This window comes from Bos indicus, chromosome 18 (assembly GCF_029378745.1).
Source record: "Bos indicus isolate NIAB-ARS_2022 breed Sahiwal x Tharparkar chromosome 18, NIAB-ARS_B.indTharparkar_mat_pri_1.0, whole genome shotgun sequence".
In the NCBI taxonomy this organism is placed as follows: Eukaryota; Metazoa; Chordata; class Mammalia; order Artiodactyla; family Bovidae; genus Bos; species Bos indicus.
Genome location: NC_091777.1, coordinates 12975182 through 13045118, shown reverse-complemented (window position 1 = coordinate 13045118; position 69937 = coordinate 12975182). Strand labels below are relative to the sequence as shown.

At 51.0% G+C, this 69937-nt stretch overlaps 3 protein-coding genes across 6 annotated transcripts; 1 reads left to right on the top strand and 2 right to left on the bottom strand.

Annotated features, from left to right (window-relative positions):
- Positions 1 to 31422: 31422 nt before the first annotated feature.
- Positions 31423 to 34523, bottom strand: FOXL1 (forkhead box L1). Its single transcript, XM_019980317.2, has one exon. The coding sequence runs from the start codon at positions 33544 to 33546 to the stop codon at positions 32506 to 32508; it is 1041 nt and encodes a 346-aa protein (XP_019835876.2). The 5' UTR covers positions 33547 to 34523; the 3' UTR covers positions 31423 to 32505.
- A 7544-nt stretch (positions 34524 to 42067) lies between these two features.
- On the bottom strand, positions 42068 to 44933 carry FOXC2 (forkhead box C2). The gene has a single exon (XM_070770420.1). The coding sequence runs from the start codon at positions 44462 to 44464 to the stop codon at positions 42956 to 42958; it is 1509 nt and encodes a 502-aa protein (XP_070626521.1). The 5' UTR covers positions 44465 to 44933; the 3' UTR covers positions 42068 to 42955.
- A 6963-nt stretch (positions 44934 to 51896) lies between these two features.
- MTHFSD (methenyltetrahydrofolate synthetase domain containing) lies at positions 51897 to 69520 on the top strand. Of its 4 annotated transcripts, none has more exons than XM_019979998.2 (8): positions 51897 to 51967; positions 55462 to 55565; positions 56285 to 56398; positions 58342 to 58455; positions 61140 to 61230; positions 63421 to 63533; positions 63788 to 63913; positions 68735 to 69520. In XM_019979998.2, the coding sequence occupies exons 1-8, from the start codon at positions 51952 to 51954 to the stop codon at positions 69197 to 69199; spliced, it is 1143 nt and encodes a 380-aa protein (XP_019835557.1). In that variant the 5' UTR covers positions 51897 to 51951; the 3' UTR covers positions 69200 to 69520. The 4 variants fall into 4 exon arrangements, with proteins under 4 accessions (XP_019835557.1, XP_019835560.1, XP_070626520.1 ...); XM_019980001.2 differs by lacking the exon at positions 56285 to 56398 and adding an exon at positions 56139 to 56252; XM_070770419.1 differs by lacking the exon at positions 51897 to 51967 and adding an exon at positions 52139 to 52456.
- The last annotated feature ends 417 nt before the right edge of the window (positions 69521 to 69937 follow it).

Genomic DNA, 69937 nt, shown 5'->3' with positions numbered 1-69937 from the left:
GGGAACACATGTCCGTCCATAGAGGTGGGTTTCTAGGAAAACTATGTGTGTGCATTCTTATCTTAAATAAAATCGTGGCACACACCTCTCCTCCCCTCCCCTCCCCTCCCCTCCCCTCCCCTCCCCTCCCCTCCCTCCTCTTCCTCTCCTCTCTTCTTCTCTTCTCACCTCCTCAGTGCCTGTAGTGCAGGCTTAGTGCCTGTATGTAGGACCCAGAGCAGTCAGCCGGGAGGAGATCCTGTCCTTAACAAGCCCCTCAGCCACTTGCAATGTGCTGGACTGTGCATCATTGGAATCCTCGTTACCCGGAAAATCAAGCTTCTTAGCCTAGTGAAACACTGATTAAGTCTCTATGATGTGCAGAGACCACTCTAATTAACATTAGGTGGAACCATAGGAAGGGGCCAATAGTTGATTTGAGGACTTGCAAAACATGGCAGTTTTACAAAGTGTGACCTGCCATGGGTAATTTTTTCCCCAAATGTCATTAAAACATCTTCATCAACTATAAATCTAAATAATAAGCAGTGGCAAACTGCCGCTCTCCATTTTCTTCTGGAGCAAGCATTTGGCTTCTTAAGAACCATAAGAATAGGCCTGAGATGCGGTGCTTTCCCTGGGATGCTGTCACTCCTTGATGCTTCAGATGACTCAGTGAGAGACGCAGCCTCTCACCGCTGCATGCATTAGATGGCACTGTCGGTGTTTTAAAAAGATGCTTATCTTCCCAGCCGTTTCACTCTGAGAAATACGCTCCCAAAGAACGGAAGACCAAAGACTCAAGCAGATACTTGAATGTTCACAATTCAGAATAGTCAAAAATCATCCAGAAACCAAAGAATGGATAAGCCAAACGTGGTCCATCATACAACGGAATATTATGCAGTCAGAGAAAAGAATGAAATTGTGGTGCAGGCAGGCTACAGCATAGATGAACCCTGAAAACATTATGCTCAGTGAAAGAAGCCAGACACAGGAGACCCTGGATGATTCCATTTGTATGAAATGTCCAGAACAGATAAATCAAGAGAGACAGTGCAGGTTGCTGATTCCAGGGACTGAAGGGGCAGAGCGTGAGGCAACTGCTCCGTGAATACAGAGTGTCCCTTTGGGGTGATGAAAATGTTCTGGAACTTGATTGAATTGGTGGTTGCACGATATTGTGAAAGTACTAAATGGCACTGATTGAACACCTTAAAATGATTAATTTTATGTTCCGTGAATCCCACCCTTGATCTAAAAACAAACATATTTCTTCAAGGTGTTTAAATACATGATAGAACCAAAATGATAATACAACAAAATGACTTCAAACTGAGATAAAAGAAGATAAGACCAAGCCAGCCGAGGGCGGGAAGCTCTCCGTGCACGAGTTTGCTCCTCCAGTGTGCCCGTGGTCTCTTGCTGAGTGTGAACCACTCCAAGATGCGATGGCTTAAAACAGAGACATTACTTTGCCAACAAAGGTCTGTCTAGTCAAGGCTATGGTTTTTCCAGTGATCATGTATGCATGTGAGAGTTGGACTGTGAAGAAAGCTGAGCGCCGAAGAATTGATGCTTTTGAACTGTGGTGTTGGAGAAGACTCTTGAGAGTTCCTTGGACTGCAAGGAGATCCAACCAGTCCATCCTAAAGGAGATCAGTCCTGGGTGTTCATTGGAAGGACTGATGTTGAAGCTGAAACTCCAATACTTTGGCCACCTGATGCAAAGAGCTGACTCATTTAAAAAGACCCTGATGCTGGGAAAGATTGAGGGCAGGAGGAGAAGGGGACGACAGAGGATGAGATGGTTGGATGGCATCACCGACTCAATGGACATGGGTTTGGGTGGACTCTGGGAGTTGGTGATGGACAGGAAGGCCTGGCATGCTGCGGTTCATGGGGTCGCAAAGAGAAGGACACGACTGATCAACTGAACTGAACTGAAAACAACAACATATTTTTAAATATAATTTTTATTATTTTTTGGTCAAACTGCATGGCAGGCAGGATCTTCATCCCCCAATTAGGGATTGAGGCCATGCTACCTGCAGTAGAACCTCAAGATCTGAACCATCAGACCACTAGGGAAGTCCCCAGTGATGACATTTATCTTGCTTGCAAATCTCTGCACCATGCAGGCTTTAGGAGGGTTGGCTTGCCTCCGCTCAGCATTGTGGTTCTCACCAGGATTGCTCAGGTGAAGGTTAGAATCGTCTGGAGGTCCTCTGGCTCACCCGCTAGTAGTCCATGCTGGTGGGGACCCCAGATGAGCTGGGAATAGGACGCCCACATGTGGTCCTTCCAGGCAGCTTATGGTGGCTGGGCGCCAAGCCTGAGCGTCCCCGGAGGTCCAGGTGGACCCAGCATCACCTTTCATGTCTGAGCCTCTGCTGGTACACAGCATGACTCACACCACAGTCATCGGTCTGGGCAGAAGACGGAGGGGGTCAGTGTCCCAGCATACAAAGAGCAGGGCTGCGGTGGACTGGTGCAGAAATCCTGGGCAGTGAAACCTGGAACAACCGTTGTGTTGTGGGTGTTTATGTACTTGCAAATAAAGGACTGAAGTGAGAAGGAGCAGGAAGAAGCCTAGTTAATAACTCACAACTAGGAATCTAACAGTAGTTTGGGGCTGGTGATGGAGCTCGTCTCTGGGTTTTCACCAGAGAGCTTAGAAGCCAGCCCTGCACTCTCGCTGATATTAAAGGATCATGTGGAAACAGTCAGCAAATGTCCCACACCACTCCTCTCCTTCATCCCAATGTTAAAAATCTTTCTCACTGGCAGCCTCCCATTCACAGCTGTAATGAACAACCTCTGGGCTAGTTACTGCCCAGAGATATTTAGTCGACTCCACATGTACTGTGAACTGACTTAAAACATTAAACACATCTGTGTATCCAATCAATAACTTTCCTCTTCCCAAAAAGAGAGAAAAGGAGAGTAAGAAACAAGAAAAAATAATTGATCCAGAGTTGTTTGGGTTAAACACCAGCATTTTCATCTTAAGGATGAAAACCACCTCCTCCAAAGGCCAGGCTTCTTATAACACGTGCTGAGGGTCAGTTGGGAAATGCTTAGTGGGAAGAGGCACCCCTGGGGCTCAGTCTCACCCTGTGATTCCACATGCTTCCAAGGCACCTGTATAGAGGGGGATGGACCCACTCCTTCCTCAAGATCCCCCAGGTTCTGTCCTCACAAGTGGATCCCAGAAATCACTGGGAAGCCTGGATAAGGGAAGAGGTGGAGGGTCGTATGGTGGCACCGTGATGCACCTTGAAAACGCTGAGCTCGCGGTCAACCCTACCCCGCCCAGAGGCCGTGGACTCCTCTCCCCGCTAGAACCTGAGTGTGCATTTCTCTCAGAAGGCCCGCTGGAGGCCGATGTGTGCCCGAAGAGGGAGGGGCAAAAGGCTTCTGCTCTCGAAAGTTCCTATCAAGGAAAACACCCTCCACTTTTCAAACAGGGCTCTGACCCCCAGGCACGACTGGCTAGCCCCCTCCCCCTGACACTGAAGACACAGATCTGCAGTCTATCTCGATGGAAGTTCATCTTGCAGAAGCGCCACCGTTAAAGCTGTCAGCAGTGAAGTGAAGACCTGGACTCCCAGTCTGTTGACAATTATTGTCTCCAGAGTCTCTAATCTTCATTGGAGACGTGTTTTCCAAATCCGTGAGAGCACAGCTTGCCGGAGTTGCAGGAAGACTAAAGAGCTGCAGAGGCCTTGCTGCGTGTCCCCGGGTCCCCGCCAGGTAGGGGTGACTGCTGACTACAGGGGCGCCTGCCAGCCGTTGTCTGAAGCTGCTAAGTTTGGGGCTATTTTTTACGAGGCAGTGATGACCAAAGAAAGGGTGTACTCAGATGCTTCTCCCAGAGTTGGCTTCTGGGGAACACCCCCATCAGCTGCGAGGGTCACAGACCCACGGGTGCCTGGTGTCTGCCTGTCCCACACCTGCCTGTCAGGCCGGGCCCTGTCACACATCAGCATCACACAGAGGTCACAACACCTGAGCTCGGCATGCTCGAAGACATTTGTCAGGGCAGAAAGGCATGGGGGCACAGGCAGTCGGGAGGGCGTGGGTGAGTGGAGACAAGGGGGCCCATCAGGCCCCGAGGACGCTCAGAGCTTCTCCTGGACCGGAGGCAGTAATTCAGATGTCACCAGAGGCACATATTATCCACATGTAGTGATGCTTTGTGCAAGGTCACAGCAAGCTGACATCCCCTGGCAAGAGGACCTGGGGGCCCTGGGAAGGCGCCTGTCCCCGGGACCACAGGACGGGGCTCCCGCTCAGCCCCCAACCCCAGCTGCACAGCCTCTACAGAAGTGAGCAGCGGACGTGGGGAGTAGGGCCCCACGCCTTTAAATGAGGCCGAGACGTCCGGCTTCCAACCCAGAGCGGACAGACGCTCAGCAGGGTGCCGCTGGGGACACAGAGGGATCTGTTTCAGATCAAAGAAGCCTCGGACACCCTGGGGACCTCGGCCTGGGAACGCAGGCTTGCTCTCTGGCTTCTCCTGCCCAGACCAGCCTCTCGACCCCAGGCTTTGGAGGGCAGCCTGGGGGCTGGAATTTTCCTGCTCTGTAACTGACTCTCCCTGGACCCTTCGGAGGCCTGGGATAGCATTCCCTGTCACCAACGGCTGTGGTCACACAAATGCCCCAGCGGAGGACCGCACAGCCCCCCGTATAACCCATGGGCTGGCCTCCAAAGAGGGGAGACTGCCCTTTGGGGAGAATCATGGGATCCCAGTAGTGGTGGAGGTGGGGAGACCTGCAGTCAGCTCACCACCCCCTCCCCAGCCACTAATTAATCTGCTAGCTGACCTTTCACCTCCAGGGGACTTAGCCTGATCGCTCTCCCAGTCCAGGGCCCCAGCACAGCTTAGCAGAACCACATCTCACTCTCGGGATCACCTGTCTGTAGCCCAGGCACAATGAGAAACATGATTTACAGCTCAGCCTGGCATAGCCAGAGCCATGTTCCTGCTACGGTCTGCAATTTTCTATGCTATTCTAGCCTTGTCCATTCTTTTTTTTTTTTGATTGAAGGATAGTTGATTTACAGCGTTGTGTTAATTTCTGCTTATAGCAATTTGATTCGGTTATGCAGCCATGTTCTTGTTCGTATCTTTTCCACTATGGCTTATCATAGATGTGGAAGGTCCCTGTACTGTGCAGTTTGGCCTCGCTGCTTTCCATTCTGCATGTAATAGTTTGCATCGACTAACCCAGACTCCCAGTCCGCCCCTCTCCCACGCCTCCCCCTTGGTACAGGCCTGTTCTCTCTGTCCGGGCGTCTGTTTCTGCTCCGTAGATACGTTCATTTGTGCCATAGTTTAGATTCCACGTGTTAAGCGATACCGTGAGGTAGTGGTCTTTCTCTTTCTGACTTACTTCACTTAATATGATCATCTCTAGGTCCATCTGTGTTGCTGCAAGTGGCATTATTCCATTTTTTATGGCTAAGTAATATTCCATTTTATATAGAGAGAGAGACACACACATATTTTTGGAACACTTGGGGCCAATAAATTATAAAAATCAGTGGGATGGCTCATAAGCAGTATTTCTTTAATGAAGTAGAATAGAACAAACAAGTGTACTGTTGGTGGGCATGTAAACTGGTGCAGCCACTATGGAAAACAGGCTGGAGGGTCCTCAAACACTAAAACCCCAACTACCGTACGATCCAGCAGTCCCACTCCTGGGCATACATCTGGACAAAAGTCTAATTCAAAAAGATTCGTGCATTGCTACGCTCACAGCAGCACTATCCACAATAGCCAAGACATGGGAGCAACCTAAATATCCACTGGCAGAAGAATAGATATAGAAGATGTGGCGTATATAAGGGAACACTGCTTAGCCATAAAAAAGAATGGAATGATACCATTTGCAGCAGACTGTATTGGGGGTCGCAGGAACATGGTTCTGGCTATGCCAGGCTGAGATGTAAGGCATGTTCCCCAAAGTTAACATTTTCTTACTGCTAAACCCTCATTTCCTTAAATTTGAATCTTGTGGTCAAGCCCTTGTTCTTGTCAAGGTGACCAGGAGCAGAGGATATATAGGGACGCCCTGTAGCTAATGAAGCCAAGTTCAGGACAACAGCCCTGAGAAGGGAGAGTCGCCTTTTTGTTGTGACTTTTTTCATTTGTTCATCAATAAATACAAATGTTATTTACACTGAAGAAAGAGTCCTTCACCCCAAAGAGATATGCTAAGAACCAGCCCATTCTCAGAAGTCAAACTCAGCAGAGATTCTGGACTAGACTTCTCAGCTCCTTGGAGCTGCCTGCAGGGTTTTAACCACCCCAGTGCACAGGTCGCAGCCAACTCAGAACTGGGGGTGCTGTATGTGGGCAGTGTGGGCCTGGCTAGGTGTGATTCCAGTGCCCAAGGTGATAGGAAAAAATACTGTTTTCCAAACAATGGGGTCTGGGTAGAGCCTGAGACTCTGCATTTTATAAGCTCCCGGGTGGTACTGCTTATCCAGGGACCCCACTTGGAACATCAAGTTTTACACCCTGGTTGAACACAGTCGTCACCTGAGGAGCTTTGGACCCAGCTCACATGGATTGAATGTGAGTTTCCAGGACCCAGAGGCATCCTGTATTTTTCGAAAGCTCTGCCCCTGATCCTAATGTGCTTGGGTCCAGGGCTGCAAACACCCGGCTCTGAACCCCGCGGCCGTGGGGCCGGGGATGAATTCCTTTGTTCTCCGAACCTCAGTTTCTGTATCTGTAACATAGGGATGGTGTTGTGTCCTGGGGGCCTTGAATGGGACTCAGACTTGGCCAGGTGGTCTAGTGGGCACGTGACTCCCAGCTTTTATTCACCTGGACTGCCATGCACGAGGAAGCATCCTGGAAAAGTGCTATTGTTACAGTAGCTGGAGTTCATTCTGGAGAGGGGGAGAGAGGAATCAGTGAAACAGGAGGACCACTCTGGGACAGGGCCCATGGGCCTCGTGGAAGACGGTCCTTGTCCCCATAGCATCCTTGGGGGTCCTACCAGACTCTGCCCTCAGCTCTGCCCTTCTCCTGCCCCTGGTATCCCATGGCCTTGCCATCCAGGAAGAAACAGGTCTGTTGGACAATCAGTTGCTTCCAACCTTTGGAACCTTGGAAAGACGTAGGCTGAAGCCCAGTCCCTGCTGCGTGGCCTTGGCGCAAATGACTTAATCTCTCTGGGCTCCTTTCTTCATCTGTGTAAAACAGGAATGATAAGGATCCCTCTAAGATCATTGTAAGGATGAAAACAGGCGTTATGTGTGCATGATAAATATTATTTTTATTGTACCAGCTTGAATGTGATAGGTGTTAAGAAATGAGGACTGCAGGGTCAGGTTGAAAAATGGAGAAATTAAAAAGAAAACGGTTTTCAACATTTCAGATAACACCCAAATGCTGCCAATGGAAATCTGTTTCGGCTGTGACAGCACCGCCCCCAGGCTTCCAGACTCAGCAGGAAAGGGCCGCCTTCTGGAGCCATGGGCCCTGAAAACAGCACCCAGGGTTGTCAGAGCCCCGACGGCTGCGGGTCTCTAGGAAGCCGGGCTCAATCCAGTCTGACCAGACCCAGGGTGTTTGCTTGGGTGCTGGGGATTGTCTAGACATGGCCTGGCCGTGTCCGAGCATGCGAGACTCCGCCATGGGGCCTGACAGCTCCGTTTGGCGGTGGGCTGGGCCACACATTGGCGCCAGGACTGGGAGGATGACAGAGTGCTGAAATCTGCCCGAGACGGAGCTGTATCAGATTGTGCGGCTGCCAGCTCCACGCTCCACGCTCGGCGAGCACATCGTGGGTGACCGATGGGGAGATATGAGGGCGGGCCTGACAGCCGTCAGCCTTGGAGCTGGCCAGACGCAGCTGGGGGCTGAGAAGTCGTCACTTCCCAGGTGAGCTCAAGTAGGAAGCAGCACTGGACCTGCAGGGAGGCCCCGATTCTATGTCACCAACCAGGTGATGAGAGAATCGGCCAGGCAGGGAAGAGCAGGGGTCCAGATGCCAAACGTGCGTGTGGGCCCTCACGCACCCTGACTCGGATGCATGGATGCAGATAGACAATGGATGAACAGATCACAGAGACAGAGGTGGATGATGGATGTACAGATGGATGGATGATAGACAGTAGATAGATAGCGGATAGATAGAAAGATGATGGGTAGATAATAGATAATAGGGTAACTAGATGGGGATAACAGATTATATGGACATATGTGTATATGGCGATTGGGATAGTTTGAGCCATAATTGGATACTTGATTATATTGAAGAATTACTCATTTTTTTAGGTGTGAAAATGGTTCTCTCCAGAGAGCAGACCCATGGCCAGGCCTGGCCAGTCGAGCTCCTTCATGAATTGTTTGTCTATCTGCTGAGGAGAGAGTGACTTCCACTTAGTTCTTGGATCTCCAAGATCCACCCCCCCCCCCCCACCAAAAATAAGTAGCAGAAGAGAGAAAAACAAAACAAGATCTTCGTGCAATGCAGGTTTGTTATCTGCCAGTCACTCTCCTCGGTATAGAGAGATAGATGAACAAGGCAGGGGCTTGTGGGCAAAGGTCCCACCAAGCAGCAGACACAGCGCGCCCCCACCCCCACAGCGGCCACGTGTGGCTGTTTACATTTAAGTCATTGAAACCTGATGACATTGAAGATTCAGTTCCTCAGTTACTCCAGCCCTGTGGCAATACTCTTAGGAGCCACACGTGGCCACCACCTGGGATAGTGAGGTTCTAGAAGCTTCCGTCATAGCAGAACATTATCCTGGACGGCCTGTGTCAGGGAGCCTGAGAACAGGTGCAGCTCCTGTCAGGGCAGTGAGCTGGGAGGTGCGGCCGTGCAGAGCGGGAGTGGGGCGAGGAGGGCTGTGTGTGGTGGGCTCGGGGGCAGCTCGGTCTCCATCCCACGGGGGCTAGCGGGAGAGCCCCCGGGCCCCAGCCCCACTGTCCTTCTAGGAGGAGCATCAGTCAGCCACTCACTCTATTCCTCCACCTCGAGGGCAGCGAGCGTCTTACCGTTTACTGGCTTCCTGGTTGGACTCACGACATGCAGGCGCTCCGGGTCTGCAGCTGCCGTTTCCTCTTCACGTGTCAGTGTGTGTCCCAGTGTCTCTCCCCATGTCTCCATCTCCAGCCGCCCCTGTCTCTGTGCCTGGCGTGCGAAGCAGGCTGGCGATACCACTGATTCCCCAGTGGGGGCTGACCACCGCAAATGGCCTGAGCTCGGCCTGACTCTGGCCCATCACTGACGCCTCCCCCAGGCCTGTCCCCCAACCCACCTGGACAGAGCCCTGACTCCACGATCTCCTTCCACCCATGACCTCAACCTCAGAATGACCAAAATCTTCCCAAACTACCTTGTTCCAGAGACAGAGGACCCCAAGAAAGGCCCTTTCTACCCGGAACCACTGTGATGCCTGAGCTGAAATGGCCGGTCTGGAGCTGAGGTGGGTCCCTGCAAGAGGAAGGGCACCTTTCTGCCAGATGGACTCAATGCCCACGCCCTGGGTTTCAGGTCACTCTCACATCTTTTGAGATTTGAAGTACTATTGCATCTTGGCTAAATGTTTACTCTAGAACTGATGGAAGCTGCCTGTCTGCATTGACTTCTAAGGCATCTGGGCTCAAAATGGCTGTGGGATCTTAGTTCCCTGACCAGGGATCAAATTGAGGCGCCCCGCATCGCAAGGCAGATTCTTAACCACTGGGCCGCCAGGGAAGTCCCCAAATCACTTGTGTTACAAGTGCAGAAACTGAAACCCAGATTCAGATAGTGATTCAAGACTAGCCAAGGGCCCGACGAGGCCAAGTGTCACTTCCCTCCCCTCATTTGAGTCATCTAGTAAGTCCAAATCAAAAATGTTTATTTTCATGTCAAGTACGAAACTAGTCTAGGAAACAATTTTAAGTCATTAAAAACCCACACAAACAAAGAACCATTAAGAATGGTAAAAGAAAAACAAATAAGTAGTTATTCCTGTAAATAACCCATTAGAATTGATTTTTCAATGGATTCAACCACCTGCCTTTTAAATAGCACAGTGCTTGGTTTCTTTTAATTATTATTATTCCCAGGTGGCTCAGTGGTAAAGAATCCGCCTGCCAACACAGGAGACATGGGTTCCATCCCTGGGTAGGGAAGATCCCCTGGAGGAGGGCATGGCAACCCACTCCAGTGTTCTTGCCTGGAGAATTTCATGGACAGAGGAGCCTGGCTGGCCACAGTCCATCGGGTCGCCAAGAGTCAGACACCACTCAACTAACACTTTCACACTTCCATTCCCAAGTTAAGGCATATATTTTGCATCTAATTCAGATGCATAGATTCTTGGTAGGACTTTAAAGGGGGCGTTGATGACAACGTCTGTAAGAGCCAAGAGATGGAAGCCAGGGCTCGTCCTGTCAACCACGGAGCATATCTGTTTTCTCTGGGTTGGTCACTGAGGGATAAATCCCTTCCTGATAAGAGGACTTTACTGGGTAATTTTTTTTCCAGTCTTGGTGGGAGCACATTTTCTTGGAAGGAACCGTGAGTTTTTGGGGCAGAGGAGTAATTCTTTCTTAGAAGACTTTTTCTTCCTTAAGCCTTTCTGGAAACTAATATCCAGGCTGTGCCCACCTGGGAGTCCAGGGGATGCCCCGCTCAGAGGTGGCGAGGCACACGATGGGACACAGTGTCTGTGGCCCCTGCAACAAGAGTTTCAAAAACAGCAAATAACAGCCTTGAAGGAAAGCAATGTGTTTTTCCTCAACATAAGGTTTCCTCCCCCAAAACAGCATCAGAGACTGTCGGAAGCTGGGCACCCTTCCAAAGGTTAGAGACGGGGCCAAAACATATCATTTTAGCCTTTTCCGTCTCAGAAATGTAGATGCCGTCTCACCACAGTTGCCAAAGCCCATCGCTTGAATGCAGCCTGGTGGGTGAGCTTCTGGGAACCAGGGCTGGGAGGCGGAGAGGAGCGCTCGCTTGTGCCAACTTGGAGCTGGCGGTGCAGCCTGCAGGGCCCAGTGGAGGCCCAGAGGCCGGGGAGGAGCAGACTGGGTGGAAAGGCCTGAGAAGTTAGCCCATATTTGCTGGCTTGTGGATAAGTGTATCTGCGGTCTTTTCCTGACTTCAGTATTTATCATTTTCCTTGCATGGTAGGGCTTCCCTGGTGGCTCAGCTCGTAAAGAATCCGCCTGCAATGAGGGGGACCTGGGTTTGATCCCTGGGTTGGGGAGACCCCTGGAGAAGGGAACGGCCACCCACTCCAGTATTCTATTATCCTGGCCTGGAGAATTCCATGGACTGTGTAATCCATGGGGTCGCAAAGAGTTGGACACGACTGAGCGGCTTTCACTTCACTTGCATGGAAAATCCCATCTCTCTTTCAAAGCATCAGGTGCTTGCCCACTGAGGGAGCTGAAGCACTGTGGAAGTTCATGGCAGGAGGGCACCCGACTGCGAGGGGGTCTGGACTAAGAGGCTGGGCTCTTCTCCAGCCTCGGGTTGAGCAGCTTTCTGGTGGGCAGCGACCACCTCTACTGCAGCAGAGGCCGCCAGCGCCCTGCCCTTGAGCCCTCACCCTGCCTAAACACACAACAGCTTCCCAGGGCAAGCTCCCAAGCCCTGCCTGAGGGCGTTCCTGGCCACAGCCTTCCTCTCCCAGCTCTTATAAGGCCCACCCTTCGTACCTCTAATGGTTACTCTGGCACTGTTTGAAACTGCTTACTCCTCCTACCAACCCCAGAGGCAAGCTGTGTGATTCCCACTTTCCAACTGGGGCGGCGGGGACTCGGCCAGGGTCACACAGCTGGGAAATGACAAGAGCTGTGGCATTGACCCAGGTCCCCAGCTCCAGACCCAGCGCTCTGCCACTCCACCCAAACCCCAGCGGGGCCCGACCCTAGGACCTCGCTGGCCTTGTTGCTGTGACCTCCAACATATGGCCGTGACTGAGTCAGGAGAGGGAACGTTTATCTGTGTCTGTCCTGCAGTCAGATCAGCTGCCTTGTCTTCGGGCAGTGGCTGTACCATCTGAGTAGACACAACAAACTTTTAATAACTCTACACAACTCTAAAGCAGAAGTATATTTTTACTCTTGTGAGTCAGCCATTTATTTGTCAATAAAGGCCAGTAAAGGAAAAGGCCCAGGGGGCATTTATAAACAGACGGTAGCCCCTAGAGACATCCCGGGGGAAGCCGAGCTGTCTAGAAATTCTCTGGACCCTGAAAACCATTCCACGGGAACAGACAAGCACGGAGCCATCTGGGAGACAGGCTGCAGAGGCACCAGAGGTGGAGGAGGTGTTCGGAGGAGGCAGTGTGGTGACAGCCCACGGGCCTTGGGCAGACCTGCCTCCCAGCCCCACTTAGGAATCTTGGGACAGAGTGAGTAGCTCACTGGGCCTCAGCTTCATCATCTGCCAACCCTTCAGGGCTCCATGGAGATTAGAGATCAGGTTCATGACGGGCGGTGCTTGAACGTCCCTTGTGACAGGGATCAGGGCGCTGGTGGTGACTGGGATGGCAGGGTGATGGGAACCGGGATTGATCAGTATTCATTCTCCAAAAGTGAGCTGAGTTAGCTGAATACCTGTTGCATACCAGGGGCTCGCCATGTACTGGGAAAGGAGGAGGAGGAAGCGAGTGTAAACGCACCCCCTCTGAAAAGAGCAAGACATGGAGGAACAAGAGTTCTGTCTCACTGGGATACTGTCTGGCAGGATGAACCTCAAAGGACACAGAACCCATAAGCAGCAGTTCCTTTTCTGGAGTGTCCCCAGTCTAATAGAGGGTTCTGTTCTACAAGAAGGCATGTGCAAGCCCACTTATAGCAGTGTTACTCCCAATAGTCAGGAACTGCCAACAGCTCAGGCTCCTGCCAGCAGAGAATGAAGAGGTTGTGGTCTCTTCATCTAGGAGAATATTACTTGGCAGTGAAGACAGACCAGCCACTGTGACACACAACCATGTGGGTGAGCTTCCATCATAACACAAGAGAAAGAAGGCAGACATGCTGTGTAGGTCCATCTACACGACAGTCGAGAACAGATAAAGCTAACTGATGAGGACAGAAGTCAAAGCGTCAGTTACCTCTAGGGTGGGAGAGTACTGACTGTCTGGTGATAGAAATATTCCAAATCATAGCCCCAGAGGTGATCCAGAGAGTGTCCACGTGTCTAAAATGTTATGGATCTTGTACCTACGTACGTTGTTGTTCTTTTTCAGTCATTAAGTCGTGTCTGACTCTTTTGGACCCCATGGGCTGCAGCACGCCAGGCTTCTCTATCCTTCACCATCTCCCGGAGTCTGCTCAAATTCATGTCCATTGAGTTGGTGATGCCATCCAGCCATTTCATCCTCTGCCACCCCCTTCTCCTGCCTTCAGTCTTTCCCAGCATCAGGGTCTTTTCCAATGAGTCAACTCTTCTCATCAAGTGGCCAAAGTACTGGAGCTTCAGCTTCAGCATCAGTCCTTCCAATGAATATTCAAGGTTGATTTCCTTTAGGATTGACTGGTTTGATCTTCTTGCTGTCCAAAGGACTCTCAAGAGGCTTCTCCAGCATCATGGCTCGAAAGCAGCAATTCTTTGGTGCTTAGCCTTCATTATGGTCCAACTCACATCCATATGGGCTTCTCTTGTGGCTCAGCTGGTAAAGAATCCTCCTGCAATTCAGGAGACCTGGGTCCGATCCCTGGGTTGCGAAGGTCCCCTGGAGACGGGAACAGATACCCACTCCAGTATTCTGACTTGGAGAATTCCATGGACTGTATAGTCCATAAGATCGCCAAGAGTCTGACACGACTGAGTGACTTTCACTTTCACTCACATCCATAATGACTACTGGAAAAACCATAGCTTTGACTATACAGAGCTTTGTTGGCAAAGTGAGGTCTCTACTTTTTAATATGCTATCTAGGTTTGTCATAGCTTTTCTTCCAATGAGCAAGCGTATTTTTATTTCATGGCTGCAGTCACCATCCAATACATGCCTTTAAATGTAATTTTAACAGATGTATTTCATTAGGACTCTTTTGTTTGAAGATGACAAAAACACAACACACCCTGGCTTAAGTAAATTGGCTTAAGAATTGATCAGCTCCTCTAATCAGATGTCTGGGGCAGGGGGAGCCTCAGAGACTCAAGTACTGTTCTCTGCCCACCTTATCCCCCATCTTCTCTTTTTTCTTCTAAGAAAAAGTGTGTGTCAGTCACGCGGTCCGACTCTTTGTGACCCTGTGGACTGAAGCCCGCCAGGCTCCGCTGTCCATGGGATTATCCAGGCAAGAATATTGGAGTGAGCTGCCATTCCCTTCTCCATCCAAGAAAAAAGAAACCACCAAACTGACACTGTCCTCCTTGATACAGTCAGATGGTGTGGAGAGAACTGAAAAGGGAGAAACTTCTCCCTGGGTGACTTTTGGGTCAGCTCCCTCAACCCACCGAAGGCAGGAACCACAGCCACAGGCATCTCCAGGCTCCCATGTTTCTCAAGAAGACAGCACTTCCTCCTCAGTGATTAAAACCCTGTGGTGGACTCTCATTGGTCCAACAGGAATCATGTGTCTGAGGCTGGGCCCAATCATTGTGTCCCAGAGGTGGAACCCGATCCACCTGCAACCCCTGGAGGAATCCCAGGTTGCTAGCTCCAGTTTTTTCTGGTCCCTCCAACAAAGATTTGTGGTTTTCTTTTTAGTCTCTCCCCAAGCACCTGTTGTTACCTCCTGTTATAGCTACAGAAGGATGATGAGTTAGTAGGGGCATCAAGAAGGGTAAAGACTGTTGAAGAAGGAGAAGACTCAGAGGGAAGAAATGGTGTCTGGAGGGCTGCAAAAGAGACAATTAAAGTTATACATGTGAAAGACGGGGAGTCCACACTGCCAGAGGATTCTATGACGCTGACCTCGTGTATTCACTTTCCCATTTTCTAAGAGGACTTATTTCTCTCTCACACTTTCTCTGATCTCCTCAAATCTCCATTATCCTGTATTCTCTCTCAGGTGATGACTCTTCATGCTTCGTAGAGAAAATTAAAGCAGTTAGTTGAAAATGTGAGAAGCATCCTTGTATTTCTACAGCCACTTCCTCCACTTGTGCTCTGCATCCCATCGCCTCATGTCCTCTTGTAATTATTTTCCTTCTCTCCTGCATCATTCTTTTGTTTCTATTACATCATTTCTATCAACTTGTAAATACGCTTTAACATTATTCTTAACAAAATCTTTTTTTAAATTTTTAATTAATTTATTTTACTTTACAATATTGTATTGGTTTTGCCATACATTGACTTGAATCCGCCATGAGAGTATATGTGTTCCCCATCCTGAGCCTCCCTCCCACTTCCCTCTCCATCCCATCCCTCTGGGTCATCCCAGCTTTCCTAACACCATACCCCCATGCAGTTACTGCTACCTTTTTGCTGTTCATTCTGCACCTAAACTCCTTGAAGGAACCCTCTGTACTTGTTCTCCTCTTTTGCTAATCTCTGCTCTTTCCTCAACCACTCCAATGAGACAACAGATAATGCATTATTGAAATAGCCCTTATCAAACTCCCATGAATGTCCTAGATCTTGCTCAGTTTTCTGTTCCCATCATACTTGACCTTCAACTAGCGTTTGATACAATTGACGCCTCCCTTCCTCTTTTATTCTTCCTGCAATTGGTTTCCTTCTTAACTCTGGCTATTCATCCTGAGGATCTTCTGTGGGATCCTCTCTTCCATACTTAAACTATAAATATTAAAGTGTCCTAGACTTAACTCTGGGTTCTCATCTCTTCTGTATGTATACTCTCAATTGGTTACCTCGACCAATCGCTTATTTTTAAATATCATCTATAGAGTGGTTTTATATCTCTATATTCCTGAGCATATCATGTATTCAAATGCCTACACTTCATTATCTAATAGGCATCTCCAACTGTTCATTGCTAAGATCAAACTTATAATTCTTACATCTGTTCCTCAGATTTTTTCCATATAAGGAAATTATGCTACCAGCCATCTTGTTAGTCAAATGTAATCTTTGGAAATTCTCTTTAATTTCTTCTTATATCCTTATCTACTCCTCTCACCACAAATTCTTTTCATCAGCAAGGTTCCACCTCCAAATGGATCGCAAATCTGACCACTTAACCATCTCCAGAGTACTGTCCTAGACAGAGCTACCATAATTTCTTATCTGCATTATCACAGTCACCTCCTAATTGATGTCCTTTCAGTTCTGTCCACTAGAACCCCTTCACTGTGAAGTGGCCAGACAGATCTTTGTAAAGCTTTGATGGAGTCACACATCATCCTTGCCCAAATCTTCAAATGGTTTCATTATAGCTAGACTACATCCTAATTTCCAAACCTGGCTCACAAGACACTTCAGCATTTTGCCCAAACTGCCTCTCCACTTAGTGTTCACTATGTTCTGGCTACATTGGCCTTTTTGCTCCTGACATGTCAGGCTTTGCTCCCATCACAAATGTTTATACTCCTGCTGTTCCTTGTTGTTTTTGCTGTTCCTCTAGAACTTTGTATTACTCTCATCATTTAAATCATGCAAAGGCCGTTTTCACAAAGATCTTTTCTGACCAGGCTGGCCAAAAAAGAATTTTAAAAATCCAGAAAACCATTAACCAATTAAACAACTACTCCAAACTCAATGACTTTCTATAATGTCATCCTGTTTTCTTTATAGCAGTTACTTGTCTCATTCACTTATTTATTTATGTGTTTGTTGTCTGTCTCCCTCAACTACACTTGAATAGTTGTAGTTTTTGAATAAAAGAGAATCCATCTTTAAAAAAAAAAAAGAGACAATTAGACTATGCGTAATAATTATTGTTTACAAGGCATCACAGTCCTCATCTCTTTGTTCCTCTATCAAAACCCTGAGAGAGGAGGAGGGGGTTCAGGGCAGGGATTACGTCCCACTCAACAGGGGAGACGGACTTCGAGGAGGTGAAGTGCCTGTCTGCACTCACTGCTTAGATTATGAAGAAGAGGAGGAGAAGGACCCGGACTTTCTTGCTGCCTCTCCCAGTCTCCCTCCTCCCCTGCTTGCCAAAGCATCAGCCAGCAGGGAAGTGTGAGGTTTCTTCTTCTTCTTCTTCTTCTAAGTCGCTTCAGTCGTGTCCGACTCTGTGTGACCCCATAGACGGCAGCCCACTAGGCTCCCCTGTCCCTGGGATTCTCCAGGCAAGAACACTGGAGTGGGTTGCCATTTCCTTCTCCAAGGCATGAAAGTGGAAAGTGAAAGTGAAGTCGCTCAGTCGCGTCCGACTCTTAGTGACCCCATGGACTGCAGCCTACCAGGCTCCTCTGTCCATGGGATTTTCCAGGCAAGAGTACTGGAGTGGGTTGCCATTGCCTTCTCCGAGTGTGAGGTTTACCAAAGCACAAACCACCTCTCCATGATCTCATTAATATTTTCCTTTAGGTTGACTCTGGTTTTTACTTTAATAATTTTTAAAAGTGAACTTTGAAGAATTGCTGACAATGGACTATCAGTACCTCTTTGATATGTAGATTGTAACCAAAAGCAGATAAAGAAAGGGAAAACAGTGTTACTCAGCCCTAGCTAGACAATGTTACCTGCCCACAGCTCCACCTCCACGCCCAGGCCTTGGTCTGCTTTCCTTACAGGAGAAGATCCGCAGGTGTCAGAGGGAGTGAAAGACAGCCGACCTTGATGCCTTTGGATGGAGTGGAGGAGAATAGGAAGGGGCATTTCTCACTTTCTCACTGGGTGACTCATGATATGTAACACTCAAAATCAAATATGGGAAAGCATGTTTATTATGGTTGTGTGTTCATTTTCAGAATGTCTCTGCTTTTTCCTGCCCCCTCATTCCTTCTGGGTCTTAGTACATGATGGAACAAGGTCCTGCCACTGCAGCATTTGATATCTTGTTACTGTGGTGCCAAGTAAAAAAGCCTATGTGGGGAGGCAGGGAGGGAGAGAGAGATGGGAGGGGCAATTAATACTAAGAGAATGGAGTTAAACATAGGGCCACAGGGGATATTTTAAGGTACAAAAAGGAAATATTAAGGCTATCAAAATGTAAAATAAATTGTTTTACTAGAATTGACTCCATGACATTTTTAAGAAGATACATAAACCCTAAGAAATTGCATTTTTGGGGGGAAGAGAAACTTGTTAACTATAAGAATGTGATCATCAAAATCCAAAATGTGGGAAATCCCACATGATAAATGATGTTTCTTCAACAGATAAATTGCCAAAAGAAAAAAAAGAAATCAAAGGACTAAAAGCCACCCAATGTATAGCTTTGTTTAAATCCCAATTCAAAGAACCCAGTTTTTAAAAATTATGAAAAAATGGGGGGAAATGACTCAGGATTTTTATGACATTGAGGAATTTATTACCAATTTGTAATCAGGGTATTGGACACCTTTAAAGAGTCTTTCCTCATGTTTTAGAGCTATGGGCAGAAATATAGAAGAATGAAATGATACAAAATCAAGCCTTCATCTCAGAGGTAAAGTTGATATGGAACTGATAACTGCTGAAGTCTGGTGAGTAGGACATGCAGACATTCTCTACTCTTCTGTGTGTTTTAAAGGTTCCAGGATAAAAAGTTTGAAATAATTCAGCCTTTACAAACATGTCGGAAGGCCCTCCTAAGTTCCATTCTCCTAAATGTGTGGAGACCGGTCCTTAAAACCATCTTCCAGGTGCTGAAGTAAAAAGATGCATCATTCTTGTCCATCGCCCGGCCAACAGCATGTGCTCCTGGACACAGAGGTGGGGGGGCCCCGGTCCTGGATTTGGGGAAGGGGGTCCTGACGGGTCTTCAAAGGGGGCAGGTTTTGCCTGTTTCACAGCCCACTGAGAATTCACAGTTCTCTAATTGTGAACCAAACATGAACTTTTTTTCAGCTAGGGAACTCATTTATGCTTGGCAAACGGCAACATCTCATTTCAAAGCCAGGAAGGGAGGACTTTAAAAGATTTAAAACCCAGCTCCAAAAGTTCCTTGGACATCAAATAGCTTTTTCGAAACAAGGTTTTGATGAGTTAAGAGCAAATGAATCAGAAACATATGGATTAAATTCCCCTTAAAATCCGCATGGGTTTAAAAAATGAAGGGGAATGGAGCTTGGCAAATATCTTTTTTGGTTTTATCAGACCCCAAGCATTTTAAAAACAGTGCAAGATGGCTGGCAAACCCAACATGCAGCTGAATTCATCCTGTGATAATGGCGGGTCTCGAGAAGGACCCGCTGCACAAGTTGGGGACACCACGCAGGGCAGCTGTTAGCGTCCCCTCCCCTGGTGAGCAAAGGCCCCCCCTCCATACGCCAAAACTCTGTGAGCAGAGAGCTCCAGTGGACGGCTCCATAAAGGGATTCTGGTCCGTGTGGCCACTCGCTCTTCTTGTTAACTGCATGACAGGAAATTAAGAGAAATCACAAAAGGCAGCGTTTCCATTCTGTTCGGGTGTGCGTGCTGTTGTGTGACTTTGTGATTCCATGAACCGCAGATCACCAGGCTCCTATGTCCATTGAATTTCCAGACAAGGACACTGGAGTAGGTTGCCAGTTCAGGTTCCCACCTCCGATTAGAGATGTCCTCCAAGTCTCCCTCCCAACCTCCGCCAAAGCCCCCTTTGGAGGAACTCAGATGGCTCTCAGCTAAAGAAAGTAGTGCAATCTTGGATCTGCACTGAGATGGGCCTGCCACAGGCTCGGGACAAAACCCCAGTGCGTGTTCTGTAAGGAGGTCCCTCCAGAGGGAGGCCTGTGGCCAGGCGGATACGTGGGGGTCCCTCTGAGCAGACCCCAGGCATGAGACAGCGGAGCAGCCCTCAACCAGCCCCAGAGAACTCCTTCTATTACTTGTGAGGAGACAGGGCTGAGGGCCCAGGGCCCCTGGGGTCACCTGTCGAGACACGCAGCAGTGACGCCGGGGTGTGGGAGCTGAGGTTCCCGATCCCCAGGTCACACTCAGGCTGCATCTCAGAGCACCACCAGGAACCATTCTGGAGCACGACTGACATCAAGCATCCTCAAGGATGGTGTCCTGGGAGAGGTGCAGAAACACATCCATCGGTGGTCCCCTGCTCCCAGAATAAGCCCCAGTTCTCAGCTTTCGTGTCACGCTGTCTGCAGGGTCACCGCATCCACCCTGCCCACAGAGGACCCGTCCAAGAGGCGGATGGGAGAGCGCTGAGAGGAGGGAAGCCGGCCCGCCCCCCAGCTCCACCGCGCAGAGCCATCATGCCGCGCGGAGCGAGCTGCCGGGGACCCTGTGGCCCAGCTGGCTCACCTATAAAACAAGGATGCTAATGGCTCCCATCCGAATGCGGTTGGAGGGACTGCTTGAGTTTCTCCAAGTGAGGCTGTTGGCGTTGGTCTGGCCCGGGGACCCGCCATGCCTGCCCACGGTGCTGATGGTGACGTGGTGCCAGTCACTGCAGATAAATGACCTCACCCCACTCCATCCTCACCACCGCCTTGATGTCATCACCCCCACTTGAGGGGTAAGAAATCCGAGGCTCCAGGAGGCTGAATAACTTGCTAACGAGCTGCGCAGCCAGATTTCCAGATCAGATAGGGCGGGCTCCCCAGCCGCCTGCACCCCGAAGGCACCGCTGCTCCAAGGCGCATGGGCTGGGTGTTCAGCCTGGGCTTGGCCCCCTCGGCCAGCTCTGCGCCATGGACCAGCTGTGTGACCAGTCGCCACAGGCCTGTCTGAATCCAAGGCCATCCACTCTCCTTAGCCGAGGAGAGGTCGAGGGGTAAAGCAGAGACACCCCGCCATCTTAAGTGCAGAGTCCAAGCCCAGCCCACCACCCCCTCCCCCCTAACCCCAAGAAGATTTGTTCACTGAGTCTCAGTCCCCTCATCTGTAAGATGGGCCTGTCATTAGTATTTACATCCCAAGGCTGGGAAAAATAAATCAGAGAAGGCCTGTACTTCTCTCACTGGGCAGAGTTCCCAGCATGGCTAATTGCCCGATAATTATGGAGGCTCAGGCCTGCGTTGTCCCCCACCCTCCAGCCTCCGCCTCCACGAGGACAAGGTGTCTGCACAACAGAGTCCTTCACAGGCAACAGTGTCCTTTCCGTAGCCCAGCCTTGCGCCTCCCAGAACCTGTCTAGGGTCCAGGCACAGAAACGCAACCACATGCCAGGGCTCCCTGTGTCTGTCTCCGCTGACACTCTCACGTTGGCCTGCCTGGCTGTTCTGCCTGGGAACATGCAAGCGGCTGCATCTCGTCATGCTTCAAAGTCCGATACCAGCCCCGTCACTTCAGTTCTAAGATGCCACCAAAGACGGGGTCCTATAGATGGGACACCTGATGGGTATGGACTCAACCTCCCCCCACCATGGTTCTCCCATCTGTAAAACAGAGCCAGTAACACCTGCTTCTACGGGGCAGTACCAAGAACACAGCAAGTGCTCAGTAAATGGTCCACCTGCCATGGGAGACTAACTCTCCATCTAGTTTCACACCAAGCGCCAAGAAAACTGTAGATCAAACCATACCCCAAAGGCGCAGGGATGAGCCTGGCCCTGGGCTTGCTTCAGATGAAAAAGAGCTTGCTTTTGCTATGTCAAGATCACAAACCTATTACACTTTTAAAACCCAAAGAGGAGACTCGGGCCCTTTGAAGCCAACGTAAATACAACTGTTTAACAGCTTATTTTAACTATCCAATGGGAAGCCAGTTGCTTAAATGGATTCACGTTGCCAGCAATCTCTCTCTGCGACATGGTATTTGTTAGAAATCAGGATTTCACTTCACAAACCGTCCTGCGGTCGCCTCCGCTTTGTCTCTTAACAGGGCTGTCTTTATGTGAGTTTTCTTTGGCTTCCCAATAGAAGAGTAACAGATTCCTTTTGAAGTTTTTTTATTGATGAATGAGCCGCTATAAATAACCCTCCATGGCAGCCGCCCGATCTCTGAAGTTTACTCTGGAATAATAGTAGCAGTGGGAATGAAGGGCAGTTCACAGCAGCGTGTCATGAAATACTTTAATGGGCTTCATACTGTTTAACTTAATCTTTACAGATGTAAAAACAGAAATACAATTATTTTAACAACTATTATTACATATTGCTTTGCTAATGAAAACAAAGTCCTAGGAAGCACGGGGAGACACTGAGGGAATCCTTATGACCCTCACGGAACTATGCTGGGTGCTGGTGGGGATGGGATCTGGGGACGGAGGGAGAGTCAGGGACGGAGCATCTTGGCTCTCCCACAGGTCTCTTTCTGCCTCCCAGCTTTGACACACACACACACACACACACACGCAACCACACACACACACATGCAACCACAGAACACATCCTAATGATGCTGTCATACCAAGTGCAGCTTCTCGGAGCTGATTTCAGGCTCAGCTCTGCAGTATGAATTATGGGGCCCATGGAGAATTTCTGTTGCTGGGAAAGACAACCGCTTGCTCTTAATGGAGCTCGAAGGACTTTTCCTGTTTCTCACAGTCCCCAGCTGCCACCCCGCCTCCTTGATCCCAGCCCTCCCACCCCCGCCCCCTCAACTCCAGCTTCCAAGGAGCATCCTCTCGCCAGAGGGGACTGGGATACAGCTCACTCGCAAACCCATAAATCCAGAGGTCGCGCCTGCAGTCTGAACCTTCTCCCTGCCCCTCTGGGAAGTCGCAGAGATTAAATATGGAACCCCTGGGTCTCGTCCACTGCACTGTGAAGACCGCCCTCCCCTTTGATTCTTCGGGGAGGTCTCTGCCTGCAGAGGCGCATCCAGAGTCCAGACATGCCTGTTTCTCATGAGCTGTGGCCTAACCCCCCTCCCGCACTCCAGACTGGGAGCGGGGGCCCCCATGCAACCCCCCACTGTATAACTCTGTGCCTTCTCCTCCCTGCTTCTTGGAGCGGTCCTCGCCAGTGAAACTAGGAGCTTGCCTGAACCCCGAACCCTTCAGGAAATGACAGGATTGGGCAGGGAGACGTCAAAAATATGTATTTTGAAAGCTCAGCTGGAGACAGGGGCTTGTACCCATGGCAAGCAGCAGATTTGCCCAGTAGTCAGCAGCCGCTCTGGATTCTCACAGCCCCCACCCCGTGGACCAGGGGCAGTGGGCAGATCCTTGAGAGCAAAATAGAGGGCAGCTCACTCCCAGGGAAAAAGAGCCAGACTGGGACCCTGGATGCCTCTCTATGTCTGCCCAGGTTTACCCATCAGGTGAGCCCCACCACCCACCCGCCCTGGGCTGAGCAAGTAAAGGGGTGAACAGCCTTGTGTGGAGAAAAGCACCAGGAGTCAGATAAGTGCTTTCCCGGGATCATTCTACAAGTGTTCACTGTCTGCTCCGCACCAAGCGTTGGATCACAAGCCAAGGGACGCTCACTCTGGCAGGAGAGCCAGGCGTGGAGAAATGCAATCCTGTAACAAACATTTTTGGAGGCCTGCTAAGTGGCAGGCTCTAGGCTGGACATGATAGGAAAAAAGGGGCACAGCAGAGAATGATGTGACCTTTGCCCTCAAGAGCGCATTGCATCGTGGGGAGGGACAGATGCAAAACTCATTACTGGGCAAATAATTACTTAATTGCAGTTGGGATAAGTACTCTAAAGAGCTGCAGAATCCTCTAAAAGTGTGTGAAAGGGCAAGCAAAGAGAATCAAGCTGTGCATCCCTCAGGCTGAGGCGGAGTGCGTGAAATGCAGCTCGTCTAAACTAAGATGTGTGGTTAGCACAGGATACACACTGGACTTCCAAGACTTGGTGCCAAAAAGATGTAAAGCATGTCAATAATTTTTATATTAAACCACATGCTGAAGTGGGATCAAATCCAGGTCTCCATCTGAGCCATCAGGGAAGCCCAGTACCTTGGATAGGTGGGGTTAAATAAAATAGACCCCTGAAATGAACTTTACTTGTTTCTTTTCACTTTTTCTTTTTTAAGGTGGCTCCTAAAAATTGTCAAATTACTCTTCTTCAGCTCGCTGGGCTAGAAGATCCAAAAATGCATCCCTGAGCAAGAGGCTTTCTGTGGCCCTTTAGCTTGAAAATCCCAGAGAGATGGGAAGGAGATAGAAATATGGCCTATGCCACTAACTCTGTTCTTTGGGTGTGGAGATCACACAGAGGAACTAACCAGGGTTTCTCAAATCTCAGGGCTGTAGAGTCAGATAATTCTCCATTGTGAGGGGCTGTCCTGTGCTCTATAGGATGTTCACAGCATGTCTGGCCTCAACCCCCTAGCTGCCGCTAGCACCCCTCCCCTGGTTACAAGAACCTAAAACGCCTCCAGACACTGCCAACTGCCCCAGGGGTAAGACTGCCCTGGTGAGAACCAGCCCGCTCGACCAGTGTGGGACCAGGTGAAGATTCTGCATCAGAATCCCCAGCGTCTCCGGTAGAGGGGTCTGGGCAGCTCAATTTGTCAAGCTCACTGGAAGGTTCTGACATGCAGACCCCACTGAAGGCCTCATGGAGGATGCTGTCTGCTAGGAGGTGTGTTCCCTGCCTGTCTCTTCCACTTCAGGAGGTGAGGAGGTATTCACCCTGTAGGCTCCCTGCTTTCACACTTGGTCGGGTGATACAGAAGAGTGGCTACGAGCTTTAAAGACAGGAATGCTTGCCTGGGTGTGGTGCTTTGTCAAGGATCTGCTTTGCAAACCTGGCCGGCGGGGGCGGGGTTGAGTACTGGTAAAATATCAGTAATAAAATGGACACAGTGCTCCCCAGCTCCCAAGTTTACCTCAAGATGAAAGAGATTGTGCACACAAGACCTCAGGACGGAGTCTGACGATGGAGGGTGCCGCAGAGCCGGAGAGCCTGGGTCCAAACCCAGCTCTGCCATGCATGGGTCATGGGACCCTGGGAAGTGACTAAGCTCTCTGAACCTGCTACCCCGCCTGTAAAAGTGGGGAAACTACCGTCCCTAGCTCACAGACCCAGGAAAAGTAAATGAGTGATCATATACATTGAGTCCTTACACCCCAGCAGAGCCTGAGTACTCCGCAAACACTGCAGTGATGACTAGCCCTCAGAGATCTTATCACTCTTTTGTTGGCTTAAGTTTTTACTGCAAACACTCCTTCAATTATACAGGAAGAATTTGCAAGCCGCTCACAGGATCTTTACAAAGGCTACAGCTTTTGGTAGCCTGGTCCCAAGCTGCCAGGACCACAGAGCTGGCCACCGCAGAAGCTGCCGCCTCCAGCAGGACCTGAGAACTTCAAATCCTGGGTGGTTTTCACAGCTCCGGGTCTCAGGACCACTCCCGTGATCCACAGCATCCAAGCAGGTACACGACCCCGCCTCCTGGCCCACCTGGCTCCCAAGGCCACACCTGTACATCTGGTGGTGGGCCCTGGCCTAGCACACAGGTGAGCAAGGGCCACCTTCTTTTCTTTTCGTATTTGAAAGATGAGATAGAAAGAATGGGAATCTAACAGGAATTGGAAAGTGTTTAAAAGATTTTGAGTAACCATAAATATCAACAGGGCCCTCACTGGTGCCTGTCAATATACTTCGCTGAATATAAGCCCCTCAAGGATAGGACCCGGGCCTGGGCTGTTTATGTATGACTAAGGTGTGCCACAGGCCTGGCACTTAATAACTATTTGGTGGATGAAGAATATCAAACTATTCTGATGACAAAGGCACTTGGAACAAGTTCCTGATTGTGGGAAAATAGAAACGTTTTTACTTCTTTCTGGGAATCCCCACACATATGTGCATCCTTTACCCCGAGCTGAGTGTGGGTCAATACTGGTGAGGCACTAGCTCAGGCAGCAAAGACGGTGTGAAAGAGAACAGGCACTTTAGGATCCGGTGGCCTTGATTCGTCCTCCATCATGTGGGGAGACTATTTTGATCAAGTGGAAATTGAGTACAAATGTGGATAAATAAGAAGAAAGAATAGAGGCGAACAACCCCTTTGCACGATTCCTTCCTCCCTGGAGATGCGCCTGAGGGCCTTGGAACCGCGATACGTGGCTCACGGTCCTGGCTGCAGAGCAGACCCTCCTGCGGAGCCTTCAGAAACATGCCATCTGGTCCCCCCACAGACCAGCGGAGTGGGAGCCCTTGGGAGCAGGACACAAACACTGGGAGGTCATCCTGTATCAGAAGGGTGAGCACGCGGCCCCTGGATTTGCTCTCACCCCACATGGAAAGCCAAGGAACCCCTGGAACAAACAGCAGAGACGAGAAATGAAACACACTGGAAATAGATGTATTTCTCCTGAATCCCATCTTCCTTATGCCACTGAGTGGCCCTTACTCAGATACTGGGCTATCCCTAGGCTAACAGTGTCTCCCATGCCCAAGGAAGGGAAGGAGTCGTCATTGCAGGGTGCTCCGGGCACCAGCAAGAGCCCAGCATGAATTATTCATCACTGTCTCCGTGCCCCGCCCCCCCATCATGCGCTCAAGATGGAGCCCACAGGGCAGACACAAAGTCCAAAAATGTGGGAAAGTTTATTTATTTCTCCAAAACATTCCTGATTTGTAATGTGCTTTCTAAAAATGTTCTAGCTGACCCAGCCCCTGCTATATTTAGACACAGCATTTAAAGAAATGTTCCTTACCCTTTATAAGGCGGGCCATGAAACATGAATTTAGGAAAAGCGGCTCCCCAGTCTGGTCCCTTTGTCCCTGGGAGAGGGGTGGAGCCTCTCCTTACAGTAGCATGATCTTGGTGCTCGGAGCCCGAGCGAGGGGGGCAAAAATAAAGAGTTGCATTCATTCCCAGGGCCCTTGAGTTCACAATGGCTGGATGGCCAGCCCTGGGAAGCCCCTTCTAAGCTCCCGGGCAAAGCAAGGAAACACCAAAGGACTGGCTCTCCTCTGTGAAAATCGCTCTCCTGTGGTTTCCGAGGATCCCCTGCCGGGTATGACAGCTTTTTTTTTTTTTGCTTTTGGTTTCGTGTTCAAATGTTTGGATCATCTCAAGAGCTGTAAGACTGCAAGGAAGAGATGAAATGGCTGCCAGCCTGCCCTGGAGGAAGAGCTGAAGAAGTCCGCCCAGGAGGCTCCCACCACCTAGGAATTAGGAACGCGAGCAGGACTGTGGGTTCATGATTTTGTTACAAAACTGAGACATCACAAATGCGCTCGTAAAACAAAAGTGTTTAGATTAGAGGCTACGCCTGTATACAGAGATGAGACCTCCCATTTACCGAATGCTTCCTGCACGCCAGATATTTTATGTATATATATTTACTGTTTTGGGCTTCCTTGATGGCTCAGATGGCAAGGAATCCGCCTGTAATGCAGAAGACAAAGTTTCAAACCCTGGGTCAGGAAGATCCCCTGGAGGGGGCATGGCAACCCACTCCAGTATTCTTGCCTGGAGAATCCCATGGTCAGGGGAGCCTGGCAGCTACGGTCCATGGGGTCACCAATTTAGTTCTGACAGCTGCCCGGTGCTGAAGGCTTTAGTACTAGTCCATTTTGCTGGTGAGAACTAGGAACTTAGACCCATCATAAAACTTACTCCTCACAACAGCTTGACGAGGCGGTTACTAATGTTGCTCCCATCTGTACAGATGAGAAAGCTGAGGCACAGAAGGGTTAAGTCATTTTGCTGATGTCACACAGCAACTGGGTTATTAGCGGAGCTGGATTATTAGCCTGTGTCTGGTGGGCACAGTCTTGATGAGGTTAACATGCTCCTTCACCTGAACCTCGAATCACTGAATGGTAACGAGTCTTAAGACATTAATGGGAGGGTTTTCCTCGCAGTAGGTGTGTCTGGAGAGACCTGGGAATGTGTGGAGCAGAAGAAGGTGACCACTGCCTGGGAAAGAAGTGTGACCCCGGGAGAAGGGTATGCGCAATGTTCACTTTGCACAGGATGGGGACCTGAGTCCAGCTGTAAGCTAGGTGTTGTCCAGGGTGACATGGGCTTGTGAGCAGCAGGGGGCCACCCCCCTTCCCAGAGGCCCAACCTCGATGTTGCTGGGCTGGGATACTCCCTTCATCTCCCTCCTCTGGACTCCGGCTGGAGGACACCCACACCAGCATGTGGGCCACAGGTTCTGGAAGAGTTAGCCAGCATCTGTCATGTTCTGCCTACTACCCAGGAAGGAACAGCTTTGTTTTAAATGCTTGACAAACACAAACGGATACAAACTATGTGCAGTCATCCCAGGCCCCAGCAACTCAGTAAGACATTCTGATCTTGGCCCTTGGACATCAACAGTGTGGTCCAGGTTCCAGAGGAAAGACCCCCTGCCCACTGTCCTGGCCATGCTCTGTTGGAATTGTCCCCACTGTGGCATGTTCTGTACCCTTCTCTGCCCCTACAGGCTAACCCCTATGGACTGCTGTTACCTGGGCTCCCTGTAGGCTGGACTTCTGGTGGGTTTAGCCATCGGAAGCACCATGGTGAGGGTGGAAGACAGAAGACGAGTTGGGTGTCCCTACTCCGCTCCTGTCAGTGCTGTGGCCGCATCTACACTCATTCCGCCCACTCCCCTGAAAAGAGTCCTTCCACCCCAGTCTCCTTCCAGTGGCTCATCTAAGTCAGGTTCTGTTTCCTCCTGGAACCCTGATTTTCACACTGATAGAAAAGGGAAGTTGTGACAAATCTTTGCCCAGTTGGGCCCAGGCCCCACCACTCACTGTGACCCTCTCTAGGTCACTGTACCATCTATGGGGATCTGTCTGACCCTGCAGAACCCCGAGTCTGGGGCAAAGACAAAAGACAAATGTAGATGAGAACTTGCCACTTGGGTATTCAGGTATACAAATTGCTTGAAATGTGGATTAAAAATAAAGGTTTTACTTTTCCAACAAACTCATGCTCTTCAATTTTAATAATGAAGCTGGATTATGATCATGTATATTTTTGACTGTATGAAACAACCCCTGCTTCATGGAAATAAGATTCTAGCTGCTGTGAAGCACACCGAGTTATGACGCTCACACAGGCGTGTGCGTTCCTGGCCACGGGCTCCGGCCTTCGGCTGTAACAATAAAATCCAGTGTGGCTGATTCATTAACCCACACGTGGATAGACAATGAGCACTCTTAGTGAAACGCTAGAGACCGCAGGTAGGCTCCTTTCCAGAGAGGTGCGATTGTACTGGAAAATGGCAGACATATCCTGTTCCTCCGGTTCTGGAAAACCTCGTGGGGCATGTGAGAACCAGGAGGCCATCAGCTTCCACAGGAGCCAGGAAATACCCAAGAAAGGAAAACACAAAGGCCCTTGCAGAATCCCCAAACCCTTGCAAGAGTCCAGGAAGTAAAGGTCTCAGATGTGTATGTCTTCCAAGACTCTCTTATAATGTCTTTGTTAGTTTCACTGCTGCTGCTGCTGCTAAGTCGCTTCAGTCGTGTCTGACTCTGTGCAACCCCAGAGACGGCAGCCCACCAGGCTTCCTCATCCCTGGGATTCTCCAGGCAAGAACACTGGAGTGGGTTGCCATTTCCTTCTCCAATGCATGAAAGTGAAAAGTGAAAGTGAAGTCGCTCAGTCATGTCTGACTCTAGTACTGGAGTGGGATGCCATTGCCTTCTCCGGTTAGTTTCACTATAATCGTGCAAAAAACTAAATAATTCCTTGTTCAAATTCTATAGCAAAACAAAATCTTTCCAAAAGTGCCAGTACTTGGGTTATTCTAAAAGAAATCAGCATTTGATCCGAGTCTATCTGTCTCAACTACGCAAAAAAGATGAATTTCTGACCATTTGTGTGTGTAGAAAGTATATATACACACGTATATATACACATATACAGATATGTACATGTGTACATACATACATATACACTTACTTATCATTGTACATACACCTGCCATATCCCCCATTATGTTCAGTGTACTCGTGCGTGTGTGTGTGTGTGTGTGTGTACACAAGAGAAAGGTCACCTACAGGAAACAGAATCTGTTCCTTTTGTGTAGACGAGAACATAGAGGCAGACTTTGCATTGCCCAAGAACAGGACAATATGGTTGCTTCCGGTTTACTCAAAATCTCACTGATTTTGCTTTTATTAAGACTGGAAACCTGTTCTTGGTCTCACTGATCCACAATCAGGAGCACAGGACTAAAACTGGGACATTAGAACAGCTATTTGGATCCCTAAGTCCCAAAGCGCCTCTTTCTCCTTAGCAGGGAGTAGCGCACACGGAATTGTGTAGAATCCACAGAAGATGACCCCACTGTCCATTTCTGTATGCTTTCCTCAACCAGATGAATGAGGGGCTGAGGTAAGAGAATTCCTCCTTATGTATGTATAAATACTGACGGAGTGACACATACTCCTGCCTTTTTCCTTCTATGCCAGAAAAATAATGTCTGTACTATGCTTTTTGGAATTGTAACTCTAAGATGCCATCCTTTGTAAATGACAGTATTAGAATATTTGCTTCTCCAGAAATGAGGCATCATACGTTAACAAAAGATAGCAAATCAAACATAAAGAGAAAACATTAAAAGAATATCCCACTCAGCAGAATCTTCATCTTATTGGGGACCCTCAGGCAACACCTTCCAGTCCTGGGGCTTTCCGTCCTGCCCTCCAGTCCACGCACGAGCCCTCCTCCCTCAGAAGCCAGAACCTGGGAAACACTGCTGGGGTTCCCAGATATGATCCCAGTCTCCCCTTTCCTGTTACACTGCTTATTCCCCCTAGTAATCCACTGAACCAGTCCCTGAGAGGTTAATGAAAAAACAACTTTATTCACAGAGGTTGAGACTTCAGGATAACAAAATAGCCAACAATGGCCCTTCCAGCACATTGTAAGTTAATCACAGTGATCTTGGATCTCAGCATGGTTCATCAGAGTTCTTAACATCAAGGACCCCAAAGCTCGCCCACCACAGTGTTTCCACCAGCCCGGGCAGAACTCAGACATGGATGCTCCTGGGGGTCAGTAGCAAATGGCCTTCAGCATGAATTCTCAGTCAGCTCTGTGCTTGCTAACTCTTAAATTATTCTGTTTGTCTGACATATCCTTTCCAGCATATGAACCAACAGGCTCTCGGATGTGAAGTTTGTGTTCACTTTTATATAAGTTCTGGAAACTGCTTTAATCTGCTTTAAAAAATTATCTCAAAGACCCATCTCCGCCTCCCTCCAGGAACTACTGACTGTGCTTTTCCCACATTTGATAAAATTAAAATAGCTCGGAGGTTCAGGAAATCGAGTCTCAGAACCGCCACAACAACTCAAAGAGATACCGTGAGAGCTTAGATGCATTCCCCCAAAGTTCCCAGCCGAAGTGGGCTGTGAAAACCTCAGTTTTCATAACCACATCTTTGTCTCCGACCCCTGCCCTCCCGCCCACTCCTCGCCCCAGCCTGGCAGCCACCTCCATAGGTGTTTGTTTAACTGCAGGCTCTGGGCCTGCCTGGCTGGCGCTTGGAGGGAGGAGGCGGCTGCAGTTGGCCAGAGGGCCTCCCACCAAGCCTGCTGTTCCTGGGGACCCGGAGAGCTGCTCCCACCCCTGCCCCCACCCCCGCAGACCCCAGGGGACTCCCTTGCTCTTCTGAGCGCTCACCCATCCCTACTTCCACTTGCTTTCCGTGTGCTTGTTTCACCCAACTCTTCAGATTAAAAATAGTCCTTCACTACACAGTTCTGGAAAACGTGGCAACAATCAAGATTCCCTAACCCTCGTGCACTTCCGGTGTCCCTAGAAATGTTTTGACCCCTTAAACAATAAAGCTAAGAGAACGGAGGATGTCTGTGGTTGGTAGCAGGCGTTGGAGAGCATGTGTATGGACTAAGGACCTACTGAGCTATCTATTGTAATGCAACAAAATGCTAAGTTACACAGAGTGCACTTTTTTAACAGCGGTTGTTAATACAGACGTTCACAGGGCAACCCTTATAGTAAAAAGAATCAAGCTTTTGGCCAAAGAATATAGCGTGTTCCTTTTACTATCTAAAAGGAAAAGAGAGAAGATTTCTCTATTTACAATGAAAGTGTGGTCTCTCAGCTTCCGCCTGAACATGGTCCTAAGTCCTCACCAAGCCCTAGGATCTGCTAAAGAACCTAAAAAACAGGTTGGCCCTGGTGTCCCCACACCTGAACCTTAGGGACAAACCCAACTGTGAACACCCATCACTCCGTGGGGTCAAAAGCCAAGGCCCGGGCCACAGTAACAGGCGAGCTGGCGATGGTCAGACCGTGGCTCCTAGACAGAAAGGACCACACTGCGGCCATCTGTCTGCCCTCCGGTTGTCTGGGCCCTCCCCCACTCCCTCCGGACGCGCAGGACCTGTCTGGGTGCTAGTGGAAGATCATGCCATCAGACTGACCTAAGGTTCAAGGAATTTTCCTGTGCCTGCGGTAGGAGGTCTGAGATGCCCAAGTCGCAGCGTGGGCAGGGTCTTTTCAATCTCCGAAGCTGCTCCGGTTCTGGGAAGGTCCGTCTTGCAGGAGGCAGGGGAGTGTGCTCACTCGTGCAGCTGAGGATGCTAATACTTCCCACGATCCATAGGCAGGCAGAGGAAATCATTTATTTAAAAATGCGACTTCTTTCCCAGTGGTGGAAGCCCTGCTCGGTCACACGGAGCTCAGACCTGGGCGAGGGAAAGGAGCCGCCGTCTGCTTTACTGGAAATGAAGCACCGCTTCCGGGAGCTGCAGGGGGAAATAGGAGAGAAAGGGGATCCCGAGCTGGTAGAAGCCACCCTGGACGTGCGGGTCGAGCATCAGAGAAGCGTTGAAAGGCGGACGGAGGCTGGAGGAGGTGGCCAGAAGCGAGGCGCCCAGACAGCCGCCGGGCCCCTGCTTGGCGACCCCCAGGAGCTCGCCCCCTCCAGTCGGCTTCTGCCCCTGCCGTCGGGCCAGGATGCTGTCTATGCTGAAGCTCTTGGACTTGTCCGAGCTCTTCGGAGAGCTGCGGGAGGCGGGGCGCGGAGGAGTCCCCCGGCCGTCCACCGTGCGCTCAGGCTGGCCGACAGCCACCGCCGCTGCGCCCTGGAGCGTGTCGCCCGCGTCACCCTCTGGGGACCCGGGCCTGGGCCAGGGGAGTGACGCCGGCGGCGGAGAGGAGGCTTCCCGAAGGGGCGAGGGGCGCGCGGGCGCTCTTTCCTGGATGGGGGTCGCGGGGCGGGGGCGCCCTCCGGCGCTCTGCACCTCAGGCGGCGCCTCTGCGCCGCGCTCCTGCGTCTCGGCGCGGACCCGCTTGGCCTCCGGGCCCCCCGGGCCGGGCTTGGGCTTCCTCTTCCGGCGCCGGTAGTTGCCGTTCTCGAACATATCCAGGCATCGAGGGTCCAGTGTCCAGTAGCTGCCCTTGCCGGGCCGCCCTTTCTCGCGGGGTACCTTGACGAAGCAGTCGTTGAGCGAGAGGTTGTGGCGGATGCTGTTCTGCCAGCCCTGCCGGTTGTCGTGATAGAAGGGGAAGCGGTCCATGATGAACTGGTAGATGCCGTTGAGTGTGACCCTCTGCTCAGGCGCATCCTGGATCGCCATGGCGATGAGCGCGATGTAGCTGTAGGGAGGCTTCTGGGGGGGCTCCACCCTGCCCGAGGCGGCCAGCGCGCCCGCAGGGGCGAAGGCCAGAGGCAGCCCGGGTCTCTCGGGGCCGTACAGATAGAGCATGGGCGAGGTGGCCAGAGCAGGCAGCCGGGGGCTGAAGAGGTGGCTCATGGCGAGCGGGAGCCCGCGCTGCGCTCCCGGTGACGCCGGCGACCGGGCGGCTTAGGGACGGCGCCCCGCGCCGCAAGGGCCCTCCCGGGGAGCCTGCCCTGCGTCTGCCTCCCGCTCTGCCGCTCTCCCCAGCCGCTCCGCGCTCTGTCCCTTCTTCATGGCTTTAAAAATGTTAAATAATTGTTGTAAGTTTGCTATTATATGTTGACTTAGCGCTGGAAAATAAATTGTCTATGATAAACAGTCGCTGTGTTCTCAGCCCACCCACATTAATTAAAATTTCATTGCTGAAAAACTCCAAGCTTTTCCCTCCACGTGTCTTTTTGATACCAGCCAATCGGTTTCAGGGTTATTCCTTCATTTGTTTATAGAATTAGTCTGTTGATAAGTCCGCCCACCCAAGTTGAATCAAGCTGTGTTTATTTGGAAAAATTTCCGGGCACCCAATATATAAACGCACTGATCTGATGTTTGAAATATCACGTCCACCCCTTGACGCTGTAAGCACACACAGTCAGTCAGGCAGGATGTGGATCGAGGTGGCTCGGGAGCAGGGTCTGCCCCGCCAGGAAGAGGAGGTGGAGGTGGGAGGGGCGCAGGGGTGTTTTACCTATGGCCTAGGGGAGCCCCCGAAATCCCATGGCCTCCCACAAAAGACCTCTTCTTCTCCCAGGCTTAGTAGGAGATGGAGAGATGACACAGTCTCATAAATGCCTTCTGAGGTCTTGGAGAGCTCTTAGATATTTTAGCAGGGGAGAGGAGATAGATGAACGTCTGATTAGAAGAGGATGCAGCCCTCCTGGGAGACATCCTCAGGATACCCTGGAGGAACTGGGGGTGGGGTGTGCTCCCCAGGGGCCTCGCATCCCAAAAATGGGCAGGCCTGCCCCCCTAGGGCTCCCTGGGGATCCAAGAAGAGGACCCCAGGACCCCAGCTTTTCCGATGCCGATGGCACAGGGCACTGAGAGTTGGCAAAGGCGTGCAGTAGCGGGTCCACAGCTTGGTTAGGGGCAAGTTTCAAAATCACCCCTTTTGGAGAATCGAGGGGGAGAAGCTACGGTCTTTCTGATGGGGCCGAGATTGCAAGGAGGAACACCATAAAAGGGGAATTTGGCAGCTGGCGCGGGAGAGCTGGTATTTGTGAATGCGGGTCTCTTGCTTTATATTCTGCGCTTTCCTGTTTATAACAAGGAGGGGGTTATAACAACTTTACAAGTGCACGCAGCTGGCCCATGATTACATTAAGCATTTGGGAAGCCTGCTAGCTTCCCCCCCACCCCACCCTACCCCACCCACTCACCCTGGGGTGTAAGCACTCCCCACCCTGACTCATTTTACATTTAGCCACGTCCTGGTTTGAATCAAAAACCTTGATGATGCTGATTTAGAAGGGGGTGTCTGCCCTACTCTGCCGCCTTTGGGGAGGGGGGTGGATTGGCACTTAACGTGACTAGTTCCTGTTTATGATCTTTGCTGGATATATTTTAAAAGAAAGAAAAAGCTCAGGATAACTAAATTAACATCTCATTGAGTAAACCCTGTGGATGCCCAAGAAGAAGAGGGAGGGGTGAAGATGGCACGTGGGGGTGGCTTGAGGAAGGACACTAAAGGTGCCTTAAGGCACGTTTGCTGCTTAACCCCTTAAGGGCTGTCCCACTGGCACACAGGCAGCACCATGCTGGGGACCAGCTGCTGGGGCGCGGGCCATCTCTGAACGTGGAAAAGCAGGGACAATCCCAACTTTAAAATGGAGGATCCAGAAGGTAAAGTCTGTGTTTGGGGGTTCCGGAGAGACCATAGGGGAGCAGGGACCGTTGAAATACCTAAAAGGAACTCGCTGACAGGGTCGAAAAACCGGTTTGGGTGCAGGCAGGGCTTGAGGGAGAGCCAGGTCAGGCCCCTGTCCCCAGCGCTGCTTGTCTAACTCAAGCCCAGTGTCCCGCTGGTCCCCGCCTCGGTCTCGAGGATGGCCCTCTAGCCAAGAGGGGGCGGGACTCTGTATTCTTTCTGGATCCCCAGAAAGGGGGTGCTTTCATCGGAGCACCCCCCTTCGATCCTGGGATGGAAAAAGAACCTCAGTGTCGGCGCTTCTGCAGCCCACGGGCTCCACGGGCTCCAGAGTCACCCCAACCCTCCAGATCAGCGCACCTCCTGCAAGCTCAAGTTTGCATCCAACCTCGGTGCCGGCCCCAACAGACCCAGAGCGAGAGACTCACTGCTGTTGCTCCGCGGTCCCTCGCCCCCCACCTCCTGACCCGAGCCCTCCCTGGAGTTTTCCGGACACCCAGCGTCCAGCACGCACAGCCCTGCCTGAGGCGCGCCACCGCGGCGCTCCTTCTAAACTAGGAGGCAAATCCGAGCTTGAATTCGTACAATGATAAACACCGCCCAATTTGGGCATGGGCGGGACGCAGGCGGAGACACACGCGGCTGGTGGGCAGGGCACTGATAGTAAAGAAAAAACAACCCCAGTTCTAGCGGCCGTCTGGAGAGGCGCGTCCCGCTCCACGTGCTGGCAGCAGTTAGCAACCTCTCTGGGAGGTTCTGGCCACAGAACTCCTGCATGGCGCCCCAACCCGGCTCCGGCGAGGGGTCGGATCCTGGGTTCCCAGGTGAAGTGTGTAACCGAAGCCGAGGACGCTGCCGGCAGGAGCCCCGAGCGGAGGCTTATTTCCGGGGAGCGCAGGACACAGGCGCCGAGAGCCGAGTGTGGATGCGCCCTCGTGCGGAAGCTCTGTCGGGAGACTCTCACTGGGAGACCGGCCGAGCCTGGGAGACGGCGGGGAGACAGGGTGACTCAGAGAACCAGATGGAGACACTGACCGTTCCCTGCAGGTTCAGAAGTCTTCAGATCCCGGAAAAGCATTCATCTGTGAAGTCAGTGGGCGCGGGTCTCCCAGAAATCATGCTTCCGGAAGGACCGCGGCAGTTCCAACTCGGGGGCCCAAGAACAAATTGGGTTCAGCGTGGGACGAACCATTCCCAGCGCCCTGGCAGGAAGCCTGCTCCTGGGGCTGGTCAGGCAACCAGCCGGGACCACAGAGGCCTCACAGACAAAGGCTGGGTGGGGGGAGAGCGGCTGCTCTTGCGCCCCACCCCCATACGCCCTTCTTCTGTTTCACCGGTAAATAAAGAAGGCTGACATTCAAGTGAACCATAATCTGCGTCGTGTTCCCGATTATCCGCCTCGCTTTTCTAAGTGTGAAGACAGTTAACAGTGTGTGTGTGTGTGTGTGTGTGTGTGTGTGTGTGTGTAGAGGTGGAGTGAATGAACGATTCTTCCTTAAGTCTGAGAAGAGTAGCGCTAAAAAGATGCAAGATCGCTTTACTGACAACCTAAAATGTTGAGAATGATGAGAATAAGGATAACATTAATAGCTAATTCTGTCTTGAATTACTATGCACTGGCACTCTTCTAAGTGCTTTCCTTGAATTAAGTCACTCCATTCTCACAGTAATCCTAAGAAACAGAACTTTTAAGGAAATCATTCCCATTCTGCAGACCAGGAAACTGAGGCCAGGAATTTGACTTGCCTCAGGTCTTCAAAAGGAAGTGTTCCAAACACAGGAAAACAGTCACATTTATAATAGCTACTGTGTGTGGATGCCAAGGACCCTGTGGAAATTCTGTTGAGAACCCTGGCACCATCTACGGAAGATGGGAGGATGGATTTGCCCATTTTACAGATGAGGAGACTGAGGCCAGGCAGAGAGCACCAGAAAACAATGAAGGTAGTGAATAGCACAGGTTGGAATCCACATGGTTTCCTCCAAAGGTGGGTTCACTGCGGTCTGACACCCTCAGCTGAGCACAGAAGCTAAGAGGTGTGTCTGGAGTAATCAAGGTGGGGGGAAGGGGAACCCTCTGGAGAGGAGAGGTCTGTGCTGCCCCTCCCCCAAGAGCTGGGAGATTTCGGGCATCCTGAGTAGGAGACCCAGAGTCCTCACTTACACCCTGCCAAAACCGGGGAGACTCTTTCCTCCCTTGCTCTCCTCTCCCATTTTGAAAGGATGGGGAGCAGTGTCGTCTGCTTCTCTCAGGGGAAGTGAGCCACGAAGGTAAGGGCTGGCTGGTCAGCTGATGCTGATTTAGTCCCGAAGAGCAGGGGCAGTTGGGGCCCGGGCACTGCCTTGCCCAAGCACATCAGCATGTAGCTCGATGTACGCAGCTAATTGAGATCCAAGGATCCTTTCTCTTCGGTTGTCCAGGTACATCCTAATAGCAACAGTCCTTACGATGGACTGGACGTTTGGAAGCACTTTGCACACGGGTATTGGGTTCCTTGGTCCTGTCACTTTTTCAGTTGAGAAAGGGGCTCAGAGAGCTTGAGGTAACATGCCCCAGGTGCATGAACCCTCAGCTGGCTTGTGCGCGTAGGGCTTGAGTTGGTGCTCTGGTTGAGTTGGGTTCCGGTTAGAGAAAAAATTTCCTCTGGGGAGACCATCTGGAAAAATAACATGAGGGCACAGAGAGTGTCCAGAGGGTTTGCTGGAAAGGTAGGACCCAAGGTCAAGGGCCACTGAGCCTCCCTGAGGTCAGCGTGTCTCTCTGGCCTCGGTGACCTCCCAGCCTGGGTGGGCATGTGGACAGAGCACAAAGTGCTCCCCAACTCCATCCCCCTCAAAGGGACCATGGATGCTAGCAAGCTTGTCAAGCTGTCCACACACCCCCTTCCTGCGTTTCAGCCTCCACACACTCAAAGCCCCAGGATAAAGCCCCACAGACCTGACACAGCAAAACCTGTAACACCAGTAAGACACCTTTGAGATCCAAACTTCACACAAGCTCCGTCCTTCTGCTGCAGAGCAGAAGCTCTGCCGCAGCGGAGAAAGAAAGCCTTGCATGAGCTGAGGTCCCAGCCTTGGGAGCTGCCTGAAACTTTCCCCCCTTTCTCACATGCCTCTGTCAAAAAGCAACATCTCAGATGCCTTGGTGAGCTGAGGCCATGTAAGACAGAGGCCGGCAGGGAATGCTTCTCAAAGTTTGGGAAAGCATTTCAAGTATGTGGTACCAGCAGGCACACTGGGTGGCTCTGACCAGTGTGTTCCACTCACCTGGAGTCTGGCTTCCCAGCACCCCTGGCTTGGCCGCACCTACAGGCGCTGAACCTCAGAGCTCTACTTCTCCACTGACCCTACACTCTGAGCGCAGGAGCCCAGGGTCCGGACAATGCAGGTTGTCACATCCCCTGAGACACCCTGAACAGGCTCTGAGCCCCCAGTGCCTTCTGTTCATTCTTCAGGGGAATCTTTTCCCGGTGGCTCATCTGCAAAGGATCTGCCTGCCAATGCAAGAGATGCAGGTTCTACCCCTGGGTCGGGAAGCTTTTCTAGAAAAGGAAATGGCAACCCACTCTAGGATCCTTTCCTGGAAAATCCCACGGACAAAGGAGCCTGGCAGACTACAGTCCATAGGGTTACAAAGAATTGGATACGACTGAGCTATTTGGCACATACATTCCCATTGGCCAACCTGGCTCAAAACCCTTGTCCGGTTTTTTGGGTGAGGGCTGGGGCTGAGGATGGAGATGAGGTTGGAGGCAGTGACCACTCAGCCTCCAGGGACCTGGGAACTCTGCTCTGTACTTCGGGTGAAGCTCACCAACCTCTCCTGGGCTCAGAGACAACCTTCCAGGCAGTCTTGGGTAAAGGGGAGGAGGTGGACCCCCAAAGATCTATGAGCCAAATGGTGATGTTCCTGGGACCCTGAATTTTCTTCTCCCTTTAACTTCTGGTCGTTACCTCTTAGGAGCAGAGCACAGGAGCGAGGCTAAGTGAGGGCCCATCGCAGGAGCTGAGGATGAAGGAAAAAGCACACCCGGCAGCCAGCACTGCCCTTGCACTCACCTGCTCATTTTACAGATGAGAAGACTGAGGCCAGGAAAGAAAGGTACCTGTTCACACGGCGAGATGTGCTCCTATGACCCCCTAGCCCACTGCTCCAGCAATTTGAGAGTGCACATGGACACCGATTTTGGCGTCTTCCGGGACAAGCCACTTGGACCAGGGCAGTGAGGGCCGCCAGGCCGTAGACCCAAATCTGGCCGCGGGAGAGAGGCCCAGCTCTCAGCTTTGGATAAAAGCTCTCTGAGTCTCACAAGAAGCAGAGGCTACTCCAGTTGCGGCCCCTCCAGGACTGAGAACAGGGTACTCAAAGGCCACTGGGTCTCTCTGACGGCCTTTACCTCTCAAAACCGGACCCTGGGGAGAGACAAAATCCACCCAGCCAAGGCCAGTGAGGGACGCAGGGTTATGTCTATGGGAAACGGTCTCTGTCATGGTGCTCGGGTCGCTTCTGTTTTATTCGCAGTATCTTTGAGACCTGCCCAGCTGTATCTTACTGGGTCAGGAAGAAACATGGCTATCACACGCGGCTTCATGCAAACTGCGTCTGTGGACCGCAGAGCCGCCCAAGCAAGGAGTCCTGGCAGCCTGAGACGGGCATTCCGGCCCTTCCAGCCCCGGCCTCCTTTCCCCAGTTCCTCCAAGGCCCCGGGACTCCCGAGGAGAACGGCGGGGGAAGGAGCTGCGTGTGGATGGATCCGTGGGGCCAGGACGTCCCCCGCCCTGGGTCCTCCGCCCCGCGTCGCGCGCCGTTTGTGCTCTCCAGCGGCAGACGCGAAGACCAGCAAGGCCACCGGCGGTGCCTCGGCTCTGCGCTCAGCCTAGTCGGCTTGCCCTTCCTACTCCGCAGAGCGACGGGCGCCCCAGGCCGCGGAGCCCGGCGGCCGCGCGGGCTGCCGAAGGCCGAAGGCCGGGGCTGGGCCTGGCTCCGAGAGCCGCGCCGGGCCCCGCACGCGCCGGCCTCCGCGCGCCCCAGGCTCTGACTCGCCTCCAACCCACGGCCTCCAGAGGCCCCGGGTGACGCTCCCAACACATTCCCCAGGTGCCCAGGTTCCTAGGGGACTGGAAAGGGCCCTCGCCCTGGGCTCCATGGCCTTCTGGAGCTACCCGGTCAGGTGAGCGGCCCACGCACAGCGGGGACTTCTTTAAGAGACTTTCGCAAAGGTAGGAGACCCCAGCGGGTGTCATGACAGATCAGGTGTCTGACCGGTGGGTTCCACTTCTCTCTCCGTTGTTTTCCCTGTGTCTCTGAGACCTCCTTTGAGTTCCAGATCTTAAGGTGAGATAAGGCTTTCAGGGAGGACTCTCTAAAACATCTGGGGAAGAAGAACCCGCTAGAACCCTCTCCTAAAGGGGAGGAAAGTGAAACCCCAGTGCCCTGAGCCGCAAGCAGCGATCTGCGGCCTGATTCTGCCGCTCAGAGAATGGTCTCCGGGGTCTCTCCCTCTCTGTTTCTGGTCCTTCCCACTCACTAAGCACCAAGCACCTTGGCTCACCCCTCCTGCGGTCACAAAAAGGAGTAAAATGCAGCCCTCATGTCTTAACCAGCTGCCACCTCTGGGGCCATAGATTGAAAGAATCTGTGTTGCACATATGGGGGAAATTATTATGCTCAAACTTTCCCCAGTGCTATTTCAGCATAATACAGAGACAAAATGGCATGTTAAAAACAACAGAATACCCAGGTTACATTCAAGGCCACCGTATCCAGGAAAATCATTATCTCCTGAAGTGTTAAGTTCAGGGAGCTGCACTCCAGGGAAGGTTACAGCTCACCTGCTGGGGTGGGAAACACATTCCCAGTTTGGAGCTCTGGACCCCAAAGTCACACACAGAGAGACCAGGAGGGGTTCAGCCAGTGAAACAGATAGTAAAGCCATTTCCCCCCGCAGCTGTACCTCACAGAGGCTGTGTTGCTATTTAAAATTTTAAGGACGAGATATCAAAATTGAAAAGTCATCTGTCATTTAAAATCTTGTAAAGTCTGACAAATTTAAAACTCTAAAAGCATTGTAAATTATTTTTGAAGCGCTATGAGGCTTTAAAGTTTTTCACTGCAATAGGGTAAAGATTAAGAAATCAAATCCAGAAGTAGAGAGGTCTCAAATTCACCTCTGATCTGGCCACTCCCAGGGACCGTCATTAAATGGTACAGAATCAATCCCCTTTGGATTTTCAAAATCCTGGTTCAGATCCTTTTCTGGAAAACTATTAACGTGCGGAAGGAAGCCCGCATTTTAGGAAATTGAGGAAAAGCAGGATTCCCCCTGGTTCGCTGGTAGCTAATGGAAAATGTTTATCTTCCCCTCCCTCACCTCCTAAATTGGAGCTGGTTGGACATTGGGATGGAATGGTAGTGTTTGTTTTGACTATTGGCATGTTTTTCTGCATTTAACAAAATGCATTACAGCAAATGTCATTACGGCTCACAGCCCTTCAGGCAGCCACATCCAACCAGGACTGGTTCTCAATTGCCTGGGTTAGGGGGGTATTCTGAATTAATGAAAAGCCTTTTCTGACACTAGCAGGACAATAGGGGAGTTCCCGCAGTCCTCTGTGCTCATCTGTAGATGTCTACACATTTACCCACCTGTGTAACAAAAATAATCAAAACAGGTGGATTGGTGACCACACCTCATTTTTTAAAATTTGAGAATACAAACACACTGTCCGGACTTTGGGCAGAAAAACAACATGGGTTTATTTTAAGGCAAGTACAACAATTAAGACCACATAAGACAAACACAGGTGAAGTTAAATTTTTAGTGTTTTTTTTTTTTTCTTTTAGGAATGCTGGGGGAGGAATCTACGATACATCACCATCACACTTTGTAAATAAAAAGTATCAGATACTTGACTTCTTTATCCGCCAACAACAACAAAATAAATTATTTTCTTGTTTTGTAAAAGACCTACAACTGGGAAAAGAATTATGTCTCATAATTGTACAGGGAAGGGAGGAAACCCCACATAGGTTTCTTGAATTTTCACTTTGGCAGTTAGAAATGGTCGGGCAAGATGAGAAATTATCCAGTGAACTCAACTTTAAATATTATATTAATGGCTCTGAAAAACAACAAAAAATAGCCTGATTACAAATCCACACACTTGTACAGCACGGTTAGAGAAATTTAAAATTACACACAGCACATACATAATCTATAGAGACCCCCATAGACCTATGGGGGTCTCTACAGAGAGTCATTACTGGGTCGCTATGGGATTTGGTCCATAAGTTATAATTTTTGAAACCCCGAATGGAGCAGTGAGCACAGCCATCTTGGAAGGGGGGGGGGGGATTTTTAAATCATTATTCATTTCGTTGGGCCGCGTCCCTGTACTGGGGCTTCTTGGGATCTCAGAAACGGGGCGGCGAGTTAAAGTTACCTGCAGCTTCGCAGAGGGCGGAGGCTGGCATGCGCGCTCTCTCTGCTCCCGGGTCTGCGGAAAAAGCGGTGGGCAAGTTTTGGTTCTTTTTGCGTCTCTGCAGCCTGAATTGTCTGAGAGGGTCGCGTCTGGGAGGCGAAGCCGGAGCGGGCCAGGGCAGAGGAGGGCCGGGACAGGTCAGTATTTCGTGCAGTCATAGGAGTACGGAGCCGCGTGGCGGTAGAGGGATGGCGTGGATCTGTAGGGCAGCTGACAGCTCGCGTTGCTGCTCACCTGGGGTTCCCCGAGGGTCGAGTTCTCAATCCCCAGCCGGTGGGAGTTGAACATCTCCCTGACGTTAGGGAAAGTCTGCTGCTGGGCCGCGAACGTGTGGCCGGAAAGGTGGTTCAGGTCCCCGCTGTGGTTGAGATACCAGGAGGCCGCCTGGGCCGCGGCAGCCCCGGGCTGCGGCGCCGGCTGCGGCTGGGGAGCCGGCGGGGGCGGCGGCGCCTGCGGGTGGTGGTGGCCGTGATGCTGGTGGTGGTGGCCAGCGGAGGCGGCGAGCGCGCCCTCCTGGCCGGCGGCGAGGTTGAGGGCGCTTAGGGGCGATGTGGGGCCGCTCGGGTGGTCCGAGAGGGCCTCGTCCAGAGCGGGCGGGACGCACATGTGCGCCGGCCGCTCGGCCCCGGTGTACAGGCTCATGGCGCGCATGCTGCACTGGTAGCCCCCGGCGCCCGCAGCCTCCAGGCCTTGCGCGCACGGCTGGCCATAGGCGGCTGGCGGCGCGGCGGCGTAGGGCAGCGCCAGCGGCGGCACCACCAGGCCCGCGCGCCCGGCCGCGGGGCTCAGCTCGCCGCCGGGCGGCGACGTTCGCAGCGTCATGATATTCTCCACGCTGAAGCCGGGCAGCCCGTTGGGCGCGCCCGCGTGGGGCTCCGGCAGCGAGCCGTCAGGGGAGCCGGCGGGCGTGGAGGCCGCGCTGCGCGGGCTACCCTGCAGCGCGCTCTCGGGGCTCAGTGTCTCCACCTTGGTGATGACCGGCAGCGCCGGCGACGCCGCCTCGCTCTTGATCACCACCTTCTTCTCGGCCTCCTTGGGGGTGTCCGCTAGAGGGGGACCGGCCGGAGCGCCCTTGGACGCCGCCGGGGGCGGCTCCTTGAGGTGGGCGCGCTCCTCCTTCTCCTTGGGCACGTCTTTCTTCTTGAAGCGCCGCCGGCGCCGCAGGAAGCTGCCGTTCTCGAACATGTTGTAGGAGTCCGGGTCCAGGGTCCAGTAGCTGCCCTTGCCAGGTTTCTTGTCGTCGCGGGGCACCTTGACGAAGCACTCGTTGAGCGAGAGGTTGTGGCGGATGCTGTTCTGCCAGCCCTGCTTGTTCTCCCGGTAGAAGGGGAAGCGGTCCATGATGAACTGGTAGATGCCGTTCAGGGTGATCTTCTTCTCCGGCGCGTTCTGGATGGCCATGGTGATGAGCGCGATGTAGCTGTAGGGCGGTTTCACCAGGTCCTTGGGCGCCGCGGGCTGGTGGTGGTGATACGGCGCGTAGGAGCGGCCCATGCCCGCGCCGTACTGCTCCGGGTGGCCCGAGTAGACGCCCATGGGGCTGGTCATGCCTCCGTAGCTGCCCGCCGCGCGGTAGTAATTCTGCTCGCTCAAGTAGGGCACCACTCCCAGGGCGTTGGGGTCGGACACAGAGTAGCGCGCCTGCATGCTGCGTCCGAGACGGCTAGCCACCGCCTGCGCGCACGGACCGCGAGGAAGGCCCTACGAGAGCGAGCGCGAGCGAGAGAGGAAAGAAGGGAGCCGGTGGGGGGAGCCCCGGGCGCCTGGAAGCCTCAGGGGTGAGCTGGAGGAGGCGCCGGCGCGGGGCGCCCGCCTTCGGGTCGGGAAGGGGCGCTCGCTTTCAGCGGACCGGGCGGAGCAGCATCTTGGAAGGCGCGCCCCGGCGAACGCAGCGCCGGCCCCGGCTCACTCCTCGCTTGTTCCCGGGACTCGGCGGGCGGCCGGGGACCAAGCGGAGACGCCGCGCGCGCGGTGGACCAAGGCAGGCCGCTCGGTCCGCGTCAGGAAAGGAAGGCGGCTATCCAAGCCCCCCCCCTCAGCAAATCGGCAGCCCTGAGGGTCGGCGAGCCGGGGTCCAGAGTGCTGCCCTGCCGAGCCCGGAAAAAGAGGCAAAGTCCCTTTTAGGGAATGGGAAAAGTTTCAAAAGTCTTCTTGGAGAAAGCGAGGTTTTACTTTCCCCCGGCCACGCCCCCTCCGGGAACTTTGGACCAATAAGACGGCCGCTGTGGGGACTTGGAACCAATCAGGACGATGAGCGCCGGAATCCGTCGGCTCTAAGACCCAGCCGCGCAGAACCAGACTTTCCTGCAGCCCAGTCTTAACTTGAAAAGATTTTTTTTTCCTTAAAAAGAGTTATATCTTATTAAAATTTATTTTACTATCACATTTTGGTTAATGGGCCCACGTGCCCAGAGCAAAAAAAAAAAAAATTTGGCGCTCCTTTGCAGATAAAAGTGAGTTTGAGATATAAAATCGAATTGATTAATGTAGTCCAATATCTCCCCAAAGACCTTGTAAGTAGCAAAGAACCTGGGACTGTTTTTCTTATTAATGAGTGATGAGGCGAATAATTAGATTTCCTAATTGTGGGGGGCCCAGGTGTAATGGATTCCAAGTAAATGTGTTGAATTGGAATGGAGAGGCCTCCTCTGGATGTGGTCATTATTTAAGCAAATAATTAATAATCAACGGGGAGTTTTCAGGTTCAGGGCCGTCAAGAATAACCTATAAATGTTTAAGAGGCGAATTATAGAAACCGAGTGCCCCTCACCCCTACCTGAGGAGGCAGGCCCAGGCGTCTATAGGGGATATAGGCAGATAAGCGAAGTGGGGAACGTAGCGATGCCTCCAGAATATAATCCTCTAAACTCGCCGTGGATTCGGTAAAGCATCCCCGACATCGGTTGCTGTGTTGTGGGGTTTGGGGAAGAGAGGGAAATAATTCTGCTCATCTCCCCCTCTGCCCTCCGGCGTAGACGCTCGTAGCCCACCAACCCCAGCCTCGCCGCGTCGCTCCCTTTTCCCAGAGATAAATTCCCTTTGACAGGCTGACTCCCGCGCTCCCCGAAGCCGGGAACAATGCACCAGCCACCCGGCCCTGCGGCAGAGCTGGGCTCCCCTGCCCGCGAGGAGAAACCCGAGCCGCAGTCGGTGGGGGCTTCGTCGGGGACGCGCGTCCGTGGCGCGGGCTCCCGACCGCGGCCCCGCCGGCAGAAACCCTCAGCCCCGCGCGCAGCCCCCGCCTCCCGCTCCTGGCGAAGCCCCCTCGGGAGTCTCCGAGTTGATTTTCTGTATGTTAGTCTTTTTTGTTTGGCTGCGGTTTGATAAGGTGATCTGGGCACCCCGGCTCCGTGCGAGGATGGGGCAAGCGACTGCAAATGGTTCAAGACACCTCGGGAGACGGTATTATTCTGGATACGAACCTAGAGCGACTCGGAGATCCTCGCCCTTCAGAGCTTTCTCCTTCTCTCGAGGAATCCCGGGAAGTTTGTTTATTTGTGCACTGAGTATTTATTTCTTCAGCACCTCGAATAATCAGGTCCCCTTTCGCTCGCTTCCCCGAAGGGCAGGACACTCTGTGACGGCTAAACGCTGGTCAGAATTCTTCTGGAAGTTGTCTATCCGGTTGGGTAGTGGAAGAAGACTTCGGATAAAACTTTTGTATTTCAGGATTCCTTTTCCCCTCCTCACTGTCCCCATCAGTTGTTTATAAGATCCCCAAGAAAAGGGTTTTCGAGAATCTACCGTCAGCCTTAGCTTTTGGAGAGGTGAATATAAGGCGCTGGGGACACTTCATTCATTTTCAAAAACGGAACAAAAGAAAAATACTTACGTTCGTTACTAATGAATGGTATTATGTCCTGATAAATTAAAAATCAAAGGAAAAGTATTTATTACAAAATAGATTCCTATTACCTAGAATATTCTGCTTCTGAAACATTCACTCCATTTTTTATGGGCACTCTGGGTTCTTTCTCAAATTTGATTTTTAGGGGGGCAACGAAGTAAAATGAGGCTGCCCACTCTTCCACTCACAGGTGAATGGTTTGAACTCCCACCTCTCCAGCTTCCACTACAACTTTATTATTTTTTCATACCTCTAGTATTTTCACATCCATTAAAAAAAAAAAAAAACAAAAAAAAACCTTTAGCAAAAAGTGTCTTTCTCCTCGACTATGTGACAGGCAGCCCAAGTTCTCACAATTTTACTGGAAATGCAAACTATTGATCAGGAAACACCCCTCAGTCTGTAGACTTCCTGCAGGAATATTATTTACTCTGCTTTTTGAGGTGCGTTTAAAAAAAATTTTAAAGCCTTATCACATCACAGGACAAAAACCAAAATAGCTAAGGACCACGGAAAATAAATCCCAAAATGGCAGTTTCTGTCTGAGTTTCTGTTTATAAGGGTGTCCAGGTTTAAACCAATGACATCTGAAAAGAACTAGGCTGAACTGCCTAAATTATCCCCCCAATGCAAAAAAAAAAAAAAAAGTGGGGCGGGAGGGAAAAAGTCCTTATAATCAAGACAGAAGAGGTGAGAGAGACATTTTCCTTTGCCCCTGGAATTAGGTTTCTTCTCTGCTCAGTAGGACTCCGGGAGAGATGTTTGTTCAGGTTATTAAAACAACACCTTCCACACACCTGGACTTTGCAAAAACCATGTTTCCGATCTTTTCTTTTTCCTGCCAAAGTATTTTGGATTGGAGGCTGCTGATTTTTACCATTCTTGACCTTGCTGTCAGTGAGCTGAAAGCCTAATCGGGCCCCAGAGGGCCCCGTGCATCACTAGAATAATAAGCGACGATAACAGCAGAAGATACCGAAGTCAATCCCCCGCCACCCGGCATGGAGCCCTAGTTTGGGCGCCTCGGGCTCCTGCACCTGGAGGCAGCTGGGGCGGCCCCGTGGTGTCGGCGCCACCTTGAGGCCTACTAGGGAACTACCCTTAAAATAGTTGGGGGGTGGGGGTGGGAGTCAACCGTTTTGGTTACAATGGAGGTGCTGACACCTTATGGAGGCACCTTAGCATTGCATGGCAGGAATAAAGTAGAAAGAAGGTAAATAAACTGTGCCGAGTGTGGATCAAGAAAAAACAAAACATTTTCCATAGTTTTGCAATGTGTCAAGAACATGATGTGTTGGAAAACAGAAATGTCTTTGAAACTGCTTGGGGAGAAAGAAATCCTCTCTAGGGAGACTTGCTGAGGTTTTAAGCAAATAAAACCTGCTCGTCTTAGGTGTCTACAAGTCTGGCAATATTTTTTCCAGGGCTGTTAACAAATTGCTCTCCTCCGTGTCTCCCCGTGGCAGCTGTCTTTCTGCCCCGTGTGTAGCGTGAGTTTCAGGGAATCCATCAAAAATGTTTGTGCTGCACGTGTGTGCCTGACATTGGCAGGAACAACCCATAACCATAACCAAAGTTAAAAGAGACTTCAACATCTCTGCAACAGCTTCTGCTTTTGAGGCACAACCGAGAACTCAAAGATTGGACAAGCGAAAGGAGTTTTGTGTCTCTTTTCACTATTTTCAGTACATTTTCCTCTTGAGCTCACGAGGTTTTAGGGAAAGGGTCCAGGAATGAGAGCAGTCTCAGGCTTCCAAAAGCTACCTGGGATCTGATGAACCCTTGGGTTCATCACAGTCAATGCTCTTTCTTAAAAATCCACTGCAATCCAGCACCTGGAAATGTTTTCCAGGGCAACAAGTGGGTCACTGCTAGAAACTTTTCAAACCACTGTTCATAAAAGGTAGCACCATGAACAACAAAATAACAGGGGTAAAGGCTATTCTTCACTAAAAGATGAAAGAAACTTGACAACTGAATGCAGTACTTAATCCTAGATGGAGGAAATTTTAAAAAACACTACTACAGGACAGGTTTGAGAATACCTGGAGAAATTTTAATCTGGCATCATATTCAGTAGTAGTCTTGTATCAAGGTTAAAATTCTTGAGTGTGATAATTATATGTGATCAAGTAAGAGCATGTCTTGTTTTTAAAAGATGCATGTCAAAATATTTAGAGCTGATATTAATCATCTCTGCAACTTTTAAAAGATTCAACTAAGAGGGAGGGTGTGTATAGAGAGGAGACAGAAAGAGAAATGTATCTAGAATGAGGCCAATTGCTGAACCTATGGTATGTGGGTATTCATTGATTTTGCAAATTTTCTCTAACTTTGAAAATTTTCAAAATTAAAAACAAATGGGAGAAAACCATCTTTGTTATTTTGGAAATTAAAAAGGGATGTGACACAGAGCAAACATCTTTCCATGGAAGGAAATTAGGGCTTCCATATTGTAAACTACTGTGGGGGCCCAACTGGCCCCCAGTGTCTCCCCTCCTTGTGTTCTCCAAGTTTCTGAAAAACAATCTTGAACAACCATGGATTTTATCACATTAACTGTGGTTGTTCTGTTTGTTTGTTTGTTAAAGCTGATTGTCTAAGGAGCCTTGTTGTTCAGTCAGTAAGTGTGTCTGACTCTTTGGCAGCCTATGGACTGTAGCATACCAGGCTTCGCTGTCCTCCACTATCTCCTGGAGTTTGCTCAGATTCATGTCCATTGAGTCAGTGAGGCTTTCTAACTGTCTCATCCTCTGCCTCCCCCTTCTCCTTTTGCCTTCAGTCTTTCCCAGCATCAGGGTCTTTTCCAATGAGTTGGATCTTTCCATCAGGTGACCAAAGTATTGGAGCTTCAGCTTCAGCATCAGTCCTTCCAATGAATATTCAGGGTTGAATACCTTTAGGATCCACTGATTTGATCTCAAAAATATAGTCATGTCCAACTCTTTTCAACCCCATAGACTGCAACCCACCAGGCTCCTCTATCCATGAAATTCTCCAGGCAAGAATACTGGAGTGGGTTGCCATTACCTTCTCCAAGGGATCTTCCTGGTCCAGGGATCGAATCTGGATCTCCTGCATTGCAGGCAGATTCTTTACCATCTGAGCCACCAGGGAAGCCCCTAAGGAGCTTATCTATCTTTATAATTCAAGCACTGCCCCAATTAGCACAATCAAAATTGGAGAAATCTAATAGAGTACTGTAGATGTTTCCAAAACAGAGTACTAAATATATACGTATGTTCTTGTTGTTGTTCAGTCACTCAGTTGTGTTTGACTCTTTGCGACCCCACGGACTGCAGCATGCCGGACTTCCCTGTCCTTCAGTATCTCCCAGTTTGCTCAAAGTCATGTCCATTGAGTCGGTGATGCCATCCAACCATCTTGTTCTCTATCATCTCCTTCTCCTCCTGCCTTCAATCTTTCCAAGCACCAGGGTTTCTTCTTAAAGAGAACTAAATGGATGCCAGACCTTTATAGTTGGCCGTTTCCTTGTTGCTGTATAGTTGGTTTGCTTACACAGTGTATCAGTCAGTTGAGGCTGGTATATGCTGCAGTGATAACCCAAGTCTCATTGACTTCATAGTCTTGAGCCAACAGCTGGGTGTCACTCAGGAGCCTGGGTTTTCAAAGGCTGCCTCTCCTGTCACCTCGGCAGGGGCAAGAGAGGGAGATTCTGCCCTGGAAATTAAGTGTCCAAGTGACGTGTCTTTTCCATTTGCAACTCACCGAGCTGACCACGTGGCCCCAACACACCCCAGGGACGGGAAGTTCAGTCTTCCCTGGGCCCAGGCAGATGATGAGCTGACTTTTGTTTGGCAACCTCATGTCTGCTACACAAGTCCTACCTCTCCAGGCAGTGGCAACTCTGTCTTGTTTCTCTGCAGCCCTAGTGCCTTGCAGGGTACCTTGGAGCAGGTGGACAGGAAGTGTTTATTGAATGAATGTATGACTTTTCTGAGACTTTTCTCCCTAATAAATACAGAGAAAATATAATGCATGCCCACTGTGTGCCAAGATGTTCTACCTGTGACATCTCATTGAATCCTCTTTTGGGGTAGGTACTGTTACTATCACCATTTTAAAGGTGAGGAAACTTAAGTCTAGAGATTTTAAGTAACCCCAAATTTTCAGCTACAAGTGAGGGAATTGGGATCTCTTAACTCATTACTTTGCTGCCTCTTTGAGATTAGGGTTAGCGTCTTGGAAATTAGAGACAACTTAAAAAGTTAAAATACAAACTTCTATGTAAATAGTCTATGGGGAAACATACATTTATATAATTTCATGACTATATATATACACAGTCAAGAGTGTGTGTGTGAAGGCATGACTTCTGAACACATGACTCAATGTCTATGACATTTTAGTTTTTTATACCACCAACTTGCAAGCCTGTAATTAACCCTGTGGGGTAAAGGGATTCATTATCAGAGCCCAGAAAAAGCAGACTGCTCCCTGGGAGGTGCAGACAGGGCTTTGATTGTTGGACAGGGCAGGCAGAGAAAGAGGTGAGGAAGCTGTTTTTCACCGAGTCTGCAGACTGTGGGTTGGGTATTCTGAGCTCCAGGAAATACATCAGGCTTAGAATCACCATCCTCCCTCAAAGTGAGCACTGGGTCTCACGGTGACCACAAGAGAGGGAGATCCTAGGGGCCTACAAAGGACTGAACGAAGCAGAGTGACTCACTCCCCAGGGGGAAGGGAATCTAGCTTCTCGGGAGCCAGCTTCTGTTGTTATTAGAATTGTTTTATTATTCTACTTATTTACTTTTTAGCACTTTAGGAGGTGTTTGTGTGAAGATGACGCAGAGAGAAGAGAGGGAGCAGAAAGCAGACCGTGCCATTTAACATCTGTAGAGTCTCACAGGAGAGGAATTGAGTCATGGAGGAGCGATCCCGGTCGGCTTCCCGGAGTAGGGGCCCTCTGGGAACTAGAAATGGAGGTGGATGTGTTTGAACTGGCAGTGGGCTCGGGCAGGCTACGGGTGTTCACTCGGTAGCTCCCTCTTCTGCCCACCCAACCCTGGCAAATGCCCCTCAGACCTAGCGCTCAGTGCTGGCCTGATTGAGAATAAACCTTCAGGGACCACACGCACCGCCCTCCTCCCGGGGCGCGGAATCGCACGCGCATGCGTGAAGCGGAGCGTTCCCACCAGGCCTCTGCCGCAAGGCCACCGTGCCCCCCGGTCCAGACCAGTGCGCAGGCGCGGGGAGTGCGCGCACCGGTGACGTCACTTCGCGCGGGACTCCGCCGAGGGAGGCGTCGCGCACTGACAGCGTCGCCATGGAGCCGAGGGCGGGTGAGGGGAGGCCCCGGGCACCACCTGAGAAACGCGCGGGGGACGCGGAGGGGCCACATGAGAGTCGGGCAGGGGACGCTGAGGGCTACCTGAGAGACGGGCCAGGGAAGGCTGAGGGGCCACCTGAGTGTCGGGCGGGGGACGCGGAGGGGCCGCCTGAGAGACGGACCGGGGGTCGCGGAAGGGCCGCGTGAGGGACGGCAAGGGGTCGCGGAGGAGTCCCCAGGGATTGGGAGGAGAAACCGCCAGAGACAGAAGGGGGACATGGACGGGCGGGGTCTCCGAGGGTTCTGAGCGGGGTTGGGACGCTGTCGGTGGAGTAGGTAGAAGAAGCGGGGCTGCCTTCTGGGTAGGTGGTGGTGTCCGTTTCCTCACCCGCCTCCCCGCGATGAGCGCTGTCTCCTGTGTCGTCTGCCCCAGGCCCTGAGGAGGCTCGCCCCAGAGCCCCTGAGCTTCGGTGATTGATTGCAGGATTGCCTGGCAAAGATGGTACTGAGGCTCTTGCTGCCCCACGGTCTATTAAAGCCGAGTTCGAGAAATGTGAATAAATCCCCTCTTCCGTTACTGCCCGGGCAGCATGGAAACAGCACGGGAAACAGGTGCTGGTAGCTCGGTGGAATGGTAACAAAGACCTTCGGAGACGCTTGCCAAGTGCCAGGACTGCGCTCGGGGCTAGAGGTAGAAGGAGGAGGGAGACCCAGGCTGACCTGACGGGCAGTTACAGAACAGGGTTCATGCATTTCTCACATTAATATATGTCACCTTTTATTGTCCTAATTATTTCCCATGTTTTGGTAACTTTCCAAGGGCAGGGACCTGCCCTTACATTCTCTCCTTCCCCTTGCAATTAGTCCACTGCGTTCTAAATGGGAGTCACTCAGATGTGATGATTAATTGACTCTGGACCAAGGGCAGCAATTCCTACAACTCCTGGGTCCCACACAGCGTCCTGCACAGTGCTGGGGATATTGTTGGACCTCTGAGTTGTTAGTGAAAGTAATCTCATAGCTTTTTAAAAAAAAATTGTTTATTTATTTGGCTGTCGTGGGTCTTCATTGTTTGCAGGGGCTTTTCTCTAGTTGTGACAGGGAGGGGCTGCTCTCTAGATGCAGGACACAGGCTTCTTATTGAGGCTGCTTTCCTTGTTGTGGCACACAGGCTGTAGAACGTTCAGGCTTCAGCAGCTGTAGCTCCCGCCTCTAGAGCACAGGCTCAATAGTTGTGGCTCCTGGGCTTAGTTGTCTCTCGGCATGTGGGATCTTCCTGGACTGGGAATCAAACCCATGTCTCCTGCATTGGCAGGCAGATTCTTTACCAGTGCGCCACCAGGGAATTTGTTTTAATGGTTTCTGTTTTGAAAAACAACAACAACAACAAACAGTGAGGGCGTTTTGGGTTCCTCAAGAATCAAAGGTCCCAAAGGAGGAATGTCTGTCTCAGCTAGCCCTGACGGGAGAGGAGGGGTGAACCAGAGAAGGGAGGAGAGGAGGTACAAAGACCTGAAAAAGACAGGGGTACAGATGTGTGAGGCCAGGGACCGACACTGGGCCACTTTTTAAATTCAAGGTGGGGAGTGGCAGGAGATGAGGCTGAAGCGGTCAGCAGGGCTTTGCAGCTCATTCCACACTCTGTGTCAGGGATCCTCAGAGCACTGGAGCAGCATGGAGGGGAGACTTCCTGGAGGTGGTGCTAAAGCTGGGCCTTGAAGAGGGAGGCTTTGACTGACAGGGAGTAGAACAGACTTCCGGCAGAGACCAGAAAGTGCAGAGTTCCCAGCAGGAAAGAACAAGCCAAGTCCTGGAAACTGCCTACATGGCCTTAACCCGGCCGACAGCACTATAGTCCCGCATCCTTGGAGATGCTTGTTCCCTAAATACACGTGAATCTGCAGTCCTGATTTCTGGTTCAGAAGGGTCAAGAGGCACCCGAGTGTTTGCAGTGGGCTCCAGGATGCTCTGGGGTCTACCTGTGAAGGGCCTGGTATGGGTGCTGTTCCAAAGGGATCTGTGTCTAGCCTGAGGGCACAAGCACTGGAAACCTTTGGCTCTGGTCCTTAACGTGATAAAACTACATGTAAAAGTTTAATAAAGCATTATAAATTGGCGAGGTCTGTAAAGGCATATGTCAGTAGCAAGGTTGGACACCCCCCTGCCCATCAGTCAAGGACTGCTTGAGTAAAATTTGACCTACCCACATCATGGAATACTATGCAACTGCAGAAAAGTATGAGGGTGCTTTTTATATACCGTATGGGCCAATCTGCAGGATAATAAGTAAACAGCAACAGAACCCAATGCAGTATATGTAGCTGTTTGTCTCAGGCGCCCTCTTAGGAAAAGAGAATGAGGGACAAGAGTGGAGTGTCTCTTGTCTGAAGCCTGAGATGCCTGGGGAAAAATTCATCAGGACAAACAGATGCAACTGACTATCTCAGGGGAAGGGACCTGGTACTCAGTAGACAGTGAGAGAGGCTCTTCATTATATAGATGCCTTTGTGTGTTTTAAAACTCCATTTACAAAAAAGTTATTTAAAATGTAATTTATTCACAAGATTCAAAGTCACATAATTCATAAATGTTTATGGTGAGAAGCCAGCCACCAGCCACCTCCCACCACCCGGGCTGGGGGCTCCAGGTCTGCTGTGGGACGGCTACCTTGTGTCACTTTTGAGCAGCCTTTGCTCACTCAGGGGAGACTGAGGACCTGAGAGGGTGAAGCTGCCCCTCTCTCCCGCCCAGGCGTTGAGAGGTGCCATGTCACAGCAGAGTGATTTGGTGCAAACTTCTGCACAGGTGCAAGGATAGGCCTTTGGACTAAGAAAAACGAAACTCCATATAAATGCGTTTATGTGAATGTGCCACTTTTGTTTTTTTCCCGCTCGACTGGAAACTGCTTTTTGTAGTTCTCCATTTCAAGAGGAGCATGTAGTTAATGCAGGGTTTCTAAAGGCTTTCCCTAATCAAATAATTAAGGAATATTTGTTGCCTGAAAATTCATTTCCAAAGTGAGACCTAGAATAAAGATTCTCGCAATAAAGTGGATTGCAGTAGGTAATCCAAAGTAGCAGCTGGCTTACACATCACTCAGGCAAGTGAACAGGCCTTGCAGAAGGAGGGAAGTAATCATAGCTGTCTCAAGACTGACAGACAGAGTGAGATCACAGAGCCTTGACTGAGCAGGATCGTGTCTCCAAGAAAGGACTTAGGAATGCTTGGGTCGATGGCCTGAGTGGTGTTTGTGCTGCTGCTACAGGTTCATAGAACAGGCTTCATTAAGCACTTGGTTATGTACACTGTGTTTGGACTATAACAATCTGTTGAGGTATAAAATGTCACCAGCCTTGGTTTTTCAACGTAGGGGTCAGAAGCCCTAGATTCTGTCTGGCGTGGCAGAGCTGAGGGTGCAGTGGGAGCAGGCGGGCCCTGGGCCCTGGGACGGCTGTGCTGTGGGGTTCCTGTCCGTGTGTTTATCAGTCACACCTTTTATTGCTGTAGGTGTTTCCAAACAGGACATTCGTGAGCAAATTTGGGACTACATGGAATCACAAAATTTAGCTGATTTTCCCCGGCCTGTTCATCACAGGATTCCCAACTTCAAGGTACTGAGGCATTCCTGGAACATTCACAAGGAAATTGGGATATTCCTGAAGGAGTAACAGTAGTAAGACAGTTACCACCCCGCTTCACGGTGAATTTGAACTCGCTGAACAGTGAGTGGTGTGAAATCTGAACCAGCTGGCCAGGATGTCTCTATGCTTAGAGATGGCCTTCATCATCTTATTAATACTTAACACTCACTCTCAAGTGCCTCTTGCCTTTCTGTGCAGGATTGGTGGTTGAGTTGCATCTTGCCCTGAGGTGGTACTGAGGCTACTGCTACCCATTTGGTACAGAGTGGAATATTTCTCCCGGCTGGAAGCCTTCGATCCTGTGGTGCCTTTTCACACACCGGGCTCCTAAGGGCTGACGTACTCTGAGAGGGAGCCCCAGCCAGTGGGGCTGGCTTCCAAGCCCTTTGTACCCTGGCTGCCCCCTTAGACATTTCTCGGGTGACCCCAGACCTGGTCTCAGCACTGGCCCTCATGCCTGTATGGGGGAGGTGCTGGAGCATCAGGCTGTAGGTGGCTCAGGGCAGTGGCCTCTTGGTAACATGCACTTGCATTTAAAAACAGGGTGCTTCTCGGGCCGCCGAGCATTTCCCACGTTTGCAGGCGTTCAAAATGGCCAGAACCATTAAAGTCAACCCTGACGCTCCCCAGAAAAACGCCCGTTTCTTCGTCCTTGAAGTAAGTGCACCTCTGTCTTTCTACCTAACCAGGGCTCTTATCTGGCTTGCCAAAACATCAGAGACCTCGAGGTTTTTGCCAGAACGCAGGAACTTAAAGTGGACCCTGATAAACCACTGGAAGGCGTCCGGTTGCTAGCGCTGCAGGTAATCCCATTCCCTGAGCCAGAGCCCTGGCTGCTGACCAGCCTGCCCGCCGCAGGTGGCTGGCGAGTGGGCACCATCCTGCATTTGGAGGGAGGGTTCTGATTCCCTCCATGCAGAATGTGTCTGTGGAGTTGTTTTTCCCAGGACATTCAGAACTCTTTCATTGTCAGTCAGAAGTCCTGAACGTGTCTGAATTCAAAGAGAAAAGGCATTGATGTACCTCTCCAGAAGAAAACAATTAACAATATGTATATTTCTCCTACTACATTTGTGATACTATAATTCTTTGAAACTTGATGACTTACAAGTAAGAAATCTGATAAATGAGTTCCCCAAACACATGAATTAGAACAGTGTTTCTTATATATAATAGGTCCCTTTTCAAGAAGAAAAATTACCCCCAGGGTTGCCTTAATTTATAATTTCATTTAATAGGCATAAATATAAAACTTGGCATAAATTTTAATTTCATAGCTCCAGTGTGATTGTAAAATCAAAATACACATGTAAATTAAATATAAACAAAACTATAAAAGCAGTAACATTCAGGTGACAGCCTTCATTTCATTTAATGGCTGATGTTGGGGCAGTGTGGGGTCTGTGGGATCCTGCCGTATGCTGCTGGGCTCAGGTGGCGGCTCAGTTTCCCTACACCTCCTGAGAAGCCTTGCTCTGCGGGCACCTTCCATCCTGGGTGGGGGGCGCATACTCAATCAGGCTAGGATGGTGATGTGCACGACCACGGAGCATGCCTGGGGGTACAGCTTCCCAGGCTCGACCCCAGACCCTCATCTGGTGCTATTACTAGAACTCGGTCATAGTAAACGCACTATGAGACCTCCAGGTCTGAGCGTCCTGTCTGTAAGTTAGCACCTGCCGGGGAGCTTTGAAAGACTGCTGCTGATGTCCAGTTCTGAGTCAGGCTTGAGTGGACCTGGACTTTGGTGAGCCTCAGAGCTCCCCAGGGACCTCTAGTTTGCAACCAACGGGTTAGCAGAGTATTGGGCAGTACACCAGAATCTGGAGACTGCAGACAAAGTCACCCACCTCTGTTGTTACTTCTGTTGAAATACACTTCGTGGGGTTGAAAAACCTTTATTTAAGAAAGCCAAACTGTAATTTTATAGGACTTTTATTGGTCTTAGGCTGTCATCTCCTGCTCAAAAAGTAAAATATGCTATTTTTTACATAAAAGAGCTTATAAATTTTATAATTGCCTAATGGCCCACCCTTGTATAATCTGCAGCAGTGTCCTTGGCCGTGGTTCTCAAACTTACCCTGTGCATCAGGAGTCCTGGGTAGGCTTATTAAACCAGGCTGCTGGGACCCACCCCAGAGCTTCTGATCATGTCAAACGGTGCCCAGAAGCCCCCACTCTGAAAACCTCTGCTCTGGGTCTTGCAATAAACATTTGAGAATTAAATAGAAGAAAACGACTGTTGACACAAGTCAGTGTAAATTATTGATTATAATGGGTACTGATCTCCCAGACTGATTTACTGAGCAGCAAATTAGATATAAGTGCTTGATGGGGTAATGTCTTAACGTGGCTTCAAAATAAAACATCATTGTACCTGGATAGGGCTTAATTCGAGGAGCATAAGGCACAGCAAGATTATGGGTGGAGTTTTCTTCAGGACAGACTTCTTTTGGATTTGCGTCATCATTTTCACTGGGAACAGTTTTGAATGGCAAGTAGAATAGAATCAGCAAGTTTTACAAACCCTCGCCCCTTTATTCTGAGTCAGGGTAGTGTAAACCGCTCTTAAGTAGAGTCGTGCCCAAGTGTTATTTAGTTGAGTTTGCAAACCAGCTCATCTTCTTGACACATACCCCAAAATACAGGTAATGGTAGCTTGCTTCTGTTCTAAATGTTAAAACAATACGTAAGAAAGTTCCCATGTTAAATTTTGTAATTTATTCACTGTCTTTTTTTTTAAAAGAGCAAAAAAACATTGTTGGTTCCAACACCACGACTGAGAACGGGGTTGTTTAATAAGATTACTCCACCCCCTGGGGCAACTAAAGACATCTTGAGAAAATGTGCCACCTCTCAGGTGAGTTTGGAAGCAGCACCAGCCGCAGGGAAGAACCACTCTCAGCCATGCCCTCTGGTGAGTTAGAACAGTGTGACTCCGCCACAGGGTTGAAGTCTGTGTTTAGTAAAACCAAATAAAGAGTGGTGTGGGGTGTTCAGCAATCTTGTCGTTACAGGAACCCAGCAGAAAAGCTGCCAGGCACTTGGTTTTTCTTTTGCACCAAGGTGACAAATAGTAAATTCCTGGTAAGAAAGAGAAAAGGAAAAGCCAATTTTCTGGTACTCTGGCGCCCTCTAGAGTTAGCTTTTGATGCTGTTCAGTGTCCTAGAGCATTTTCTCTGATACCACCAGAAACAGGGTAGAATTTCCAAAATATGTTCAATTGGAAATTGTCTCACCAAGTGCTGAAGTAATAAAGGCTTTAGTAATTTAGCAGTATTTTTTTACTGCCTCATAATGCGATGAAACCAGTATACTGTAAACATTACATTAGAGTGCCTTATAATGAAATTTGTTTAGTATTTTATAGACAAAGAAATAGAATTTGGTGACTTTTTTCAGAGTTCTAGAGTTGACCCCAGATCATAATCTGATTCCTAATCTGGTGAAAATGAGAAATGGAGCATCAAGAAATACCTTTCTAAAAGGGATTTTCCACCTAAGTCTAGTGTATAACAAGTGAATGCTTTATTGTCATTTATTGATAACCTGTCTTATTGCAAAAACAGAATTTGGTGTGACATGCAAAAATACATATAATTAAGTAAGATAACAAAACGTGTGGAAAAAAAAAATAAAGGGAAAACAAATGTGAGAATGTAAGAGATGACCCTGGTTCTGGTCAGTGTTCAAAGTGCCCACCACATGCTCCCCTGCAGTTGGTGGATGTGGCCACAGACCCGGGCCCACACTTCCGAGGGCTGGCAGGGAATCTGGTCAGTTATAATCGTGGGTTGTGGACAGTAAAAGCAGCCCTTTTCCTCATACTGAAGTCCAGGTCAGATGTGGCTGTGGTGCCGGTGCAGTGGTCTGTGTCCCCCTTCACAGCGTCCCCTCCCCTTTGAAAAGTGACCAACACTCAGGTCGTTCCCAGGAGGCTCTGTGACGCGCCAGCACTGGCCGGTCTTTCATGGGCACTCCTGAAAGTATGGCCTGGCCAGAGTGAAGCCAGGCCGGCTCTCACGACTGAGCTTGAGTGCAAATTGAACAGTGTTTGGGCTCTTTTATATCATGAGATACTGGCTAGAAATCAGAGATCCAGGGTCATGAACCTCAGAGTGTTGTTTTCTCTGTGGTAGAGGAAAATGGCAAATAGAGAGTCATAAAGACATGTCTAATGCAGATGCAGGTTTAGTACGATTATTATTTAGGTGGCCAAAGCTTAGTGGTGAAATGCTGCCACCATGTATATCACTTTAGGAGACTGTGATGTCGCCTTACTTCATGGCAGGCAAGTCACTGAGTTTGTGCCTCAGCCTCCTGCCACTGTCATGCCCCAGCCACCTGTGTCTGCCATCATTGTCTTTGCATTTACTCTTTGACTCAGGAGTGTTCTGGGAACCACTCCAGGGGGAAGACAGAAGGGTCTGTTAACTGCCTAAGTCCCTCTTCCCCGCCGGTGACTCTTGGTTAAATAGAACAGGACTTTGGAGTGTCAGGGAGACTCCTGGTTGCTCATGCTCTGTCTGGTCAGACTGAGCAGGTGAGGCTGACCACTGAGAGAAAGGGGGGCCTGACAGACGGGTTACAGCACAGAAAACCTGATGCCAGTGTCTGCTACCCAAGGCTGCCAGGCGCTGAGCCCCCTGAAACAGGCTTGAAGATGCCAGCCATGGGCGAGAAATGCCTGGCTGCATGGGTGTGATGAGCTTAAGGAAAGACAGGCTTTCCCACAATGGGGGCCCCTGGGGACAATGACTGTGGTTTGACTGCTGGGAGGCCCCAAGGTAATCATAGTGCCGCTCCTTGGACCAGTCACTTGTCGTGGACCTGGCACTTGTCCGGTGGCCACTCCTGCAGGGTACTGGGCCACGCAGTGTCCAACTCTAGTTCCCTAGATTTCCCCAGGGCCTGTCATCAGAGTCATGGCCGCAGTAGCCTCCCTCCACTCAGGCCGTGTTAGTTAGGATAAGGTGTCCTTTGGGTGCTCTTTGGTTGAATAATTGGCTATTCATGCAGAGAGGCCTCCAGTGTTCATGGTGAACTAACATGTCCCATACGCTTAACGGCCGCGTCTTACATGCTGGATGCTTTGCCTGTGCTCTGTCATCTCATTCCAATGTGAGGGACGAGGCAGGGCTGCTGTCCCTGTGTCACAGAGGAAGAGACTGATGTTCAGAGAGCTTCCCTCTGCTGAGGCCGCAGAGGAGGGGTCTGGACCCAGTTCCTGTGACTCCTGGCCCTGGGTTCTAATCACTGTGCTCTCCTGCCTCCTGGGAGAGAAAGATTTACTGAATATTATGCAATGAAAGTCCTATTCATTTGCTGTCAGATCCCCCTGGTGAAGAATTATGGGAACTGCCTTAAAATGGTTCTGATGCATGGTTTCCTGAGCTGCTGCTTCCGCAATGCTGCATCGTTTGCTATGGGGCGGCTCACCTGCTTCCCGCGGGAGGTTCGGAGCCTGAGCGCACCTCCCCGTGGGTTATGAGGCAGGCGGTTTCGCTGTGCCGGGAGCTCTCAGGTCGCGTGTCTGTTCACAGGGCGTGAGGAACTACAGCACTCCCGTGGGCTTGGACTCCAAGGTCCTTGTGGACTTAGTTGTGGTGGGGTCCGTGGCTGTTTCTGAAAAAGGTAAGATTAAGAACAGAAACTCTGAGATGTGACCACTGACTGTGCAGCCTGCTGTTCCCCCAGCGCTCTGGCCGCCTTACAGATGATGACAGTGAGTAATTTCAGCTTTCTGGGTGCATGCCTGGCCGCAAAACCACTGCATCTATCACTCATGTTGAAGAATTAACTCAGTCCCGCCCACTCTTATCCCCACTCAACACCTTTACAGCATTTCCACTTTTCCTTAACAGGAGAAATGACATGAGGTCATCTCTTTTCAGGTGGTGAAAGATTTCCTCTCTGTTCTTAAGTTAACTGGAACTGGAGCTGGATTTATTTGCAGTGTGTCAGTAAATAGTTGGTTTTGGAGAGCCTCCAGTAAATGGAGAAACGTTGGGTTCTGAACCTCTTTTTTCTTGTGTAGCAGTAGCTTCCTGGTCAGTGCAGGGTGTCCTGAGCCTGCCTGTGGGGCCTGAGGCTTCTCCCTGCAAGCCTGCGAGCTGGGAAAGCGTGGGTCATCTGGGTGCTGGGCTGAGCCGCCCTCGGACTTGTTTCCCTGGGGCCTCTTCCCCTCTGCCCTGCCCCACTCCAGGCTCGGCTTGATGCTGTCTGGGAACAAGCTGCTGCTTCTGGAGTGGGGTCAGCACATTGCAGACTTGAACCTGTGTGTACGACTGGGGCCTCTGCCACTAGGAAAGCGTTCTCTTTCTTCTTTTCCCACCAAGAAATTGTCCGGAGATGCTCATCCCAAATCTCTCTTTGGAAGTTTATCAGCCAAAGCCACGTTCTTCCTTCAGTAGGTTCCCAGTAACTCGCTGGCGATTCCCAGTAAGTCGTTGGTGAGAAGTGCTCTAAGTCTCTCGTTCCCAACCCTGAGCATTGTGTTTTTCAGTGTCAGCCTTTAACATTATCGCCCTAAATTTACTCTTTCCCCTGCTCCTGCTCTGAGCTACTGTGTGAGACACCTAGGAGCAGGATGTTACAATTCTGGGTTCCTTGTTTTCCATGTGTTCCTGTTACGGACGCTTTACCTATGTCCTCAGGGTACCCTCTGTGTGCAGACACGCAGAGGGTGTAGTGTAGTCATGTCCTATGGTCTAGGGGGCCTTTGAGGACTACCTGTGGGATGACTCCTAGGAGAGGAATTGCTGGGCCAATGGGTTTTTAAGTCCTGATATTGCCAGGTTACACCGCAGCAGGGGTGCCCACCTCACATCCTCACACACCATCTGCCTTGCCTCCCTCTCTCTTCCCCTGTTAATAAATAGGATTAGCACACCTCACTTTTTGTGTCTGATAGTAAGCAATGGTATTTGAGTTGCCTCTTGATTTACATCTGATTTGGGTGAGCTTGAATGTTTCTCCTGTGAACACTGTTGCCTGTCTCTCTGGTCCGTTTGTACCCTCTGCTGCCCTGCTGTTGAATTGTCTTTCTCTTCTTTGCATGCATGGTTGAAGACTTCTCATTGTAAAAGTGGCACAGTCAGGTCTGACTCTTAGAAGGATGCCTGAGTGATGGTGCTTCTGTGCTTGGAGAAGTGCTAACGTCACACAGAAGTCAGAACTCCTGGCTGGCCTGGGCGTCCTACTGAGAGGAGTAACTGGACTTGGCTGGGAGCTCACAGCACGCTCACGTCCATTGTCTTGCATCCTTTCCCCCTGCTTAGCTTGTCCTTGAGCTTCAGATAACAAATCCTTTTCTTGTGCCGCATTTGTGAATTTGCAACATAGCCCTGCTTAAACTGCCTCCTTCCAAGTTGTGGGGCTATGCTCTTAGTTCCCTGACTAGGGCCTGAGCCGGCGCCCCGCACAGTGGCCGTGCAGAGTGCTAAGCGCCAGGCCCCCTGGGAGGCCCCTGCTTAGCGCCTCAGGCAGGGCTGAGCCAGCTCACGTCCGGGCCCCTGATGCAGACTTCCTGCTTTCCCTGCACAATGAAAACGACTTGCCTTTAGTAGGAACTTGTGTTTAGTGCTTTAAAAACTACTCTTCCATCCCTTTTAAATGTGGATCTGTTAACATAAAGCTCACGTAAGTGCTAGCTCTACTTCCTTTGTAAAGGTGCACAGGGTGCCAAGTTCCTTGACTGTGTTATCCGAGGTACCCGTCCTGCGCGGCACTTCCCCTTGAACTCCCCCAAGTCCACGATGAGAAGTGCGCTCCTGCCTGATTCCCCAGAACCCACACGTGCTGCTTCTCTGCATTGCCTCTTAGGCTGGAGAATTGGGAAGGGAGAAGGCTATGCTGACCTTGAATACGCCATGATGGTGTCGATGGGAGCGGTCAGCCAGGGGACGCCAGTGGTCACCATCGTCCATGACTGCCAGGTGCTTCCTGGGAACAGGCCAAGCAGAGCCGCCATTGGGCATGGAGCGCGAGGGCTGGGGCAGGGCAGCTGGGCCTCTGCCTTCTTTCTGCACCGTGTCGGGTGTGGCTTGCCGGGCTGGATGTGCTTGGTGGCGTGGCAGCTGGGCCTGGAGCAGGACGGGTTTGGGGGACATCATCCTTCCATCGAGCGGCGCGGTGAATGCGGCTGGGGCCGCATCCCCAGCAGCTCCCTCACCCGCTTCTGTTCGACCAGGTCGTCGACATACCTGAAGCACTCCTCGAGGACCACGACCTCACTGTGGACTATATCCTCACTCCAACTCGAGTCATCACCACAGGGTGTGAGCGCCCCAAGCCAGCGGGAATCGCATGGTCCAAGGTGGGTCACGTGAGGTGGAGCGAGGCTAGCGCCGGCCTGTGATTCACAGACACCTCCTCTCCCTGTGTTCTCTGTCAGGACTGCTATCCCCAGGCCTGCGTGGCCACCCGCGAGCTTTTGAACAACAGCTTCTGAATCAGTCTCCAGGCGTGGGCTGGAGAACATACTTAAGAAGCCCACCAGATCCTCCAAGCAGGCAGGATTCATGACACCAGCGGTAGTGGCGGGAGGTGACCAGCTCTACTAGGAGAGCTAACGCCGTGAATCTACTTGCCAGCTGGTTTCATCTCTAAGAGCTGTCTTCTGCCACCCCAGCTACACACGGGCTTTCCTTTTGTAAGCCAACTTTCTCAGTGCCTCTTCTGCATCTCCATGCAGAATGGAATTGGTAGGAGGCAGTACCCACAGCTTCATAAGCTGATGCCATGGTAACTTTCTCTCCAGAGTAGGCAGTGGCATGTATCACAGACTGGTCTGCAATAGAAGTTTGACCCCAGAAGCCAACCTCTAGGTTATGATGCTGTCTGCTGGAAAACAGCCAGAGTTACTGAGAAAGCTGGAGAAGTTGTGTTCCGATTGAATTGAAACTTTTGGTCAAATTAGCATGTTTGTCCATATTTCGCATTCCTTACACTTGAGTCATCCAGGGCTGGAAGGCTGCTTTCCTCTGGGCGTGGGAATCAGCAGTGTCCACCACCAAAGATGGCCCAGAGGGGACATCCTGTGCTCTCACCCCGCGCCGAGGGTCTCCCTGCAGAACACCTGCGCTCCTGCTGGAATCACCCCCGGTGAGAGCAGGGAGAAGGTGCAGCATCCTTCATGACTGTTGAAACATCCCTCAGGGTGGTTAGAACTTAGGGTTCCTTGGAATCCAGGCCCACAGTCTCCCTATAGATGAGTGGTGGCCCAGACACCGGCCATGGGAGCGAGGGGGCTGTGCTCAGGGCTGAGCATGTGATCTGGGAGAATGCGCCAGAGGGGCCACTCTTCATAGCTGAGGGCCAGCTGTGGTGCAGGGAGGGAGGGTTCTGGGGGCCTCGCCAGGGTGAGGAGATGGTTGCCTTGGAGAATACCTGTAATTTAGTAAGAAAAAGATGAAAACAGGAACAAGTTAGGTCATCAGTTGTGTTAGATGAATATAATCCCTCTTAGATGAAAGAGAAGCACAGTCCAGCCACAGCTTCCTGAGACCCCTCAGCCACGCCGATGCCTGCTTGCCGGGACCTCACCGTCTTCCTGGGGGTTGCTAATCGTCACTGCAGCCATGGCGAGAATCCCTCACTGTGGGTCCTGAGTTCTCAGTTCTGCCACCAGCTGGCCGTCCCTCTGTGTGGGTCCTGTGAAGGCAGGGACTCTCCGCCCCCAGATTCTTGCCTGGCCTTGCAGTGTGTGCAGCCAGAGCACCTTGGGAAGGGGAGGTGGTGGGGGCGGCTCAGTGCTGCTTGTAGTGCTGTTTCAGCTTGGCTCCTGGGCACATATGGGCAGATCCTGATCCTTCTGTGACACTCCCCACATAAACTCACGTGACCCCAGTGTGGGCCGGGGGTGAGGTTAGAGCCAGTGTCGTCTTGGGTTGGTGGCAGATGCCTCGAGAGTCAGATTTCTGATTGTGTTGGGCTTAGTGTGCATTTGTAGGGGACAGGTTTTAAACTTAATCTCTAAAGGGAACATGTATCCATAAATGACTGCCATCTGCATGCTTCAGCAAGAAGTGATTGGGGCATACAAAAAAGTCAATTTTGCTTTATACCAGCTTTTTAATGGAATGATTAGTTACAGAAGGCATAATTTTTTTTCTGTTTGATTAACAAGCAAAATGTTTTATTTCACATGGCAAATTGACAAAAAACCTAACAAACGTTCCTAACTGCCAGGAAAAACAGCACCCCTGGGGGTCCCCGTGTGGGAATCCAGCCTGTGTACTGGGCTCTCGGAGGCCATCACCTCGGGCCTCCATCAGCCCGCATGTGCCATTCCACAAGGAGCACAACGGGGGCCAGGGGACTGGGGGAGTGAAGTAGCAGAGGCCCCCTCATCAGAGAGGCTTTTCCTTCAGAACTCATGGGGCGTGGGGCTGCGAGGCTGCGGAGAGGGCACTGACGCTGAGCTTTGCCGTCCTAAAGAACACAGTGCTCTCAAAATGAGCAGTTCTACATAAAAGGCTTGCATTTCTGCACTTCTGTTCCCAAGACCCCTCAGCGTGGCGATGCTGTGGGCTCGGTCGGTTCACGGTGTGCTGGAGGGCATTCCTTGTCCTGCCGCTGATGGCAGTCTGTCCGAGTGCCGGCTCGGGTCAGCGAGTTCCGGGGATGTGCACAGAAGGATGCGTGTGTGCAGCACACACGTTCTAGGATGGATATCTGCTGCGTGAGTGTGGAGCCTTGCCCCACGGGGCCAGGCTTCTTGAGAACGTGCACGTCTACCTGAGGCAGGCCTGTGGATCCACTGGGCAAAAATCACGGGAGTTTCAGTATTTAAGGGGCAGTCATCAGGCCGAGACAGCCTCACAGCGGGCTCAGTGGATGCACGGTGTTTACCAGGAGGTATGGCCTTGGTGGCTCCCACTGCTGGTGTGGGGACTGGGGTAATGTTTCATTCTTCCATACAAGGACATAAGACACACTTTTCATTTGACTGTGATTACTGTTTTAAATTTGATCATCCTTTCTAAATGATCCAATAACTTAAGAAATCCTTACGACTCTAAATATGACCAGTTTAAATTTGCTGCTAAACACTTCGAAAGAATACAAGAATTTGAACTCCTTAAGAAGGCAGACCAGGGATGTGGGAGGGAGTCGGGTTGGCCGGACTCAGGATGTCTTTGGGATTCTTTGGGACCCAGAGCCTCTAGTGGAGGAAAATGCCCTTTGATCAGGAAGCGTGGCCCCATCTTGTGGGTGTCTTCATGGCAAAGACATGGTTTTTGTTTTCTTTTTGCATCTCAGTAGTGGGGCTTCCCTCATAGCTCAGTTGGTAAAGAATTCGCCTGCAATTCAGGAGACCCCAGTTAGATTCCTGGGTCAGGAAGATCCACTGAAGAACGGATAGTCTACCCACTCCAGGATTCTTGGGCTTCCCTTGTGGCTCAGCTGGTAAAGAATCCACCTGTTTTGTGGGAGACCTGGGTTCGATCCCTGGGTTGGGAAGATCTGCTGGAGAAAGGAAAGGCTACCCACTCCAGTATTCTGTCCTGGAGAATTCCATGGACTGTATAGTCCATGGGATCGCAAAGAATCGGACAAGACTGAGCAACTTTCACTTCACTTCACTTCAATGGGAAATGTGAGGAGGAGGAAGTTTTTCTCTGTGCAAGAGTATGCTCTGTTCTGAAGACTCGCATGGCTCCTGACTCAGCTGTGCCAGTGCCAAGAACAGTGTCTGGCTGGGGAGGCTCTAACTCCCGGGCGAGGCTCTGCTGCGGTGGAGTCACCTACCTGCATAGCACTGGGAGTGCGAGCCAGTGGGGGCTAGAAGCCTCTAGGTCTCTGAGAGGGTATTTGACATGCTTGGGTGTTCTTGTTTCTTCTCAATCTTATCCTAATCCATTGATTCTCAACCTGGGACCTGTGTGTCTCTTGCAGTTTGGAGGTTCATTCACAGGTGTTGGGATATTGTACACAGTTTTAGGGAATTCCTTTGTGGGAGGGAACCTTAGCTTCTCTCCAGGGTCTCTGACACCCTGCCAAGGATAAGAACCATTGCCCTAAGTCACATGTGATTCTGAATATACTGAGAACTCTGGTACTATTTGAACTATTTATTTTTGAAGAAAAATTAGACCTGTTCATTTTGTGTGCTGATCCATGTTGAGGTACTCATGTCTGTTGGAAGCCTGCATTTGGACCATTGCTTGCCTCTTGGTGATTGAATTTTTTTTTTTTTTGCGGGATCTTAGTTCCCTGACCAGGAATTGACCTGCACCCTCAGCAATGAAAGTGAGGAGTCCTAACCACAGAACCACCAGGGAATTCCCTTGGTGACTGATTGTTTACGTGCTTTATGCCCCAAACAGAAGCCAGAATGCACCTCTAAAGGATAATTTGTCAAAAAGACCTGAGCTTGTCTCCCTGGCAGTGCTGGTGAGGGCTTCTGGTGGAGAGAGTTCCTTCTCTGCTGTGTGGTTCCTTAGGACACGTGAGACCAGTTCTGCCCCTGCTCAGCCCCCAGTGCCCCTGGCACACAGCACAGGGCCTCAGCCTCGAGTATTGGGGCTCTTTTGTCACCTCCGTTGCTACAAGTGCTCTTTGATCAACTTAGCCAAAAAGCCAAAAGGGTCCTTTGTGTGAAAGTCCTACTGGCTGAGATAACATTGTGTGTGGAATGCGTTGTTTTGTAGCCTGATGAGCCATTGCTAGAAAGTATTCTCAGTGTAGTGTTCTGTTCTACATTTGCCTTAATTGTGCTTTTTCGGTGACGCCTAGATGGGTTTGGCCCTTAGGAGGAGGGGTAGGAGATCCCACGGCCCCATTAAAGACCTCACCCCACCCGAGGTGTAGGTCAGGGGAGGGGACAGATACGGAGGTAGAAAGTGCCCTGTTATCCTGGGAGGTCGCCAGGGCAGTTGCCATTTACAACCCTGTAACCCTCACACCAGTGATCTTAGCTCCACTTTTGCATAGGATACCTCTTTGTCTGCCTTAGCCATCCAGCTACCCGGTGCCGTGTCCTGTTGGGCGGACACAGAGCGGCAGAGGGAGACAGCTGGCCTAAGGGTGCTGAGTCTTCCGCGAGCACGTGTGGCAGAGGCTCCTGCATGACCGATGCTTCTTCCCTGGGACTGACGCCCTGAGAATAGCTGGAACTGCTTTGCTTTTTCAGATCAGCTGTGAGATGCTGGGGAAGATGCCCATCCTCAGAAGCCTGCGCCACCAAGAGGAGCAGGCTGGGAAGGACGTCACCCTCCGGGACGGGCCCCGGAGCCCTCCGGGTGCCACCAGAAGCCCTCGGGACCTGGCCCCACCAGAATTGGGCTCTGTGCCTCTCAGCTCTGTTCAGATTGGGAACCTCCCCCGGGATGCCAGGGTGAGCGAACTGAAGCGGGCCCTCAGCGCACTGGGCGTGGCGCCCTCGCGGCTCACCTGGCAGGGGCCACAGCACGGGGCCTTCCTTCACTACCGGGACCCGGCCGAGGCCCAGCAGGCCATTGCCTGCCTGCAGGGCTTCCGCCTGGGCGCCAACACAGTGAGGGTGGTGCTGGCCAGGCAGCAGAGGGCCAGTGATCTGGTGGGCAGCCACACCGCAGAGCCACTACCTGACCATCAACCAGCAATTGCTGGGCCATGATGACGTGCCGCTCTGGTCCCCAGCGAACTTCCGAGCCCAGCATAGCAGGCCGTGGTGGAGCCATTGCTGCCTGAGCTGCTGTTGAATTTGGTCCTTTCTGGGAAGTCTGAGCTTCCCTTTCTGGGAAGTCAGACATTGCTGCCCAGTGTCTCCTGGGGGCAGGAAGTCAGCCTGTGAGGGACTTGGAGTCTCTTGGAGACAGGAAGTTCATATTCAGGCTTCGGCGCATCCTGGTCCTTCAGCCTGCGGAATGTCACAGCCCTGCTGGTTTCTTGGTTGAGGGGACTGAGTGGGCAATAAAAGAACAGGAGTAAATTCTGACAGCAGTCTAGAGGGTCTGCATTCTGAACTTGAGAGGCGTGGGGGATTAAGAGGAGGTACATGGAAGAGTCTGCCAGGAGAGGCCTTGACAGGGACTAGCTGCAGAGGCACAGCAGGGTGGAACCAGAAGTGACCCTTTTGTTCCTAGCTTCTTGGCCTCTCACTGTTGGAGGGAAAAAGGTACGGTCACCCCACAGAAGCCAGGGGGTTTAGTCCAGTCCCTGGGGCACAGTCTGCTTATCTCAGCCCTGGTGCTGGAGATGGCGGCCAGTCCGACAGGGTCCCCTGGCCGTGTGGTCTCACCTCTGTCCCCTCCTCACCATTGCAGCTGGGCTTCTCCCTCTGGGTGACCCACACCACCCCCCGCCGGCCCATCCCTGCTGTCGGCCAGTTGCCCCCGCACAGCAGGAAGCTCTG

Excerpts from the sequence above, each read along its gene's own strand:
- FOXL1 (XM_019980317.2), bottom strand. The coding sequence starts at position 33,546 with ATGAGCCACCTCTTCAGCCCCCGGCTGCCTGCTCTGGCCACCTCGCCC.
- FOXC2 (XM_070770420.1), bottom strand. The coding sequence starts at position 44,464 with ATGCAGGCGCGCTACTCTGTGTCCGACCCCAACGCCCTGGGAGTGGTG.
- MTHFSD (XM_019979998.2), top strand. Across the intron at positions 56,399-58,341 it reads TCCGGTTGCTAGCGCTGCAG|AGCAAAAAAACATTGTTGGT; the intron begins GTAATCCCATTC and ends TTTTTTTAAAAG. Across the intron at positions 63,914-68,734 it reads CGGGAATCGCATGGTCCAAG|ATCAGCTGTGAGATGCTGGG; the intron begins GTGGGTCACGTG and ends TTGCTTTTTCAG.